A 72,089-nucleotide genomic window follows, 5' to 3' on the forward strand; every position below is an offset into this window, starting at 1 on the left:
TCATCTGTTCCTTAAGACTGTTTCCAGATAGTTTTAGGACAGAGCTTTCCTTGAATCCAGGAGCTGAGATTTTCTCCATCTCTTCTAACAGCTTTTCCAAGCCCTTATTCAGGTCTGACAGCATTTTCAACAAGGTGTCATAGTTTTTTTTTTTCCTTATAGTTTTTCGTTTTCTAGAATGTCATGTAAATGAAATCATACAGCATATGGCCTTTTGCATCTGACTTTCTTCAGTTAGCATGTTTTTGAGATTCATCCATGTTGTTGAGTATATCAATAGTTTACTGCTATTTTATAGCTGAGAGGAATTCTATTGCATAGATGTTCTACAATTTGTGTATCCATTCTCCAGATTTTTGTTTTTGGTTATTATGCATAAAGGTGTTTTAAACAGTTCAGAACAGGTCTTTTGTGTACATGAATTTTCATTGTCTTGGGAAAATACCTAGGAGTGGGTTTCTGTATTGTATGGTTGTATGGTAAGTGTATTTTTAACTTTATAAGAAACTGCCAAAAACTGTTTTCTAAGGTGTCTGTGGTATTTTTCATTTGCACCCACAATGTATGAGAGTTACAGTTGTTCTGCATTATTGCTAGCATTTGACGCTATCACTTTTTTTCTTTTTAATATTAGCCATTTTTATAAAGGTCTTCATGGCATCTTGTGGTTTTATTTGCATATCCCTAATCACTAATAGTGTTGAATATCTTTTCATATGTTCATTTGCCATTCATATATCGTCTTTGGTGAAGTGTCTATTTTAATTTTCCATTTTTATTAGATTGTTAATCTTATTATTGAATTGTAAGAATTCTTTATCTATTCTGGATAAAAGTCTTTTATCATATATGTGTTTTACAAATATTTGCTCCCACAGTGTGGGCTTTCTTTTTATTTTATTTTCTGAAGGGAGGAAGTTTGTAAGTCCAATTTATAAATTTTTATGGTCCATGCTTTTTGTGTCCTAATGAATCTTTGCCTAAGCTGAGATCTCAAAGATTTTCTACTGTGCTTTCTTCTAGAAGTTTTAGGTTTTACATTTAGATCAGTAATCCATTTTGAGTTAATTTTTGTATATGGTCTTAGCTAAGGGGTCATGATTAATGTTTTTGAATATAGATGTCCAATTTTTCAGCACCATTTGTTGAAAAGACTATTCTTTCTCCATTTAACTACTTGGGCACCTTTGTCAAAATCAGTTGACAGTATTTTCTGGTCTATTTGTGTTCCATTGATATATATGTCTACTCTTATGCCAGTACTGCAGTGTCTTGATTACTGTAAACTTGAAATCAAGTAGTGTGAGTCTTCCAACTTTGTATTTTCTTCTAAAAAATTGGTGTAGCTATTCTAGTTCCCTTTGATTTTCCATATACATTTTAGAGCCATCTTGTTAATTTCTACAAAAAGCCTGCTTTCGATAGAGTGCAATGATTCCATAGATATGTTTGGGGAGAATTTATATCCTAAAAATAGTGAGTCTTAGAGTCAGTGAAAATGGTGTACATCTCCCTTTATTTATATTTCCTTTAATTCTTTTCATCAATGTTTTAAAATTTTCAGCATACAAGTGTAGTGTATATTTGTTAGATTTATTTTCCCTAAGCATTTCCTGTTTTTTGATGGTGTTATAAATGGTGCTTTTTTAAAACTTCAACTTCCAATTTTTATTGTATAGAAATAAAATTTATTATTTTACATTGACCTTGTAACATCCAGTGATATTATTAAACTCTTTAAACTGATTAGATATAATAGCTTTTTTTTGGTAGATTCATTGGGATTATTTACATAGATGATCATGTTGTCTATGAATAAAGACAGTTTTACTTCTTCATTTCCAATCCTATGCCTTTAATTTATTTTTCAGTCCTTATTGTATTGGCTAGGCTCTTCAATACAATGTTGAATAGAATTGGTGAGAGTAGACATCTTTGCCTTGTTTCTGATCTTAGGGGAAAATATTCAGTGCTTTACCATTAACTATAATGTAGGTTTTTTTTTTTCCAGAGCCCTTTATCAGCTGGAGGAAGATCCATTTAATTCTTAGTTTGCTGAGCACTTTTATCATGAATGTTTGTGCAATTTTGTCAAATGCTTTTTCTGCATTGATTGAGATGAGCTTTTTTTTCTTTCCCTTTTTAGCCTGCCGATATGATGAATTACATTGACATGCAGATGTTGAACAATCCTTATATTCCCAGGATGAACTCCATTTAGTCTTGAGGTATTATCCTTTTTCTCTATCATTGGATTTGGTTACTATTGTTTTATTAAGGATTTCTGTGTCTAGGTTGATAAGTGGTATCTGTCTGTAGTTTTCTTGTTATATATTTTTTTCTGGTTTTGGTATTAGTTTAATGCTGGTATTATAAAATGTATTGGGAATTGTTCTCTCCTTTACTGACTTCATTGCTATCTGGCTCACATAACTTAGATTATTGTGCTTATAGTGGGGCCTAGAGTGCCAGAGGACTTTTTTCAGTGATTCTCTCCAGTCCCAATTTTCAGCAGTCTTTTCACACCTGTGCCACAGAGCCGTCTCCATGCTTTTGGCCATTCAGCAGCTGTAGGCTGCTGTTATTACTAGGTGTTAGGCTCATGGTGGAGCAGGAAACTTCTCTGCTATCCTGTCTGGTCTCAACCTTAGGGAAGCCCTAATGCACATGGAACTTTCTCAGTGTTCTTACTTCTCTTCACATGGCTGCTATCCTTGGCTTTGTATCTTTTGTTGGTCTTTGGTTGGAGATATTTTCTTGCCCCTTCCCTAAAAGTAGTTGACCACTGCTCATTATTTGTGTAGGATACTCTGCCTGAGATGGTTTCCTGCCCCTCCTCAGGGACTGCAGGCTTTTGCTTCTGTTTCTCCCCCAGCAGTAATGGGGGCCTTTGTTTTGCAGATGGGACAGTTTCTTATCTGCCTCTCCTGACCAGATGAGTTTTGCCTTGGTCCCGGAGGAAGTCTGCTGCTTCTCCTCTAGTGACTTAAGGCTTTTGGTTCTCATAATAGAAGGATTTTGAGAAGTATGTTGTGCTGCGTGCCTGTCCCCCAGCCGCAGCTATTGTCTCCTGCCTGCCTGAACTACCTTGCTTTGTCTCCAGTCATTTTTTGTGAGCTACTGGATAAGAACCCTGGAAAAGAACTTGGCAATGAGTGTATAAGCGTCTGAGGCTCCCAGATTTTCCAAAATGCTATACTAGCCCATGATTTCCCTTTAAGAATTCATTAAAATTTTAGCTGATTTCTTTTTACTTACTTTTATGACAGCTACTTCTGTCTCCGTTCTCTGCTAAAGGTAAAACGGTGCATATGCCCTATTTCTCCTTAAGGGAAGAGGTTCTTCACCCTTTGGAATTCAACTTACCTCATTTCTCTTTTGGGCTCAAGGAAAGTTATGATTTTGTAGATTGTCTTGATTTTTCTCTTTGTTAAACGGTGAGTGTCCTTCTCGTATGGCTTTTTACACCCTAAGTGGAAGCAGAACTGGGGCTTTTTAATTATGTGTGTTATGGTTGTTATTTTTGTTTTCCTTGTTATTAAATATGCTTTAGGAAGAAGCATATTTCTAAAGCATACTCATAAAAAGTTGCTTTTTATATGTTATACATTTATTATTTAAGTTTCTATTTTTAAAAAATTATTATACATTAAAATTATACTTCAAAGTATCATAAACTATTCTTGATTTTCTTGGAGTGCAGTTCTATGGATTTTAACACATGGATAAATTCATATAAATACCACCACAGTCAGAATACAGAAAAGTCTCATTACCCCTAAAACTTCTTGTGCTATCCTTTTATAATGTTTCCCCCACCTCTAACTCCCACCAATCACTATTCTGTTCACCATCACTATATTTTGTTTTTTTGAAAATATCATATAAATGAACTCATACAGTACTGTGACAGACACACTCTAAGATGACCCCTTCCCAGTGCATCCTGCCCTTGTATGATCCTCTCTCCTTAATCATGTGCAGCACCTGTGACTTGTTTCTAACCAATAGAATATGGCAAAGGTGATTGAACATCACTCCCGTGATTGTTACATTATATAAGTCTTCATCTTAGTAGACTGGAGAGACAGAAAAAGAGGGAAGGAGAGAGGAAGAAAGAGAGAGACAGAGAGAGAGAGAGAGAAATTCTCCTGTTGGCCTTGAAGAAGCAAGCAGCTATGTTGTTAGCTGCCTTTGGGAGAGGGTGACATGGTAGGGATTTGTGGGTGGCCTCTAAGACCTAAGGGTGGCATGCAATCAATGGCCAGTAAGAAATGGTGGCCTTCAGTCATGTATCTGCAGGAAATAAATTCTTTCAACAACCTGAATGAACTTGGTTACAGACTCTTCTCTAGATAAATCCAGATTGCAGCCTTTCGAGACCCAGAGCAGAAGCTCTAACCATGTCTGGCCAGAGAAACTGTGAGATAAATGTTTGCCATTTTGAGCTGCTTGGTCTGTAATTTGTTGTAGCAATAGAAAACTAATATAAGTATGTAACCTATTGAGATTGCTTCTTTCACTCAGCATAGTTTGAGGTTCATTCAAGTTATTGCATATAAAAATAGTTTGTTCCTACTTATTCCTGAATAGTATTCCATTGTAAGGTGAACCACAATTTACCCATTCACCCAATGAGTGACATTTGGGTTATTTCCAGTTTTTTGGTGGTTATGAATGAAGTTTCTATAAATATTTGTATCTAAATTTTTGCATGAACGTGTCTTCATTTCTGTAGGGTACATACTTAGAAGTATTAGCCCTCATATTTATGTCTGTGATCCATCTTCAATTAATTTTAATATGGATTTACGAAGGGATCATGGTTCTGTTTCTTTTCATAAGCATATCTACTTGTTCCAACTATTGATTGAAACATTATCTGTGGAATTAATCTTTTCTTTATTATATGATAAAGTGATTTGCTCACCAGATGGTGAGGTGGTGTAGTGTTTCCTGATTTACATACATAAATACAAGAAAGTATAATTATTAATGTAATGACTCTACTTTATGTGCACTGTTTTCAAACGTGAAATAGAAGACAGAATTTACATTATAAAATATATAATTAAATAGTTCCCTTAGTTTAAATAAAACCATAGGTGCATTGGCCTGATAATTCTCTATAGATTATATAGTAATACTTTGGAAGCTTTGAAAGGACTGCTTAATAAGAATGGTGTTATCTTTGTTGGTGACTGTAAGATCAGTTCTTTCGTTTTACTGATAGAAAGATTGGAAAACAGGGTGACTTAGATAAAACAGAAGTTCATTTATCTTCTAAGTTAAAGAGATTGGAATGAGGTAGTCCCATTATTCAGGGGCCCAGGATCTTCCATCCCTAATGTGTTGCATCCTTTTTCTACATCACTTCTTGGTTCAGAATGACTGTCTAAACCCTATCTGTCACAGTAAGATTCTAGAGGGAAAAGCAAGAAGAAGGGGCAAAGTGAGAAAGAGCCCAAGATGGTTATTTATCCCCCTTTGAGGTTTCTTTCCTAGAGTCTTCACAACAATTTCCCGTCACATTCTTTGGCAAGAAATTCCTTCACATGGTCATGGCTTGCAACAAGGGGGTGTGGGAAACATAATAATTTGGTGTTCACATTGCCACAACACAACTGTGTTTCTGCTAATGAGGAAGAATGCAAAGAGTGGATTAAGGGTAGATGATTAAAAGTTTCTGTTCCAGTTATTATAAATCTGGTTTATGGTTATAAAATATCATTCAACTAATAATAGAAGTTCATAAAAGATTGAAATGGGAAATTTCCAATGGCAGAGAGAATGCTGAATGTTCACCAAACTCTGTTTCATTTTCTTCCTGGGGTCATAGGAAGGCTACTTGTCCCAGACTTTGTGATAATTGGGGCTCCATGCCTGACTTCTGACTAGTGACTGTGACCAGAAGTGATATTCACTAGACTGGACCCCTAAAATCTTCCACAGGATTCTTCATGCTTCCTCTTCTTTAGACTGCCAGCCAGATGCAATGAATACAGGTGAAGACTCCAAGGCTCAGGAAGATAGTAGAGCCATAAGAAGGAAGAAGGCTGGGTCCTTTAATGTCTACATGGAGCAGAGCACCTTCTCCATTCTGGCCACTTGATTACTTAACATAGAACTTGGACATCAATAAAACAAACTTTCATTGGACTGAGCCTCTGAAATTTAGGGATTGTTTATAACACGAAGAATTACATACTCTAATTATTAGAGCCCCAAATAATATACCAGCCTAGAAATGTCCTTCATTAATTCATGAATGTATTGGTATTTATTGTTCCACTATTAATGATTATATAAAGGTAGATTTCAAATTTTAATTTTTATACATATGCATACATAATATTGGGTAATATTACATATTGTACGATACAAAGGTCAAACAAAACACTTCACTCCCAAACACTTTCATTTCCAAAATTATCACTAAAGTTACTAAAAATTAGCTTTTGAAGTTAAATCTGAATTCTAAATTTAAGTTGAACACAGAATTTTGATGAACAAAATGTTCAAAATATATTTCAGACACACAAATAAAGAAATGTAAATAAAAAATAAAATTTCCTTTCAAAATTCAATTGCTAAGTTAAAGAAAAGCAACAAAATATAAGGAGAAGGAATTGCCAATTATTGACAAAGGTATGTGAAATAGGTACTTTCCTGCCAAACCAATGATTTGCAGCTTCCGGTTAGAAATATCCAAGTTCGTGAAGAAATCTCTGAAATTTTCCTGAATTGTTTAAGAGAAGAACTGAATAAAAGGAGAGACATAACATATTCTGGAAACAGAAAAATTAACATTATAAGGAAGTCATTCTCCCTAAAATATATACAACTCAGTACAATCCCAATCTAGATCCATAGCGAGCTTTTTTAGTGGAGATTGACTAGCTGTGTCTCAAATTCACCTCAAATTGACTAGCTGTGTCTCAAATTCACCTGTACCAGAAAAAGCAAGAAAAAGCATGTAAGAAATATTTTTAATTTGGTCTTTATTAAATGATAAAGTGAATTTCTACCTCTTTTTTTTTTTCAAGAAATCAACCACCTGAAGGGTTTGAGCTGAAATCAAACTGACACTTGTTGCCATTTCACTTTATGGGTTTTAAAAAAGGAACGTCTATCCTTTAACACTTCAACAGTGTATAAGCTGCCAATTCTCCCTCCTCTAATTCAGGGAAGGGCCTTCTGCCTCCTTCACAGGGAGGGGGTGGAGCATCCTCTGAGAAGGTTGGCAGTGAGCTGTGCCTGGCCAGTCTTGGGGGAGGGGCTGCATTTCACGAGGCTGCAGCTGACAAGAAGCTTCAAGGTAATGGCTGTCTTAAAGCTAGTTATTTTCCAGGGAGTTCTCAGGGCCCTAGAGTAAATAAGAGAAAAATAGGGCTGCGTCTTGGAGTGGTGGGAAGGGTGTGCAGTTCTGAGAGAATTGCTGGCATTTTGAAGGTATTCATCCTCTGGAATTTTTGTATCTCCCAAAGCTTTAAAAGTCCACAGTGGGAGAAGAGGTGATCAGATTACAGTGTCTAAATTAAGATTTCAGTATAGCATGGCTGTTCATTCTAATTCACGAGTTGGCATTCCGTGTTTCTATCTTTGCTAGACATTCTGTTATTGTTTGCATTTTTAAACATTTATTAATTTATGCAGAAAAATAACGGATAGAAATATTTGACAGCATAGGGGAAAATACTCCTAAAAATTGATTGAAACAATATGCATGTGTCACATGTAAATGTACATGAGCATGGAAAGGGGATCAAATAACAGGTTGAGTGAAAATGCTTTCATATGATGTGTGCATGTTGTGTGTGATTAGAAAAAATCTGGAGGAAAATAAACTCCCTTGATAACAGTCAACATTTCTGTGTGGGTCAGGTTACTATTTTAATATTATTTTAGACCTATTTCAGTACATTCAGAATTGTTTTCCCATCATTATTTTTATATTCATAAAAGAAAAATGAAATTGAAAATTGCTTAACAATTTTGTTTCACACACATAGACACACACAGACACACAGGCATACCCACCCTGTCTTTTGCCGATGTTGGAATTTTTCACCTCCCTGATCAAGCCAGTAGCCTGGTTGCTGTGTTGACAACAGCCCTACAGATGTCTTCCTTTCACCTCATCCTTCCAGACCACAGGTATGGCTGTGGTCAGCAAGAAACATTTTTCTATATCTTCTAAGTTTGAGAGTGAGACAGAAAGAGGGTTTGGTTTATTTTTAAAAGCAGTTTAAAAAATATTGTATGGCAAGGTAACATCCATACAATGGAATGTTATATAGCTTGGCAAATAGAAATAGGAACCTGTAGTGATATGAAAAGATGTCTGAGAAGTTGTATTGGATGTAAAAAAGCAATTTGCAGAATGGCAAGTACCATATTATGTCTCTTAAAGATAAAGGACTATGTGTGTCACTACAACATATATATGTTAGTACAATAGATGGAGCCAAATATGGAAAAAAAATACCTGCCAAAATTTAATGAGATTATTTATATAGTTGGACAGATAAGGGCAGGCTTTACCATTCTATATTAAAAATATTATTAATATGTACTTAAAAATTGTTTATTTTTTGCTTAATCAGGGAAAATATTGAGATAAAATGTTACAAACTTGGGGGAAATGTCATTTAAAGCAATTCATGAAAAAGCCTGTGGACAATTCTTATAGATATATAATAATGTTCTAAACATGCTCCTGAGTGGGGCCAGAAGCTGGTTTGAAATGGTATGCATTCATCTATATATGTAAAAAAAATCTGGGAAGATATAGAGAAAATATTGATAATATTGATAATGCCTATATGTACAGAGTTATACTTCTTTGTGTATATCTATCTGTATCTTTTTAATTTTCAATAAGATTCTGGATGTTTTAAAACGGAAACATTGTGTGTGAAGATATTATGATACAGTTATGATTCCACATAACTGTAGAAAATTATACAAACCTAAGAAGTCTGCTGGCTGGATGGCTGTAGTTCCCACCCTTCTTCACTAAGGACCTCAGTGTCTGCAGTTCTGGTTCTGGTCACAAGATGGCGATTGCTAAGTTTCCTAAATTTTCTCCAGGCAGCCATTTTTATGAAGTGGGCAAACAAAGCAATGAAACGTGTTTTGTATCAGCATACTATGAGACAGCATGTAGAGTGTGACTGAAACTCTGTTGAAAAACTTGTACTTATGTAGAGGAGAAAACCCCACATAAGGACTGATGTGAGAATTCAAATAGAAAACAAAACAAAAACTGCTACTACACAGTCTGGCCCCGAGAAGACAACAGCAATTGTTATTTCTCTTCTCTCCTGTCCCCACCTCATACTTTTCGTGAGAGAGATGATTTCAATATGAACCAAATATCATACTTTGTCCCAGAGGGCATTTCAAATTATAAGAAGGAAAATATGTCAGCCACATCGTGAATGAGATTTCATCTTACTCCTTTGTTTAAGAATGACATGCTTGCTAGAGTTTTGATAGGGAAATTTCTTTAAGCCTTTTCCATTCAGTTGGTTTTATTTCCTCTCTTCTTTCTTGTACAGCCTAGGTTAATATCAGACTCATGTGACCTGGGTAATCTTCATGAGATGTCAGTTGAGCCCGGAAAGGCAGTGCGAATACAGAAGCACAGAGCCAGGTAAAGTCTCTGCTAAATAAGCAGTTAAAGTGGTAACCAAGACAACCAGCTTACAGGACCAGACCCACCACAATTCACGTGACATTGGGTAAGACTATTCCCATTTTACAAAACATTGCATATTAAAAACATTTTGAAAGCTCCTTTCTCTGTGGCAATAGCATTTTTTTAATTCAATTTTGTTGAGATTGTTCACATACCATACAATCATCCAAAGATCTGAAGTGTACAATCATTTGCCCCTGGTACCATCATACAGCTGTGCATCCATCACCACACTTAATTTTTGTTCAATTTTTAGAACCTTTTCATTACTCCAGGCAAGAAATAAAGTGAAAGATGGGGAAAAAAAAAAAAGGAAAAGAAAAGGAAACTCGAATCCTCCCATATCCCTAACCACCCCCTCGCCATTACTGACTCATAGTATTGGTATAGTACATTTATTACTGTTGATGATAGAATGTTAAAATACTACCAACTGTAGTACATCTCTTGCAATAGGTATATTTTTTCCTATATGCTTCTCTATTATTAACCTCTAGTTATAGTGACATACATTTGTTCTAGTTTGTGAGAGACATTTCTAATATTTGTATAGTTAATCACAGACATTGTCCACCACAAGATTCACTGTTTTATACATTCCCATATTTTAACCTCCAACTTTCCTTCTGGTGACATACGTGACTCTAAACTTCCCCTTTCCACAGTACCATTACATAGTTTTGCATTCATCACCAAAATCAATCCCTGACACCTTCATTACCATACACACAAAAATAACAAGAATAATAATTAAAGTGAAAAAGAGCAATTAAAGTAAAAAAGAACACTGGGTGCCTTTGTTTGTTTGTTTCCTTCCCCTATTTTTCTACTCATCCATCAATACACTGGACAAAGGGGAATGTGGTCCATATGGCTTTCCCAATCCCATTGTCACCCCTCATAAGCTACATTTTTATACAATTGTCTTCAAGATTCATGGGTTCTGGGTTGTGGTTTGATAGCTTAAGGTATTTACTGCTAGCTATTCCAATTCATTAGACCCTAAAAAGGGCTGTCTATATTGTGCCTAAGAGTGCCCACCAGAGTGACCTCTTGGCTCTTTTGGGATCTCTCTGCCACTGAAGCTTATTTCATTTCCTTTCACATCCTCCTTTTGGTCAAGAAGATGTTCTCCATCCCACAATGCCAGGTCTAGATTCCTCCCCAGGAGTCATATTCCACGTTGCCAGGAAGATTTACTTCCCTGGGTGTCAGATCCCATGTAGGGGGGAGGGCAGTGATTTCACCTTTCAAGTTGGCTTAGCTAGAGAGAGAGGGCCACATCTGAGCAACAAAGAGGTATTCGGGAGGAGGCTCTTAGGCACAATTATAGGGAGGCCTAGCCTCTCCTTTGCAGCAACAGTCTTCCCAAGGGCAAGTCCTGTGGTAGAGGGCTCAGCCCATCAAACTCCCAGTCCCCTATGTCTGTGAGCACATCAGCAACCATCCAGGTGGGGAAGCCCAACACCCCTGCATTCTCCACCAGCTCCTCAAGGGGGCTCTGCATATTTTTTTCCTTTTTTTTTTTATTAACTTTTTTTTTTAAATCAACTCTATAAAAAATAAAAAAATTAAAAATATTTAAAAAAACATACAATAAAAGAACATTTCAAACAGACACAACAAGGGAGTAAGAAAAAGATAACTAACCTAAGATAACTACTTCACTTCCAACATGTTCCTACTCTACCCCAAGAAAGTAACCTAATATAGTGTGGCAATAGCATTTTAAACTAAAAGCCACATTTCATATTAAAATCATGTTAGGTTGATAATTTGAAGTAGAATCATTTTGCTCCCTGTTCTGCAGCTATAAAATTTGATAATTTAAATTCATAGTTTCTAGTTTGGGGAAATAATCTGATATATCAAACCACTATGAAGAAATCATGCAAGAGGGTATCCAGGTGTCTCCCTGAGTTCCACCAACCACCTGACTGTCAAGAGCTCCTTTATAACTACCCTATCCAGTAAGTGACTGTAACAGCTATTCCAAATCTCTGACACCTAAACTCATGCTTTTAAGGAGGTCATGTGCTGTTGTCTGGGTCCAGGAGATTCACACCCTGTTATCTGTGTCTAAATGCTTTGTGTGGACAGGGAAGCACTTGGAGTTTAAAATTATAAAACTGTGATTCAGCTACAACAGTATTTTCAAAGAGTTCCCCATGGACAAGTAGCATTAGAATCATTTGAGAACTTATTAGAAATACAAAATTTGGGGCCTAATCTAACCTGAATAAAACTGTCAGGATGAGACCCAGAAAACTAATTTTAACAAGTCCTCCAGATGATTTTGATACATGCTGAGTTTGAAGACCAATTGCCCTAAGGTAGAACATTAGGGGCACAAAAGTACCAACACATCCAATAACATAGAGTCCCTGACACATCACCACCTCCTGCCCCCACCTCCCTTGCCATGTACACATTCACTGTCCTGCAAAGCATGGTCAATAATAAGGGCAACTTCTTGGATCTGAGGTATTATAAACCACTTCTCAGGTTCTTATCCCCTACCCTACATTATGCTTCATTTTTTAACTCTGATGTGCCACTGAACATTGTTCTTTCATTTCTTCTCTGTTCACAATTGCTTACATTATATTTTGGCAAAATAATTTTATTCTGATACTTTTCTTCTTTTACTTTTCCCCATTCCAGTGTCTTCCAGAATTGTCCCATTCAAACCACATCTTCAAGCATCCTTGGGAGATTGGGTGGAGGAGAACAAACCACAGCAACAGTAAATCCTTTGTAGTCCTAAGAGAAAAGCAGCTTCATTAAGAATATTGCTTTTGGTAGGACCTGCCTTTGCAGTGGTAACAAAAGCCAACCACCTTGACCCCTGATAATAACCTCTTGGGACACAAATCTAAATCAGAATGGATGCCAAGTATGTCCTATGCAATTGGAAAGACCAGCTATGGCCAGCAAAAGTTTTGTCCAGATCTGAGACTTCAATAAACAATAAGAGAAAAAAGGCATTTTCCATAGAAGTTCAAATACTCTCACTAGATGAAAGAATTCAAGTGGAAAGCACAGAAATAAAGATTCTAAATAAGTCTCAAATTGAAGACATTGCTTCCTCACTGGAGACACAGTCAGAGGACAGTGCTACACCTAGAGAGTTAGCAGCCTATGAAAGATCACTTAAAGTGGCACTGGATATTCTGAATGAGAGAACAAATTTGAGTCAAGAAAACACTTCAGAGGAAGAAGAGACCACTACACTGTCTCAAGATATATCACAAAAGCAATCTGATTCACCCCCCCATAAAAAGTATCGGACTCACAAAGGAGACTTACGAAAGAATCTTGAGGAACGTGAAAACCCAGCATCCCTGTTGGTCTCTTTAGAGAGTGATGATTCTATACATGATGATAAATCACAGGTGCACACAACCATCAGTAATATTACTCCAAGTGAAATGGAAACAATGTCATCAGAAAACTCAAGCTGGTGCCCAAGTTTCCCTTCACTTTCAGAAGATGATGAAAAAGAGAGCAAGAAAAAGGTTGACATCTCAATTATGTCCTTAAATTCCACAGTCAAGGAGGAAGGTGCATGTGTTAAAGATGAAAAATTCATTCCAATTATGCCATCAGATATGCTCACTGCACCGAAATCTTTGAAAGAGGAGACACAGGACACCTGCCCAAAGACTCTGGTTATTTCCTCTGAATGCTCTTCCTTTTCAGAGAATATTGAGGATCCTGGAGAAGGTCCTTCAAATCCATGCTTAGAAGCCAGCCAGAATGAATCTTCTGTGGAATCAGAGATGGATGCTGCAACATCCTCTGGTCAATGTTCACTGGAATGCCAGTTTTCACTTAGTGCCTCTAACCGTGTCCTGGATTATTCACTCCTTCTTTTGAATAATGAAAGAAATCTTCAGAGACTGGATTTTGAAGAGTTTGAGGAAGAACTTCAAACTTCTGCCAAGACAGTGCATTTAAATTCCATTGGTGCTTCTATATTTGATGAAAATGAGGAAGATGAAGAACTTCCACGCATTGTTTTTCATTATGAGCCACGTTCATTTGAAACAGGAATGATAGTCTGGTTTAAATATAAAAAATACCCGTTTTGGCCATCAGTGGTAAAAAGCATCAGGCGAAAAGAGAAGAAAGCAAGTGTGCTTTTTGTTGAGGTAAACATGAATCCTGAAAAGAAAGGCATTAGAGTGCCTTTTAGAAGATTAAAGAAATTTGATTGTAAAGAGAAACAAGCACTAGTGGATAAAGCCAGGGAGGATTACAGTGAAAGTATCGACTGGTGCATTTCACTGATTTGTGACTACAGAGTTAGAATAGGTTGTGGTTCTTTTGCAGGCTCTTTCCTTGAGTATTATGCTGCTGACATTAGTTATCCAATTAGGAAAGCAATGAAACAGGATACCTTGAGGGACATTTTTCCAAAGGTGCGTAATGAAGATACTGTGGAACCAATGGTCATGACTTCCCAGACCAAGAAAATGTCCTTCCAGAAAATTCTCCCTGACCGGATGAAGGCTGCTCGGGATCGAGCCAACAAGAACCTAGTGGACTTCATTGTGAATGCAAAAGGAACAGAGAACCATCTTCTGGACATTTTAAAAGGCAGGAAAGCTTCCAGGTGGCTGAAATCATTTTTGAATGCAAATAGGTTCATGCCCTGTATTGAAACATACTTTGAAGATGAAGATCAGTTGGATAAGGTCGTAAAATATTTACAAGAAATCTATACACAAATAGATGAAGGAATGCTGACACTGATAAAAGATGATAAAATTAAATTTATCCTGGAAGTTCTTCTGCCAGAAGCAATCATTTGTTCAATTTCTGCTGTGGATGGATTAGATTACAAGGCAGCTGAAGCAAAGTATCTAAAAGGACCATCTCTAGGCTACAGGGAAAGAGAATTATTTGATGCAAAAATCATATTTGAAAAGAGACGGAAACCATCAACAAATGAAACTCATTAAATCTCCAGAGAATCCAAACCATGACAGGGAGCTTTCATAAATCTGAATTTAAAAAAATCTCCAAACAGTTCACTCTAACATGTAAATATTTGTGGAAATGGGAGACTTTGGAGAATGTGTTCAGTTTTTTTTTTTTCAGAACTTTAGGATCTGTGGTTATCACTACATCTTCATTTCCTTTTTCCTGCTTCTTCAAAGTCAATTTTATTAACATTTCAGCATAATTCCAAAATGATTTTTAAGGGAAAAGTACTATTTTCTTTTATGACATTTTTGTGTCTATACCGCATAGTTAAATACAGAATGAATGACCATTTTCATATTAAAATTGCACCGGTATCAGATATTAAGCAAGGTAATTAGAAAAAAGTTTAAAAGAAACATCAATTTTATATGTATATATTTTTGCTTAATTTTTATGAAATTTTGGGTTTTCTCTTAAGATAGTTGAATTATTTTTCCTGCTATGCCTATTTATTTTTGGAAAAAAAAATCTCTGAACATAAAACCAAGGATAGAGATGCTTTGCTATGTATTATAACTAACTGCAGTCACTTTTGCAAGAAAACAATCTGAAAATTAAATGTAAATTAATGGATTGTCTGCATGTAGTTGATATGTGTGTTAATGACAGCTCAGCATGCAGAAAATCATTTTAGCAACCTTGAGAAGATTGTTCACTCTTCAGTCCCCTGGAATTCCATTTATGGGAGTGTCTGTTCTTCAATGGTAGAATGATTTCTGAAAATAGACAGGCTTTTGGTTATCTTCATAACTGACAATGACTGAATCTTCTTAATATAGCTGTCTATCCCCAGGTGGAAGACAGTTAGAGTCATTGTATTCACGGTTTGGCCACTCTCTAGACCTATGAGTCCCAGCTGACTGCTTAGGAGCCCATCTAGTTTGTTACAAGCTGTAGAAAAAGCAAGTGCTTTGTTCTGAGTCTTGTATCACTAAAGATGTAGTCATTTTGTCTCAAACCAAGTAAACTCTATCCTCCAGCTTATTCATAGTGTAGCTCCAATTAATTCCAGAAGTGTAAATGCTAACTCATAAGTCATTCCAGGCTGTTAGAAGGAGTACATAGACCAGGATCTGTGCATTGGAAATGTGTTATGGAAAAGCCTCCATTTAGCTAAGTACGGCAATCTCTGAATATGGTTGAACATATACAATTAAAAGTTAAAATCTGAAGCCAATGAATTGTTTATCCTAATTTGAAATAAGAACTTTTGTGAGAACAAATGTGAGAAAAGCTATTTTATTTTAAAAACTTGATGTGAAACATAAATGCTAAAGGCTTGACTAAACCTGGCTGCTTTTTACCACTTAGAGTTAGTCAACTGTCACTCATGGGCTATTGTAATGTGTTCACATGGCCATACGTTTTTGTAAACTTTGCAAAAATTAGGTGTTGTAATTTGCAATAAAACCATTGTATCTTTCACCTTGGACTTGCACTCCATTATATATTAGATTGCATAGCTACATAAGTGGCATGTTTGGAATTTTTGCTTGTTGTAGTTGTCATCTTTTAAAACTCATTATAAATTATCTTCTCATTCTAAATAAATACTCATTTTCATGCTTGATTTTCTATTATTTTAGAAGAGGGTCTTCCAAATTGTATAATCTTCAGGTCCCACAGAACCTGCTTTGGATACTGCCTGAAAGAAACCAAGAATCCTCAGGCATACTGCCTGTACCAATCCATATTGCTTCCTCATGGCCCTGAGAAATATTTGACAGTAGACGATCACCGTGCTATGTGTGGCCCTTATATTCTGGGAAATACACTGTAGTTCATCTATAATACCATGTTCCTCTGACTCCAGTATATGAACCCAGCTTTGGCTTTCTCAGTGGACTCAGCTCTATCTTTTGGTTCTAATATTTTCTCTACTCCATTCATTCATTCATTTGTTCATTTATTCATAGCATTGTGATCCAGGAGAGAAAATGAGGTATGGATAAATTTCAATTGCCTTAGAAAGGAGATGTAATCTTGTGACTCAGGTGACTATCTAATATCTAAGATAATGGATACATTACTTCACCTTCATAGTGAGAAATACTTATCAGCATCATGGAGTGACTGCCTGTATTTGAAAACCAATTATAATGTTGGCAGGACTGAAGTAGACAGCATGCACAGCATTTATAGGTATCTACATCAATATGGATCATGATATGGAAAGGGTAGAACCTTGAGACCTGGAATAATGACAAGCCTGAGGAACTTGAATACCTAGAATCCCTGAACTGTCAGCCTGGTATAAGCAGTCCTCCAACCCTTGATATTGGAGAGGAGCCTCCCTGCTCCTGTAACAAGGCAATTACCTTATATAAGGCAGCTACCTCAAAAGATGTTGCCTGTCTTACTCAACATCCACCACAGATGTTTTTCATTGCTTCCAACTCATGACAAGTGTAAGGTATCACAGTGCAAGGAGCAAAATGTGGTCTCTGTTTAGCTGGAAATACCTTATATTTAGAAAGAACTACAGGACTTGGCTAATATGTACTAGCATGAACTGGGATAATACATGTTGGAATGGATTTTGATGTCAAATTGGTAAGGGAGGGGGTTAGAATATAAGTCAAGATAGGGAAGAACTTATTGACATGAGAGCACACATCTATGATGGGATTCAGTGTCATGGAGCTGGCCTAATATGCTGCTGGGGTGGCATCTTTAAGCTTAGACAACAGCCTCTGTAAATGAGATGGAGATACTGGAACTGCTTTGCTAGGATTCTGAGGAATTGATGAGAAGGTCAAAGGGAGTGGGGTATTAGAAATGATTTTTGTGTGAGACCAGAGGGCCTATATCTGAACACTTTTTTTTCTGGAGGTGCTGGAACACTGGCAATTTTGAGGTCATTGTAGCTCTCCACTGTAAGCCATGGTTGAAAGCAAGCAACACTACCAAGGAACTGGCAATCAATGGGGATGATAGGATTCTAGAATAGCAGGATGCAGGTGGTGGCAAAAAATTTAAGAGGCAAGGTGGGCCATAATTGGAAGCAAGTTCAGAGTGGAGTCATGCTAATTTGACCAACAGGGATCTGTGGCAATGCCTTATAGATAATAGTATTCCATGGCTAGATATATGGGTAGCTTACTGGGTTGTTACTTCTTTTGCATAAAAAGAAAAGAATGAGATCTGGCAAGCCAAAGTCTGATGTTAGCAGTACCGTGGTAAATTGTGGTTCCCCACCAAAAGTTTCCATATCTGTAGTGCAATTTGCCCTACTACTCATGCTATATGATTCAGTGCTTAAGGTGTCTATAGTAGATAAGGATGAAGTATCTGGTCACTTTTAAACCATAATACATGAGTGGCAACACAGAATTCTGGGGTTCTGAAGAAAAGCCATACCTCCTATGCCAGCAAACTACTTTCCATTTAAAAAGCAGCTCCTTCTATGCTATCAAACTTTAGTATATATGTAGTATCTAACCATGGGACAACAAGTGACAATATGAAAGGAATTGCACATCATAAGCTGGATATTAGAAGGTTCGCAGAGTGAAAAGGTCTGGCATGCTCATCAGCAATAACATGTTATGATAGAGATGCTGTGTTCAGCAACCAGCCTGAGAAAGCACAAATAAATCAGCAGGTGGCAGAAACTTCCATGACATCAAGCATCAATAAAATGATGCCTCTCCCTTAAATCATTCTTATGGCCTCATGGGGGAAGGGATGATCTATAACCAAGTAATGGAGTAAGAAAATAACAGGCCTGATACACAGATGTGTCAGCATGAAATGTTGATGATGGTTGTAAATGGATTGTTTCCATACTACAGCCTCAGTTGGAATACTCCTAAACAAAAGTGCTAAAAGGAAAAACTCCCAGTGAGCAGGGCTATGAGAAGCACACATGGTCTTTTACTCTGTATGGAGGGTGTTCCAGTTTGCTAAAGCTGCCATAATGCAACATACTAGAAATGGATTGGCTTTTACAATGGGGGTTTATTACTTCACAGATTTACAGTTCTGAGGCCATGACAATGTCCCAATTAAGGCATCAATAGGATGACACCTTCTCTGAAGAAAGGCCGATGGCATCTGGGGTTCCTCTATCACATGGGAAGGCACATGGCCGGAGTCTGCTGGGCCTCTCCCAGGGTTAGTGTCTATTTAGCTTCTCTCTCTCAGTTCCTGTGTGTCCTTGCTTGTTTCTCCCATGGAGTTTCTCGCTAAGCATCTGGGGATCCTCTCTTAGCTTCTCTGGGGGAAAACTCTGGGCTTCAACTCCTAGCTTCTCTCCTGGTTCTGGTTTCAATGTCTGTCTTCAAAATGTCTCTGGGCATTTTCTCTCTAAGCATCTCTGAGCTCTTTTCAAAATATCTTTACCTTTTATCCTCTCATAGAGGACTCCAATAAGCTAACTAAACCCATCTCGAATGAGTGGAGCCACCTCTCCATGGAAATAATCTAATCAAAAGGTTCTAACCAAAATTCAGTGGGACACATCTCCATGGAAACAACCTAATCAAAAGATCCCACCCACAATAAATCTGCACCCACAGATTAGATTAAAAGAACATGGCGGAGGCGGGGCAAGATGGCAGACTGGTGAGCTGTAAGTTTTAGTTACTCCTCCAGGAAAGTAGGTAAAAAGCCAGGAACTGCGTGGACTGGACACCACAGAGCAATCTGTCTTTGGGCATACTTCATACAACACTCATGAAAATGTCGAACTGCTGAGATCAGCGAAATCTTTAAGTTTTTGTGGCCAGGGGACCCGCGCCCCTCCCTGCCAGGCTCAGTCCCATGGGAGGAGGGGCTGCCAGCTCCGGGAAGGAGAAGGGAGAACTGCAGTGGTAGCCCTTCTTGGAAACTCATTCTACTGATCCAAACTCCAACCATAGATAGACTGAGACCAGACACCAGAGAATCTGAGAGCTGCCAGCCCAGCAGAGAGGAGACAGGCATAGAAAAAAAAAAATAACACGAAAAACTCCAAAATAAAAGCAGAGGATTTTTGGAGTTCTGGTGAACACAGAAAGGGGAAGGGCGGAGCTCAGGCCTTGAGGCGCATATGCAAATCCCGAAGAAAAGCTGATCTCTCTGCCCTGTGGACCTTTCCTTAATGGCCCTGGTTGCTTTGTCTATTAGCATTTCAATAACCCATTAGATCTCTGAGGAGGGCCCATTTTTTTTTTTTTTAATCCTTTTTTATTTTTCTAAAACAATTACTCTAAGAAGCCCAATACAGAAAGCTTCAAAGAATTGCAATTTGGGCACGTCAAGTCAAGAGCAGAACTAAGAGAGCTCTGAGACAAAAGGCAATAATCCAGTGGCTGAGAAAATTCACTAAACACCACAACTTCCCAAGAAAAGGGGGGTGTCCGCTCACAGCCACCATCCTGGTGGACAGGAAACACTCCTGCCCATCGCCAGCCCCATAGCCCAGAGCTGCCCCAGACAACCCAGTGTGACGGAAGTGCTTCAAATAACAGGCACACACCACAAAACTGGGCGTGGACATTAGCCTTCCCTGCAACCTCAGCTGATTGTCCCAGAGCTGGGAAGGTGGAGCAGTGTGAATTAACAAAGCCCCATTCAGCCATCATTTGAGCAGACTGGGAGCCTCCCTACACAGCCCAGCAGCCCAGAACTGCCCTGGGGGGACGGCACTCACCTGTGACATAGCACAGTCATCCCTCAACAGAGGATCCGGGGTGCACGGCCTGGAAGAGGGGCCCACTTGCAAGTCTCAGGAGCCATACGCCAATACCAAAGACTTGTGGGTCAGTGGCAGAGACAAACTGTGGCAGGACTGAACTGAAGGATTAGACTATTGCAGCAGCTTTAAAACTCTAGGATCATCAGGGAGATTTGATTCTTAGGGCCACCCCCCCTCCCCGACTGCCCAGAAACATGCCCCACATACAGGGCAGGCAACACCAACTACACACGCAAGCTTGGTACACCAATTGGGCCCCACAAGACTCACTCCCCCACTCACCAAAAAGGCTAAGCAGGGGAGAACTGGCTTGTGGAGAACAAGTGGCTCGTGGACGCCACCTGCTGGTTAGTTAGAGAAAGTGTAGTCCACGAAGCTATAGATCTGATAAATTAGAGATAAGGACTTCAATAGGTCTACAAACCCTAAAAGAAACCTATCAAGTTCAGCAAATGCCACGAGGCCAAAAACAACAGAAAATTATAAAGCATATGAAAAAACCAGACGATATGGATAACCCAAGCCCAAGCACCCAAATCAAAAGACCAGAAGAGACACAGCACCTAGAGCAGCTACTCAAAGAACTAAAGATGAACAATGAGACCATATTACGGGATATGAAGGAAATCAAGAAGACTCTAGAAGAGCATAAAGAAGACATTGCAAGACTAAATAAAAAAATGGATGATCTTATGGAAATTAAAGAAACTGTTGACCAAATTAAAAAGATTCTGGACACTCATAGTACAAGACTAGAGGAAGTTGAACAATGAATCAGTGACCTGGAAGATGACAGAATGGAAAATGAAAGCATAAAAGAAAGAATGGGGAAAAAAATTGAAAAAATCGAAATGGACCTCAGGGATATGATAGATAATATAAAACATCCAAATATAAGACTCATTGGTGTCCCAGAAGGGGAAGAAAAGGGTAAAGGTCTAGGAAGAGTATTCAAAGAAATTGTTGGGGAAAACTTCCCAAATCTTCAAAACAACATAAATACACAAATCATAAATGCTCAGCGAACTCCAAATAGAATAAATCCAAATAAACCCACTCCGAGACATATACTGATCACACTGTCAAACACAGAAGAGAAGGAGCAAGTTCTGAAAGCAGCAAGAGAAAAGCAATTCACCACATACAAAGGAAACAGCATAAGACTAAGTAGTGACTACTCAGCAGCCACCATGGAGGCAAGAAGGCAGTGGCACGATATATTTAAAATTCTGAGTGAGAAAAATTTCCAGCCAAGAATACTTTATCCAGCAAAGCTCTCCTTCAAATTTGAGGGAGAGCTTAAATTTTTCACAGACAAACAAATGCTGAGACAATTTGCTAACAAGAGACCTGCCCTACTGGAGATACTCAAGGGAGCCCTACAGACAGAGAAACAAAGACAGGACAGAGAGACTTGGAGAAAGGTTCAGTACTAAAGAGATTCGGTATGGGTACAATAAAAGATATTAATAGAGAGAGGGAAAAATATGGCAAACATAAACCAAAGGATAAGATGGCCGAATCAAGTAATGCCTTCACGGTTTTAACGTTGAATGTAAATAGATTAAACTCCACAATTAAAAGATATAGATTCGCAGAATGGATCAAAAAAAATGAACCATCAATATGTTGCATACAAGAGACTCATCTTAGACACAGGGACACAAAGAAACTGAAAGTGAAAGGATGGAAAAAAATATTTCATGCAAGCTACAGCCAAAAGAAAGCAGGTGTAGCAATATTAATCTCAGATAAAATAGACTTCAAATGCAGGGATGTTTTGAGAGACAAAGAAGGCCACTACATACTAATAAAAGGGGCAATTCAACAAGAAGAAATAACAATCGTAAATGTCTATGCACCCAATCAAGGTGCCACAAAATACATGAGAGAAACACTGGAAAAACTAAAGGAAGCAATTGATGTTTCCACAATAATTGTGGGAGACTTCAACACATCACTCTCTCCTATAGATAGATCAACCAGACAGAAGACCAATAAGGAAATTGAAAACCTAAACAATCTGATAAATGAATTAGATTTAACAGACATCTACAGGACATTACATCCCAAATCACCAGGATACACATACTTTTCTAGTGCTCATGGAACTTTCTCCAGAATAGATCATATGCTGGGACATAAAACAAGCCTCAATAAATTTAAAAAGATTGAAATTATTCAAAGCACATTTTCTGACCACAGTGGAATACAATTAGAAGTCAATAACCATCAGAGACTTAGAAAATTCACAAATACCTGGAGGTTAAACAACACACTCCTAAACAATCAGTGGGTTAAAGAAGAAATAGCAAGAGAAATTGCTAAATATATAGAGACGAATGAAAATGAGAACACAACATACCAAAACCTATGGGATGCAGCAAAAGCAGTGCTAAGGGGGAAATTTATAGCACTAAACGCATATATTAAAAAGGAAGAAAGAGCCAAAATCAAAGAACTAATGGATCAACTGAAGAAGCTAGAAAATGAACAGCAAACCAATCCTAAACCAAGTAGAAGAAAAGAAATAACAAGGATTAAAGCAGAAATAAATGACATAGAGAACAAAAAAACAATAGAGAGGATAAATATCACCAAAAGTTGGTTCTTTGAGAAGATCAACAAGATTGACAAGCCCCTAGCTAGACTGACAAAATCAAAAAGAGAGAAGACCCATATAAACAAAATAAGGAATGAAAAAGGTGACATAACTGCAGATCCTGAAGGAATTAAAAAAATTATAAGAAGATATTATGAACAACTGTATGGCAACAAACTGGATAATGTAGAAGAAATGGACAATTTCCTGGAAACATATGAACAGCCTAGACTGACCAGAGAAGAAATAGAAGACCTCAACCAACCCATCACAAGCAAAGAGCTCCAATCAGTCATCAAAAATCTTCCCACAAATAAATGCCCAGGGCCAGATGGCTTCACAGGGGAATTCTACCAAACTTTCCAGAAAGAACTGACACCAATCTTACTCAAACTCTTTCAAAACATTGAAGAAAATGGAACACTACCTAACTCATTTTATGAAGCTAACATCAATCTAATACCAAAACCAGGCAAAGATGCTACAAAAAAGGAAAACTACCGGCCAATCTCCCTAATGAATATAGATGCAAAAATCCTCAACAAAATACTTGCAAATCGAATCCAAAGACACATTAAAAAAATCATACACCATGACCAAGTGGGGTTCATTCCAGGCATGCAAGGATGGTTCAACATAAGAAAAACAATCAATGTATTACAACACATTAAAAACTCGAAAGGGAAAAATCAATTGATCATCTCAATAGATGCTGAAAAAGCATTTGACAAAATCCAACATCCCTTTTTGATAAAAACACTTCAAAAGGTAGGAATTGAAGGAAACTTCCTCAACATGATAAAGAGCATATATGAAAAACCCACAGCCAGCATAGTACTCAATGGTGAGAGACTGAAAGCCTTCCCTCTAAGATCAGGAACAAGACAAGGATGCCCGCTGTCACCACTGTTATTCAACATTGTGCTGGAAGTGCTAGCCAGGGCAATCTGGAAAGACAAAGAAATAAAAGGCATCCAAATTGGAAAAGAAGAAGTAAAACTGTCAATGTTTGCAGATGATATGATCTTATATCTAGAAAACCCTGAGAAATCAACGATACACCTACTAGAGCTAATAAACAAATTTAGCAAAGTAGCGGGATACAAGATTAATGCACATAAGTCAGTAATGTTTCTATATGCTAGAAATGAACAAACTGAAGAGACACTCAAGAAAAAGATACCATTTTCAATAGCAACTAAAAAAATCAAGTACCTAGGAATAAACTTAACCAAAGATGTAAAAGACCTATACAAAGAAAACTACATAACTCTACTAAAAGAAATAGAAGGGGACCTTAAAAATGGAAAAATATTCCATGTTCATGGATAGGAAGGCTAAATGTCATTAAGATGTCAATTCTACCCAAACTCATCTACAGATTCAATGCAATCCCAATCAAAATTCCAACAACCTACTTTGCAGACTTGGAAAAGCTAGTTATCAAATTTATTTGGAAAGGGAAGATGCCTCGAATTGCTAAAGACACTCTAAAAAAGAAAAACGAAGTGGGAGGACTTACACTCCCTGACTTTGAAGCTTATTATAAAGCCACAGTTGCCAAAACAGCATGGTACTGGCACAAAGATAGACATATAGATCAATGGAATCGAATTGAGAATTCAGAGATAGACCCTCAGATCTATGGCCGACTGATCTTTGATAAGGCCCCCAAAGTCACTGAACTGAGCCATAATGGTCTTTTCAACAAATGGGGCTGGGAGAGTTGGATATCCATATCCAAAAGAATGAAAGAAGACCCCTATCTCACCCCCTACACAAAAATTAACTCAAAATGGACCAAAGATCTCAATATAAAAGAAAGTACCATAAAACTCCTAGAAGATAATGTAGGAAAACATCTTCAAGACCTTGTATTAGGCGGCCACTTCCTAGACTTTACACGCAAAGCACAAGCAACAAAAGAGAAAATAGATAAATGGGAACTCCTCAAGCTTAGAAGTTTCTGCACCTCAAAGGAATTTCTCAAAAAGGTAAAGAGGCAGCCAACTCAATGGGAAAAAATTTTTGGAAACCATGTATCTGACAAAAGACTGATATCTTGCATATACAAAGAAATCCTACAACTCAATGACAATAGTACAGACAGCCCAATTATAAAATGGGCAAAAGATATGAAAAGAAAGTTCTCTGAAGAGGAAATACAAATGGCCAAGAAACACATGAAGAAATGTTCAGCTTCACTAGCTATTAGAGAGATGCAAATTAAGACCACAATGAGATACCATCTAACACCGGTTAGAATGGCTGCCATTAAACAAACAGGAAACTACAAATGCTGGAGGGGATGTGGAGAAATTGGAACTCTTATTCACTGTTGGTGGGACTGTATAATGGTTCAGCCACTCTGGAAGTCAGTCTGGCAGTTCCTTAGAAAACTAGATATAGAGCTACCATTCGATCCAGCGATTGCACTTCTCGGTATATACCCGGAAGATCGGAAAGCTGTGACATGAACAGATATCTGCACGCCAATGTTCATAGCAGCATTATTCACAATTGCCAAGAGATGGAAACAACCCAAATGTCCTTCAACAGATGAGTGGATAAATAAAATGTGGTATATACACACGATGGAATACTACGCGGCAGTAAGAAGGAACGATCTGGTGAAACATATGACAACATGGATGAACCTTGAAGACATAATGCTGAGCGAAATAAGCCAGGCACAAAAAGAGAAATATTATATGCTACCACTAATGTGAACTTTGAAAAATGTAAAACAAATGGTTTATAATGTAGAATGTAGGGGAACTAGCAGTAGAGAGCAATTAAGGAAGGGGGAACAATAATCCAAGAAGAACAGATAAGCTATTTAACGTTCTGGGGATGCCCAGAAATGACTATGGTCTGTTAATTTCTGATGGATATAGTAGGAACAAGTTCACAGAAATGTTGCTATATTATGTAACTTTCTTGGGGTAAAGTAGGAACATGTTGGAAGTTAAGCAGTTATCTTAGGTTAGTTGTCTTTTTCTTACTCCCTTGTTATGGTCTCTTTGAAATGTTCTTTTATTGTATGTTTGTTTTCTTTTTAACTTTTTTTTCATACAGTTGATTTAAAAAAGAAGGGAAAGTTAAAAAAAAAAAAAAAAGAAAAACAAGGAAAAAAAAAAAAGATGTAGTGCCCCCTTGAGGAGCCTGTGGAGAATGCAAGGGTATTCGCCTACCCCACCTCCATGGTTGCTAACATGACCACAGACATAGGGGACTGGTGGTTTGATGGGTTGAGCCCTCTACCATAAGTTTTACCCTTGGGAAGACGGTTGCTGCAAAGGAGAGGCTAGGCCTCCCTATATTTGTGCCTAAGAGTCTCCTCCTGAATGCCTCTTTGTTGCTCAGATGTGGCCCTCTCTCTCTGGCTAAGCCAACTTGAAAGGTGAAATCACTGCCCTCCCCCCTACGTGGGATCAGACACCCAGGGGAGTGAATCTCCCTGGCAATGTGGAATATGACTCCCAGGGAGGAATGTAGACCCGGCATCGTGGGACGGAGAACATCTTCTTGACCAAAAGGGGGATGTGAAAGGAAATGAAATAAGCTTCAGTGGCAGAGAGATTCCAAAACGAGCTGAGAGATCACTCTGGTGGGCACTCTTACGCACACTTTAGACAACCCTTTTTAGGTTCTAAAGAATTGGGGTAGCTGGTGGTGGATACCTGAAACTATCAAACTACAACCCAGAACCCATGAATCTCGAAGACAGTTGTATAAAAATGTAGCTTATGAGGGGTGACAATGGGATTGGGAAAGCCATAAGGACCAAACTCCACTTTGTCTAGTTTATGGATGGATGTGTAGAAAAGTAGGGGAAGGAAACAGACAAAGGTACCCAGTGTTCTTTTTTACTTCAATTGCTCTTTTTCACTCTAATTATTGTTCTTGTTATTTTTGTGTGTGTGCTAATGAAGGTGTCAGGGATTGATTTAGGTTATGAATGTACAACTATGTAATGGTACTGTAAACAATCGAAAGTACAATTTGTTTTGTATGACTGCGTGGTATGTGAATATATCTCAATAAAATGATGATTAAAAAAAAAAAACTATCACCAAGAAAAAAAAAAAAAAAAAAAAAAAGAACATGGCTTTTGTGGGGTACATAATAGATTCAAACCAGCACAGACAAAGTAGTAGCCTTAGTCTCCAGGACTGTGAAAAACGACTTGGCTGGTATTCCAGGGTCTTGGAAGGAGGAGGATTGGAAAACTGAATAAAAGAAAGTGTGGATAAGAGGCATTTGGATGGACTTATGGGAATGGAAATAAAGCACATGGATCTCCGAGTTTCATATTTATTGCCATCCAAGAGAGTCGACCACAGAAAGGCACTCAATGACCAGTTGGATATAATACCTTATGCTGTAGATGTCAAATGGCTTCTCTCCTCAATAACCTTATTTCCAGCACAGTGGATCTGTAAGTTTTCATGGTGGCAGAGATGGATCCTTAGCATGGGCTCAACATCACTAATTCTCTCTCACCAAAGCTGATCAAGCTACTTCCATTGCTGAATGTATTACTTTCCAAGAACAAAATCTGAATCTGGGCTCTCAACTATACACCCTGTTTCAAGGACACCATCCTGCTACTGGGTACCATGTTGAATGCACTACACCCATTCCATCTTGGAAGTGGCAGTTATTCATCCTAACAAAAATAGACACCAATATTGGTCCCATAGGATTGAGCACCACTTGCCTGTAGTAGTGTCCAATTTAAAACACACCCTTGTTTGGCTTTTTCTCCTTCCTTGTTTCACTACTCATTTCCCTCCCTCTGACTCACTACAACCACTTCCAGAGAAACTACTCACATGCATACCCTTGTACCAGGCTCTCTTGGGTGGACACTCAGGCTAAGGCAACCACAAATAATTATGTACATATTTTATAAAATATAAGTAGTTACCACTGTACTAGTAATGTATTAAACATTTTACACTTATTCATTAAAAAAAACTATTAAAATTTAATCCATCCAGTTCTGGATAAAATGGAGTACACAATCTTCTCCATATTCCTCCTGCTAAAATCAATAACCTAAGTTTTCGACTTAGAAAACTAGAGAAAGGAGAGCATATGCAATGTAAGACAAACAGAAAAAAAGAATGCAAAAAAAATAGAGCAGAAATCAATGAAGTCAAAAACAGGAAAACAAAAGATAGAATCAACAAAAACTGTTCTTTCAAAAGATCAATAAATTTGATAAAACTATAGCCAACCTAATCAATAAAAGAGAAGACACAAATTACCAATATCAGAAATGAAATAGGGGACACCCCTGCTGACCTCATGGACATTAAAAGGATAATAAAACAATATTATAAGCAACACTGTTAATGCAAATTTGATAACTTAGATAAAATGGACCAATTCCTCAAATATGTTCAAAGGAAAACACCATTTCATTTTATAACATTTCTTTTGGCTGTATTTTATGTTTTCATATAGGATGCACATTCTTTTTTACACAAAAATTCATTTTTATCAGATATTAAGCAACAATAATTTTTAAAAATCTAATATATATTTTTTCCAGAAATACCAATTGGATGTTTTTACTCTTTTTTCTTCATTGATATAAACTATTGGATTTCTTGTTAAGATAATGCCTGTGTTTTCCCTGCTATGCCTATTTACTTTTGGGGAAATAGCTTTGAGACCTCAGACCAATGACAGAAATGCTTTCTTATACATCACCACTAACTTAGTGATACATAGGATGGTTAGTGGTGATATATAAGATATGTATTTATACATAAGATATACAAGCAAGAAAACTCAGATTCAAATATAAAGTTAATGGATTATGCACATGCAGTCAAATGTTTGTAGATGACATCTCAGCATGCAGAAAATCATTTTAGCAGCCTTGAGCAAGATTGTTCACTCTACACTTCACTGAAATTCCATTAAGGAGAATGTGTATTCTTCAATGGTGGAATGTTTTCTGAAAATAGACAGGCATTTGGCTGTCTTCATAACTGACAATAAGTAGATCTTCTTAATATGACCCCATGAGGAAGGTAGTTAGAGTAATTGTATTCATGCTCTGACTACTCTAAACTCATTAGTCCAGACTAACTGCTTACAAGCCCATCTAGTTTGGTATAAATTGTTGGAAAAGCAAACACTTTGCTCTGAGTTTTGTATCACTAAATATGTATCATTTTGTCTGAAACTAAGCAAGCTTTATCCTCCAACTTATTCATAGTGTAGCTCCATTTTGTGTCAGTAGTATATAAATGCCAACTTGTGAGTCTTTCTAGGCTGTTACAAGGAATAGATAGACCAGGATCTGTGCACTTCAGAATGTATTATGGAAAAAGCCTCCATTCAGTCATATGGCATTCTCTGAATGTAGGTAAACATAAACAACTAAAATTTGAAGCCAAATTGTTTATCCTAACTTGAAACTAGGCACTTTTTTGTGAGAATAAATGGCAGAAAGCTATATTCCTTTAAATTTTTGATGTAAAAACAAATTTTAAATGCCTAACTTGAACCTGGCTATATTTCTACCTCCTTAGATCAAGTGCACCTCATTTATAATGACATTTACTTGTATTTTTTTACAGTAATGACCTATGATAGTGAAGGTATATTCTCCTGGATTTATAGGGAGAATGAGGTCCCTTTCCTAATTCTCCCCTCACTTTAAAGCAGCTTCCTTAATAAAAACTTATATTGCATGTCCTATTGATTAGGCAATTACCCATTTTAGGAGGGAAATAGACATTTAGCCAAGATGCCAAAATTATAATATGATATATACATTTTCAAGGTCAATTTCAACATGTGATATACAAGTTAAAAATATTAATTCAGAGTGATGTCACGAAAAATGGTGGAGTAGGGAACCCCAAGGATACATCCCTTCACTGCAAAGAATAAGTTGGCAAAATCTGCCAGCATCAACTTTTCAGAAGTCTAGAATCTAATCAAAATACCCCAAAACAGGGTTGTTCTTAATGAAGAAAGCTGCAAAATTTTAGTAAGTGTTCTGGTTTGAATCTTGTTTTGTATCCCATAAAAGACTATGTTCTTTCATTCCACTCTTATGGGGGCAGACCTATTGTGGGTGGGGTCTTTTGATTAGGTTGCTCTATGGAGACGTGACCCCATACATTCAAGGTGGGTCTTAGTTTACTGGCATACTCTATGAGAGGATAAAAGGCAGAGACATTTTCAAAAGAGCCCAGAGATGCTTAGACAGAAGCCCAGAGACATTTTGGAGAAAGTCATTTTGAAACAGGAGCTTGGGAAAGAAGGACAGGCAGGTGTCACTATGTACCTTGCCATGTGACAGAGGAACCCCAGATGCCATCAGCCTTTCTTCATGAAGGTATCCTCTTGTTGATGTCTTAGTTTGGACACTTTTATGGCCTTAGAACTGTACATTTGTATCCTAATACACCTCCTTTATAAAAGCCAATCCATTTCTGGTATTTTGCATTTTGGCAGCTTTAGCAAACTGGAACAGTAAGAGAATATTTTGGTTTTCTTTTTACCCACCCAACATTCCCCACTCCGCAGCTCATTAGAAGCAGTGGGGCTGGTGGCCCATGTTGCTGCCGTGGCTTCCTAGTACCAGAGAGGGAAATATGGAACTTGTTTAAAAAGAATTGAGGTTGCCTTCATTTTGTCACCCTTGGAAATTTCTCAAGGCAAGAACAGTGTTTGTTGAAAGTAAAGTCATATATATGTTGCTGGCTGGAGGAAGGATAAACATTTGGAGGAAGCAGCAGACAGACTGAATAAAACTGGGAATGAAGATGCTGCAGAAGGAAATGCATGAAGAAATAATGATTTACAAATGTTCCTTCTTATATCACAGAGTCTAGGGCACACACATGCCCAGGGCTAGATGTATGCCAGAATAAAAACCAGAGAAGACCCTAAGCTTTCACTTTGGTTGATATTTAGGTAACATGTAAGCAGGAAGTAAAGGCTGATGTTGAGTTTTTAACAGCCTGGCTAAGTGCTGAAAGAGTACCCTGACTCAGAGTTAATCCACAAAGACTGGAAGAATATTTTGTTTCTTTTCTTTCTTTTTTTTCCTTTTTTTCTTTTCTTGACTCCGGAAACTTAAGGAAATCTCTAGAAAATCACTGGTTGACCACTAGGCTAACGGAACACAGACTTCAGTGACCACACATACAAATAACATACCCTTCAAAAAATAGAAAAGTTACTAAACAAACAGATAAGTACAACCCACAACAAGTAGCAAAAACAAATCCTGGGGGATGGGGGATAATCTGATTTAGAGAGTAACCACATTATAGTCATCAAAGTGTCCACATTTCAACAAAAAATTGCTAGGCATATGAAGAAACAAGATGGTATGGCACAATCACAGGAGAAAAGTAACAGAAACAGTCCCTGAGGAAGCCCATATATTGGATTTACTAGGAAAAAGAATTTAAACCAATGGTCTTAAATGCACAGAGCTAAAGAAAACCATGGACAAAGAATTAAAGGACCAGGAGAATTATGTCTCACCGAATAGAGAATACCAAGAAAGACATAGGAGTTATAAGATGAACAAAAAAGAAATTTTGGAGGTGAAAAGTGCAAGAACTGGAATGAAAAATTCACTAGAGGAGTTCAAAATTAGATTTGAGCAGGCAGAAGAAAAAATCCACAAAATTGGAGATAGATTAATTAAAATTATCCAGTCTAAGGGGCAAAATGAAAAAAAAATGAAGGGAAATGAACAAAGTCTAAGGGACCTGTGGGACATCATCAAGCATATTGACACATAATTATGAAAGTCCCAGAAAGAAAGGAGAGAAAGGGACAGAAAGAATGTTGGAATAAATGATGGCTGATAACTTCTGAAATCTGATGAAAGACATGAATACACACACCAAGTAAACGCAACTTCAAGTAGAATAAACTCAAAGAGATCCACACAGAGACACCTATAGTCAAACTGTCAAAAGCCAAAGAAAAAGAGTGAATCTTGAAAGCAGTAAGAGAAGTGGAATCATGTAAAAGGGATCCTCAACTAGATTAACCAAAATTTCTCACCAGTGAATATAGAAGCCAGAAGGTAGCAGTGGGGTGACATATTTAAAAGGCTGAAAGAAAAAATCAACCAAGAATTCCATATCTGAGTAAACCATCATTCAAAATTGAAGGAGAAATTAAGACATTCTGAGATAAAATCTGAGTGAAATCATCACTAGTAGACCTGCCCTAAAGAAATGTTAAAGGGAGTCCTTAAGTCTTAATTGAAAGGGTCTACACATTAGGTTGAAGCCATACAAAGAAATAAAAAGTATTGGTGGGAAGCAGGGCAAGATGGTGACACAGGGAGGTGTGGAAATTTGTTTCTCCTCTAGGGCAGCTAGTAAATAGGAATTGTCTTGAACTGGGGGATGTCCATGATAAAATACACATCATACACCAGTCAGGAATGGGTGGAAGGGCCAAGATGACAGTGCAGAACTGTAAGTAAGACTGCCAATCTGTGGAGGCTGCTGCCCTTCCCCCACTAGCACAGCAGGCTAGTTTGGAGTCATTACCCTGTGGGAAAAAGAAACAGAATCTACTAGGAGCAAGGGAAGGTAGCTCAACCAAGCTCTTATTGCAGATTTAATCAACCAATTTGGATTGCTGATTATCAGATCTGACTGCAGAGAAACCCAGAAAAAGCATGAAATGAATCCAGAGGTCTCTCCCCAGCAGAGAGGAAGTGGGTGTGCCAGTTTGAATGTATTATGTCCCCCAAAATGCCATTATCTTTGATGCAATTTTGTGTGGGCAGGCATATTAGTGTTGATTAGATTGTAATTCTTTGATTGAGTGTTTCCATGGAGTTGTGACTCACACAATCCAACTGTATGTGATAACTCTGATTAGATAATTTCCATGGAGGCATGGGTCCACCCATTCAGTGTGGGCCTTGATTAGTTACCAGAGCCCTATAAATGCTCAGACAGAAGGAGCGAGCTTGCTACAGCCAAGAGGGACACTTTTGAAGAACACAGAGGAGCTGAGAGAGGAGCTGCAATTTAGAAAGACTTTTGAAGATGGCCATTGAGAACTGCAGAGACATTTAGGAGAATGCAACCTAGGAGCAAGCAGCAGTCTAGAGAGGAATGTCCTGGGAGAAAGCCATTTTGAAACCAGAACTCCAGAGCAGACACTAGCCACATGCCTTCCCAGCTAACAGAAGTTTTCCAGATGCCATTGGCCATCCTCCAGTGAAGGTACCCAATTGTTGATGCCTTATCTTGCACACTTTATGGCATTAAGACTGTAACTTTGTAACCAAATAAACCCCCTTTATAAAAGCCAATCCATTTCTGGTGTTTTGCAAAAAAGCAGCATTAGCAAACCAGAATGGTGGGGCTGATAGAAAATAGAAACAGAGGTGCTTGGAGTTGACTGAGTGCAGAATACTAAAAAGGGCTCTCCCCCAGTAAAGGGGCACACAGAGCTGGTGTGCCAGTTTGAATGTATTATGTCCCCCAAAATGCCATTATCTTTGATGCAATCTTGTGTGGGCAGACAGATTAGGGTTGATTAGATTGTAATTTGAGTGTTTCCATGTAGATGAGACCCACCCAACTGTAGGTGATAACTCTGAGTAGATAATTTCCATGGAGGGGTGGCACTGCCCATGCAGCATGGGCCTTGATTAGTTTACTAGAGCACTATATAAGCTCAGACAGAAGGAGCGAGCTTTCTACAGCCATGAGGGACACTTTGAAGAATGCACAGACAGCTGAGAGCAACTGAGAGTGACATTTTGGAAGAGATGCAGCTAAGAGAGGACAAAATGCCCCAAGAGCAACATTTGAAGAATGCCATTTTGAAACACAACCTGGAAGCAAGCAGATACCAGCCATGTGCCTTCCCAGCTAACAGAGGTTTTCCAGATGCCAATGGCCATCCTTCAGTGAAGGTACCCTCTTACCTTGGACACTTTATGGCCTTAAGACTGTAACTTTGTAACCAAATAAACCTCCTTTATAAAAGCCAATCCATTTCTGACATTTTGCATAATGGCAGCATTAGGAAACTGGAACAGCTGGGTACCAACTTTGGCCCTTGATTGGCAAACAGGGGGACTGGGGACTAGTTCTGAAAAGGATTTTTATTTTTTGCTTTTCAGCATAAAGAAAGCAACAGACTTTTTCAGTTGTCAGCACTGCCCCAGTCAAGTGCAGGGTTAAGGAATATTGGAGAGACAAAGTAAGTAGTCAGGTGAAGTAGATAATTCCCTGAAGGGCATACCTTCCCCAAGAAAGGGAGAGGCAGGGACTAACACAAGTGGGGCTCTCATTAGAGAACTCAGGCCCCAGGGGCTGGAAAACTAAAACAGATTAACCCACCCTCTGCCTCAGCCTCTGTCTCAACCATGCCCCCTGCCATGGGTCAGCTGAGCATTACAGGCACCATACCACTTTATGCCAGTGGAGAGCTGCAGGCTGACAAGCACCAACTGCTGGGCAGGATATAAGAAGCACAGAATCAAGAGGCCTCAGAGTAAATACTGATATCTTTCTGGGTCTAATATCAAGAGAACATTGATACCAATTACACCCTCTTCCTGAGTCTTGGGACTGTCTTATCTGGGAAAATCTGATTGGGTTTGATTCTATCTGGGGAGACCATCCTGAAAAAAGAAACAACTTACATATAAGCTGGACAAGAACCAGAAAACAAGAGGTGAAAAATTCTGATTAAACAGGAGCTTTGCTAGAGGTCTAGAATAAGTTCAACTGAATGTCAAAAACAGAGAGAGAACAAAGCCAGCCAACAAGAAAACCCTAGGTAAAAGAGAAAAAACAACCTCCAGAATAAATAAATCAAGGAAATCAGATGCCTGGACATCAGCCAAACTTCTTGAGACATACTAGGAAGCAGGAAGATATGGCCCAGTCAAAGGAAAAAAAATAACACTCCAAATGAGATACAGGAGTTGAAATAACTAATTAAAGATGTTCAAACAAATCTTCCAAATCAAATCAATGAGTTGAAGGAAAATGTGGCAAAAGAGATGAAGGATATAAAGAAGAGACTGAGAGACCATAAGGAAGAGTTCATAAGTTTGGAAAAACAAAATGGCAGAACATATAGGAATGAAAGACACAATAGAAGGGATGAAAACACAATGGAGACATACAACAGCAGATTTGAAGAGGCAGAAGAAAGGATTAGTAAAGTAGAGGATAGGACATCTGAAATCCTACACACAAAAGAACAGATAAAGAAAAGAATGGGAAAATGTGAGAAAAGTCTCACGGAATTGAATGACAACAGAACACACATACATATACATATTATGGGTGTCACAGAAGGAGAAGAGAAGGGAAAAGTGGCAGAAAGAATAATGGATGAAATAATCACTGAAAATTTCCCAACTTTTATGAAAGACATAAAATTACAGATCCAAGAGCACAGCATACCCCAAAGAGAATTGTTCCAAAAGTACCTATGCCAAGACACTTACTAATCAGATTGTCAAATGTCAAAGACAAAGAGAATTCTGAAAGCAGTAAGAAACAAGTGATCTATCACACAGAAGGGAAGCTTGACAAGACTATGTGGGGATTTCTCAGCACAATTCCTGGGGCCAAGAAGGCAGTGTTATGACATGTTTAAAATACTGAAAGAGGAAAACCTGCCAACCAAGAATTCTATATCCAGCAAAATTGTCCTTCAAAATAGAGGGAGTGTTTAAAATATTTTTCAGACAGAAACTGAGAGGGTTGGAAAACAAGAGACTGGCTCTATGATAAGGATAAGTTCTAAATGGTGCATTACAGGAAATGGGAAAAGACAGAAAGAGAAGTTTGGAGAAGAGTATACAAATAAAGATTATCAGTAAGGGTAAAAGAGGGAAAAAAATAAGATATGTTATACAGAATCCAAAACACACAATTGTAGAAGAAAGTACAGCCTTTATAGTAATAACATTTAAGGTTAATGGATTAAACTCCAAAAAATAAAACACATAGAATGGCAGAATGGATTAAAAAACAGGACCCATCTGTAGGCTGCCTACAAGAGATACACTTTAGACTCAAGGAAAAAATAGGTAGAAAGAGAAAAGCTAGAAAAAAAACCAACCAGAAGGCAGGGCAACATGGCAGAGTGGTGAGGTGTTGGTTTTAGTTAATCCTCTGGGGCAGCTGGTAGATAGCCAGGAACTGTGTGGAACAGACATCTCAGGGAAACCTGAGTTTGGACACACATCATACAACATTCTCCATCATGTGGAGCAGCTGAGATCAGTGAAATCTGTAAGTTCTCATGGACAGGGGGCCCATGCCACTCCCAGGCACAATGGACAGTTTTGCAGCTGGTTTCCCAAGGGAGGAGGGGCTGTCAGTGCTGGGAACCAGGAGGGAGAACTGCAGTAACAGAAATGATTAACAAACTCAAAGTGCTGAACAAAAACTCCAACCATAGATAAACTGAGACAAGACAGTGGAGAATCTGGGAGCAATCAGCCTGGCAGAGGCCTACCAAAAAGAGCAAAAAAAACAAAAAACAAAAAAAACAAAAAACAAAAAACAAACAAACCAAAAAAAAGAGACTTTGGAGTTGGGGGTGAACATAATATGGAGAAGAGCTGGGCTCAAACAGAATCAGACACATACACAAACCCAGGGGGCCAGGGCCCTTCTCTGAAAAGCTATTTTTTTCTGGTTTATGTTCACTCCTCAATTGCTCTCCAACTCCTTGTTTTTTTACATTTCAATAGCCTATCAGAACTGCAGTGATGGCATTCAAGTGCTTTTCTTTAAATAGTCTATACTGGGCCTTTCTTTTCCTTTTTTCTTTTTTTTCATCTTTTTGTCTTTTTTAAAAAAATAACTATTCTAAGTAACCCATTACAGAAAGTTTCAAAGACCTGCAATTTGGGCCCAAGTAAGAGCAGAGCTAAGATAGCTCTGAGAGACAAAGCAATAAGTCTAGTGGGGGTCACAATTTGCTAAACACCATAGCTTCCCAAAGAAAATGGGGATTTGGTCCAACTCTAGTGGCAGCCCTCCTTAAGGGAACTCAGACCCCAGGGGCTAGAAATCAGAAACCAACTTCACTCAGCCACATCCCCGACAGGGTCAGGGTCACTGGGAGAACTAAAGTCTCCATATCTCCTTACACTGGTGGGGGAGCTGTGGGCTGGCAAGCACCACCTGCTGGACAGGACAGGAAAGGTACAGAATCTAAAGGCCTCACAAGAGGGTCTCCTTCTCAAGAAAACTGCATACCCTCCTCCTGAGAACTGGGCTTCTCTGGACTGAGAAAACCTGACTGGGATCGACCATATCTGAGGACATCCTCACACAAAAAGCTTGCATAGAGGCAGGGCAAGAAACAGAAAAAGAAGAGGTGAAAAACTCTGATCAGCTAAATAGAACCTAAGTTATAGGCATAGAATAAGCTGAACTGAACACCAAATGTTAGAGAACAAAGCCAACCAACAAGAATACCCTAGGTAAAAGAGTGAAAACAAGTTCCAGAATAAACTAATCAAGAAAGTCAAAGGCCTAGACTGCTTAAGATAATGAACCATACTGGAAAACATGAAAATATTGGCAAGCCAAAGGAACAAACTAATAGTTCAACTGAGATACAGGAGTTGAGGCAACTAATGCTAAATCAATTCAATGAACTGAAGGAAGAACTAATTAAAGATCTTCAAACAAATCTCCTAAATCAATTCAAAAATCAAGTCAATGAACTGAGGGACGATACAGCAAAAGAGATGAAGGATATAAGGAAGACACTGGATGACCATAAAGAAGAAGACATAAACTTGAAAAAACAAATGGCAGAACTTATGGGAATGAAGGACATAATGGAGGAGATGAAAAAGACAATCAAGGGATACAACAGTAGATATGAACAGGCAGAAAAATGGATCAGTGAATTGGATGGCCAGACATCTGAATTCATACACACAAAAGAACAGATGATGGTGAAGAGAATGGAAAAATAAGAGCAGGGTCTTAGGGAGCTGAGTGACCATATGAAGCACTGAACATATGTGTTATGGGTGTCCCAGAGGGAGAAGAGAGGGGGAAAGGGGAAGAAAGAATAATAGAACAAATATTAACTGAAAATTTCTCAACTCTTATGAAAGACAGAAAATTAGAGATTCAAGAAGTACTGCATACCCCAAACAGAATAGATCCCAATAGACCTACTCCAAGACACTTACTGATCAGATTGTCCAATGTCAAAGACAACAAGAGAATTCTGAAAGCAGGAAGAGAAAAGCAATCCATCATATACAAGGTAAGCTCAATAAGACTACATACAGATTTCTCAGCAGAAACCATGGAGGCAAGAAGAGAGTTGTATGATATATCTAAGATAGTGAAAGAGAAGAAATGCCAACCAAGAATTCTATAACTGGAAAAACTGTCCTTCAAAAATGAGGGAGAGACTAAAATATTTTCAGACAAACAGACACTGAGAGAGTTTGTGAATAAGAGACTGGCACTACAAGAAATATTAAGGGGAGTGCTACAAGCTGCTAGGAAAAGACAGGAGAGAGAGGTTTGGAGAAGAGTGCAGAAATTAAGATTATCAGGAAGGGTAAAAGGAGAGAGGGGGGAAAAAGACATGATATATAAATTCCAAAAGACAAAATTGTAGAAGAAAATATGCCCTTAGAGTAATGGCACTAAATGTTAATGGATTAAACTCCTAATAAAAAGACACAGACTGGCAGAATGGATTAGAAAACAGGACCCATCTATATGCTGTCTACAAGAAACTCACTTCAGACACAAGGACAAAAATAGGCTGAAAGTGAAAGGTTGGAAAAAGATAATTCATGCAAACAGCAAGCAGAAAAAAGTGGGGGTAGCTATATTAATATCAGACAAATTAGACTTCAAAAGTAAAACAATTAAAAGAGATAAAGAAGGACAGTATATATTAACAAAAGGGTCAATTCATCAAAAAAACATAACAATCATGAATATTTATGCACCAAGCCAGAGTGCCCCAAAATTCATGAGGCAAACACTGAGAACACTTAAAGGAGAAGTGGATACCTCTACAGTGATGGTTGGTGACTTCAATACACCATTCTTATCAATGGATAGAACATCTAGACAGAGGATCAATAAGGAAATGGAGATGTTGAATTGTATAAATGAATTAGACTTGACAGACATTTATAGAACACTACACTCCACAACAGCAGGATATACATTTTTCTCAAGTGCTCATGGAACATTCTCTAGGATAGACCACATGTTGAGTCATAAAGCAAGTCTCAACAAATTTAAAAATATTGATATTATTGAAACACTTTCTCAGATCATAATGGAATGAAGTTGGAAATAAATAACTAGCAGAAGATAGCAAAATTGATAAATATATGGAGGCTAAACAACACACTGTAAGAAAACCAGTGGGTAAAGGAAGAAATTACAAGAGAAATTAGTAAATACCTTGAGGAAAATGACAAAGAAACACAATGTATCAAAACTTATGGGATGCAGCAAAGGTGGTGCTGAGAGGGAAATTTATTGCCCTAAACACCTATATTAAAAGAGCAGGGAGAGCAAAAATTGAGGAATTATATGTTTACATGGAGGACCTAGAGAAAAAACAGCAAACTAAACCAAAACAAACAGAAGGAAAGAAATAACAAAGATTAGAGCAGAAATAAATGAAATTGAGAAGAGGAAAACAATAGAGAGAATTAACAAAACCAGGAGTTGATTCTTTGAGAATATCAACAAAATTGATGGACCCCTAGCTAGGTAACAAAAAAGAGATAGATAGATAGATAGATGAGATACAAATAAATGCAATCAGAAATGGGAAAGGAAACATAACTACTGACTCTGCAGAAATAAAAGAGATAATGAGAAGATGCTAGGAGTGACTATGTGCTAATAAACTAGACAACTTAGATGCAATAGACAACTTAGAAAAGCATAAAGAATGAACACTGACTCAAGAAGAAATAGATGACCTCAACAAAACAAGCACAAGTAAAGAGATTGAGTCAGTCATTAAAAGCTCCCCAAAAAAGTATAGTGCAGGACCAGATGACTTCACAAGTGAATTCTACCAAGCATTCAAGAAAGAATTAGTACCAATCCTACTCAAACTCTTCAAAAGTTGAAGAGGAGGGAAAGCTACCTGATTCATTCTATGAAGCCAACATCACCCTAATACCAAAATCAGACAAAGATATTACAAAAAAGAAAATGATAGGCCAATCTCTTTAATGAATATAGATGCAAAAATCCTCAACAAAATACTTGCAAATCAAATCCAGTAGCACATTAAAAGATACACTGTGAGCAGGTGGGGTTTATTCCAGGTATGCAAGGCTGGTTCAACACAAGAAAATCAATTAATGTAATACACCACATCACTAAATCAAAGCAGAAGAACCACATGATCATCTTGATCAATGCATAAAAGGCATTTGACAAAATTCAATATCCTTTCTTGATGAAAACACTTCAAAGGATAGGAATAGAATGGAGTTTTCTCAATATGATAAAGGCTATATATGAAAAATCCATTGCTAACATGGTAGTCACTGGGGAGAGACTGAAAGCTTTCCTCTAAGATCAGGATCAAGACAAGGATGCCCACTGTCACAATTATTATTCAACATTGTGCTGGAAGTTCTACTGGCATAAGGATAGATATACTGACCAATGTAATCAAATTGAGTGTTCAGAAATAGACTCTTGCATCTATGAACAATTGATCTTTGATAAGGCAGTCAAGCCAAAGCAACTGGGACAGAGCAGCTTCTTCACTAAATGGTGTTTGGAGAACTGGTTATCCATTTCCAAAAGAATGAGGACCCCTATCTCATGCCTTATACAAAAATTAACTCAAAATGGATCAAAGACCTATTTAAACATTAGTACTAAGACCATAAGACTCTTAGAAGAAAATGTGGGGCAATTTCTTAAATATCTTGTGATAGGAGGTGGTTTCCTAGACCTTACACTCAAAGTGTGAGCAACCAAGGAACAAATAGACAAATGGGATCTCCTCAAAATTAAACACTTTTCTACATCAAAGGGCTTTGACAGAAAGGTAAAAAGGCAGCCTACACAACGAGAGACAACATTTGGAAACCACATATCAGATAAGGGTTTAATATCCTGAATATATAAAGCCATCCCACAACTCAACAACACAAAGACAAAAAACTCAATTTAAAAATGGGCAAAAGACATGGACAGACACTTTTCTGAAGAGGAAATACAAATGGCTCAAAAACATATGAAGAAATGCTCAACTTCACTGGCTATTAGGGAAATGCAAATCAAAACCACAATGAGATATCATCTCACACCCGACAGAATGGCCATTAACCAAAAAAATGAAAAATTAAAAGTGCTGGAGAGGATGTAGAGAAAGACATACACTTATTTACTGTTGGTGGGAATGCAGAATGGTGCAACCACTCTGGAAGACAGTGTGGCAGTTCCTCAGGAAGCTAAGTAGAGATTTGCCATACGACTCAGCTATTCCATTACTAGATATGTACTCAGAGGAACTGAAAGTTAAGATATGAATGGACGATTGTAAACTGACATTTATTGCAGCATTATTCACAATAGCCAAGAGAAGGAAACAGCCCAAATGTCCATCGACAGAAGAGTGGATAAACAAACTGTGGTACATACACATGATGGAATATTACACAGCTGTAAGACAGAACAAAGACACAGAACATATAATAACATGGATGAACCTTGAGGATATCATGTTGAGCAAAGTTAGCCAGAAACAAAAGGACAAATACTGTGTGGTCTCACTAATATGAACTAACATTGAGCAACCTTTCAGAGTTAAAAGCTGATAACACAGGCTACTAGGAGATAGAAAGAGGGTAGAGATTGGGCATTTGATGCTGAAGGACTACAGAATGTTCAGCAGGATTGATTGTATAGATCCAGAAATAGATAGCATACTACTGTTTGATGATGGCACAATATTGTAACTACACTGAACAAAGATGTCCATGAGTAAAACTGAAAGGGGTGGGCTAGGGGCATGAATGACACTTGAGGTAAAGATAGGAGATAAATATTGGGACTATTTAACTTAGCAAAATTGGAGTGGTCAGTGGTTGAGACTAAATGTACAAATATAAAACTGTCCTTGCATTTGGGAGAACAAATGAATGTCTACCATGCAGAGTGTTGGAAAGGGGATGGTATTGGGGAAAAATATAATCAAAGAAAACTGGAGTCTATGGTCAACAGTAACATTGTAATAGCTTCCATTACATGTAACAAAGGCAATATACCAAAGCTAAATGTGCATAAGAGGGGGATATAAGGGAGGGATACAGGATTCTTGGTAGTGGTGTTATTGTCTGACCCTACTATTATATTGTATTGGATGATATTTTATTTTTATATTTTCTATTATCCATTTAAAAAAGCTTTTTTTATAGCAATCAATATGTTCAAGTGCAAACTGTGGTGATAGATGCACAACTGTATGATGAAACCATGAACAACTGATAGTATACTGTGGATAATTATATGGTATGTGAATATAACTCTATAAAATTGTATGGAAAAATATAAACCAGGATAAAAGTCCTGGAGAAAACATGGAGAGAGGGATGTATGTATTTATTGTTGGTTAGGAGGCAGAATTGTATAATCTTTCTGGAGGACAGTGGGGTTGTTCCACACAAAGCTAAGTATGTGGGTGCCTTAATGTCCTGCAACCTCATTAGGGGCATTTACTTGGAAGATCTGAGAGCAGGGACATGAATGGACATTTGCACACTGCTGTTTACGGAGACAGTATGCATGATTGGAAATGGGTGGAGGTGGCCTAAGGGTACATCAATTGGGAACAGAATGGTGAACTGTTGTGTTTCAAACAATGAAATATTGACCTACTGCAAGAAGGAATGAAGCTGTGAGACACACAACGAGGTGTATGGATCCTGTAGACAGCATTTTGAATGAACTATGCCAGAAACAAAGGCAAACACTATAATGCTTCACCAGTATGGAATAATTACAATGTGTAAACTCAGAATTGAACCTTAGAGCACAGATTATCAGGGGAATGCTTATTGTAATGGACCCTAGATTGTAAGCTCTTACAGCAGCCACATCTATTCCTGAATTGTAATGGCTATCTCCAGATTCTGAGATGCTGATCCCTTTGTGTGTAACCTGATCAATCCCTGGAATTTTGGGTATCTGTGTGAAACCTGAAACACAGAGATACAATTCGGCAGATATGAATGTCAGTATTACCACACAGAGCATCTGTTAAAAAAAAGCTGAAAAAGACTGCAGACTTCAACTAGACATATGAATGAAGCAGATGTGTTTAGGACTAAGGCAAATTGGGCCAAAGGGTAAAGGACAATACTGACTGTGTTTTAAAACTCCAAATCCCATGTGAGACCAAGGGAAGAGATGTTTAGTTGGTGCAAGATCTATATTTACTAAACAATTTAACTCATGCAGTTTGTTCAAATACCATAATTACATGGAACTTTAGGTAGGAGTTGATACCCCATAGATTTGCATAGGTTGGTATGAAATAGTGACACATCCCAAAGTAATTTGGACAGAGAATAAAAATACATATGCAGGGTCCTTGTGAGGAGCTGGGGAAAAATGCAGAAGTGTTGGGCTTCTTCACTTGCATTGTTGCTGATGTTCTGGCAGTTTGATGTGCCAAGTCCTCTATCATGGGACTTGCCCTTATGAAGCTCATTACTGCAAAGAAGAGGCTAATCCTGCTTATAATTGTGCCTAAGAGTCTCCCCCTGAGTACCTCTTTGTTGCTCAGATGTGGCCCTCTCTCTCTAGCTAAGCCAACTCAGCAGGTGAACTCACTGCCCACCCCCCTATGTGGAACCTGACTCCCAGAGGTTTAAATCTCCCTGGCTACATGGGCTATGACTCCTGGAGATGAATCTGGACCTGACATCATGGGACTGAGAACATCTTCGTGACCAAAATGGGGATGTGAAATGAAATGAAATAAAGTTTCAGTGGCTGAGAGATTCCAAATGGAGTTGAGAGGTGTGCCGGTTTGAATGTATTGTGTCCCCCAAATGCCATTGTCTTTGTAGTCTTGTGGGGCAGATGTTTTGGTGCTGGTTAGATTTGCTTGGAGTGTGCCCCACCCAGCTGTGGGTGATGATTCTGATGAGATGTTCCCATGGAGGCATGGCCCCGCCCATTCAGGGTGGGCCTTGATCAGTGGAGCCATATAAATGAGCTGACTCAAAGAGAGGGAACTGAGTGCAGCTGTGAGTGATGTTTTGAAGAGGAGCAAGCTTGCTAGAGAGGAACATCCTGGGAGAAAGCCATTTTGAGGCCAGAGCTTTGGAGCAGATGCCAGCTGCCTTCCTAGCTAGCAGAGGTTTTCCGGACGCCATTGGCCATCCTCTGGTGAAGGTACCCGATTGCTGAGGTGTTACCTTGGACGCTTTGTGGCCTTAAGACTGTAACTGTGTAGTGAAATAAACCCCCGTTTTATAAAAGCCTATCCATCTCTGGTGTTTTGCATTCTGCAGCATTAGCAAACTAGAACAAGAGGTCACTCTGGTGGGTATTTTGATGCACTATATAGACAACCTTTTTAGGTTTTAATGCATGGGAATAGCTAGAAGTAAATACCTGAAATGATCAAACTGCAACTGAGTAGCCTTGATTCCTGAAGATGATTGTATAGCAATGTAGCTTACAAGGGGTGACAGTGTGATTGTGAAAGCCTTTGTGGACCACACTCCCTTTATCCAGGGTATGGATGAATGTGTAGAAAAATTTGGCCAAAAACTAAATGAAAAATAGGGTGGGAGGGGAGGGATGATTTGGGTGTTCTTTTTTACCTTTATTTTTTATTCTTATTTTCACTTTTCTTCTACAAAGAAAATGTTCAAAAAATATATTGGCATGATGAATGCACAACTATATGATGGCATTGTGAACAACTGATTGTACACTTTGGATATTGTATGGTATTTGAGTATATCTTAATAAAATTGATTTAAAAAATAACCCACAGGAGTGGGGTAGCAGAACTAATATCAGACAAATTGGACTTCATCTGTAAAGCAATTGAAAGGATAAAGGACACAATATATTAATAAAAGTGACAACTCACCAAGGAGACATAAATATATTTGTGCACCAGTCCAGAGTGTCACAAAATGCCTGTGGCAAACACTGAAATCACTGAACGGATAAGGAGACACCTCTACAATAATACTTAGTGACTTCAATACACCACTCTCTTCAATGGAGAGAACATCTACACAGAAGATCAATAAGGAAACAGAGATGTTGAATTGGACAATAAATGACCTAGACTTAACAGACTTTTACAGAACATTGCACCCCAAAACAGCAGAACACACATTTTTTTTTTCAAGCACTCATGGATCATTCTCCAGGATAGACAACATGTTGGGTCACAAACCTAGTCTCAGTAAGTTTCAAAAAATCAAAATTATACAAAACACTTTCTTGGATCATAATGGAATGGCATTGGAAATCAACAACAGGTGGAAGACTAGAAAATTCACAAATATATGGAGGCTAAACAACACACACTTAAGCATCCATGGGTCAAAGAAAAAATTACAAGAGAAAGAAGTAAATATCCCAAGGCAAATTAAAATGAGAACACAATATATGAACACTTATGGGGTGCACAAAGGAAGTGGTGAGAGGGAAATTTATTGCCATGAGTGTATTAACAAAGAAGAAAGAAAAATAGAGGACTTAACTGTTCACCTGTAGGAACTGGTGAAAGAACTGCACAGTAACTGCAAAGCAAACAGAAGGAAAGAAATAACAAAGATTAGAGCAGAAGTAAATGAAATTGAGCATATGAAAACAATAGAGGGAATAAAAAACCAGAAGTTGATTCCTGGAAAATAATCAATAAAATCAAAGTACCAATAGCTAGTCTGATGAAGAAAAAAGAGAGAAGATGCAAATAAATAAAATCAGAAATGGGAAAGGGGATATAAATACTGACCCTGAAAAGATGAAGAGATAATGAGAGGATACTGTGAGCAACTATATGCTAACATCTAGACAACTTAGATGAAATGGAAAACTTCCTAGAAAAGCATAAACAACCAACATTGACCTGAGAAGAAATAGATGACCTCAACAAACCAATCACAAGTAAAGGTAATGAGTCAGTCATCAAAAAGCTCCCCAAAAAGTCCAGGACCAGATGGCTTAACATGTGAATTCTACCAAGCATTCAAGAAAGAATTACTACCAATCCTGCTCAAAGTCTTTAAAAAACTGAAGAGGAGGGAAAGCTAATTAACTCATTCCAGAAGCCAACATCACCCTAATACCAAAGCTGGGCAAATATACTTCAAGAAAAGAAAAGTACACAACAATCTCTTTAATGAATGTAGATGGAAAATCCACAAGAAAATACTTGCAAATAAGATATCCAAGAATTATACACCATGACCAAGTGGGTTTTATTCCAGGTATGCAAGGAATTTTCCAACACAAGAAATTCAATTAATGTAATACCCCATATCAATAAATCAAAGGGTATGAACCACATGATCATCTCAATTGATGCACAAAAGACAATTGACAAAATTCAACATCTTCCTTGATGAAAACACTTCAAAGGATAGGAATATAAAGAAACTTCCTCAACATGATAAAAGGAATATATTAAACACCCATAGCTAACATCATACCTAATGGGGAAAGACTGAAAGCTTTCCCTCTAAGATCATTAACAAGACAAGGATGCCCTCTGTCACCAATGTTATTCAACATTGTGCTGGAAAGGAAGAAGTAAATTTTTCACTATTTAAAGATGACATGATCTTGTATGTAGAAGACCCCAAAAAATCTACAGCAAAACTACTACAGTTAATAAATGAGCACAGCAATGTGACAGGATACAAGATCAATGTGCAAAAATCCATAGTGTTTCTATACACTAGGAAGGAGCAATCTGAGGTGAGAATCAAGAAAAAAAATCCATTTACAATAAAAACCAAAATAATTAAATATTTAGGAATAAATTTAACCAAGGACATAAAAGATCTATACAGAGAAAACTATGAAAAATTGCTAAATGATATCAAGGAAGACCTAAATAATGGTAGGACATACTGTGTTCATGGATTGGAAGATGAAATATAATAAAGATGTCCATTCTGCCCAAATTGATTCATAGATTCAATGCAATACCAATTAAAATCACAACTTACTTTGTAGAATTAGAAAAATCAATAATCAAATTTATTTAGAAGGTCATGGTGCCCTGAATACCTAAAAATGTCTTGAGAAAGAAAAGTGAGGTGGGAGGTCTGACACTGCCTGACTTTAAAGCATATGACAAAGCTATAGTGGTCAAAACAGCATGGTACTGGCATAAAGATAGGTATACTGACAAATGGAATCAAATTGAGTGGTCAGAAATAGACCCTTTCATTTATGGACAACTGATCTTTGATAAGCAGTCAAGTTGACTCAACTGGGACAGAGCAGCCTCTTCAATTAATGGTGCTTGGAGAACTGGATATTCATATCCAGAAGAATGAAAGAGGACTCCATCATATACCTTATACAAAACTTAATTCAAAATGGATCAAAGACCTAAACATCAGAGCTAAGACCATAAAACTTTTAAAAGAAACTGTAGGGAAATATCTTCAAGATCTGGTGATAGGAGGTGGTTTCCTAGACCTTACATCCAATGCATGAGCAATGAAAGAAGAAATGGATAAATGGGATTTCCTCAAAATTGAAAACTTTTGTGCATCAAAGGACTTTGTTGGGAAGTAAAAAAGCTGCCTACAGAATGGGAGACAATATTTGGAACCACATATCAGATAAGGGTTTAATATCCAGAATATATAAAGAGATCCTACAACTCAACAACAAAAAGACAACCCAATTAAAAAATGGGGAAAAGACATGGACAGACACTTTTCCATAGAGGAAATACGAGTGGCTCAAAAACATATGAAAATATGCTCAACATGACTAGCTCTTAGGGAAATGCAAAACAAAACCACAATGAGATATCATTTCACACCTACTAGAATGGCCATGATAAAAAAAAGAAAACTACCAATCCTGGAGAGGATGTGGAGAAAGAGGTACACTTATTCACTCTTTTTGGGAATGTAGAATTGTGCAACTGCTCTGGAAGGTTATTTGGTGGCTCCTGAGGAAGCTAAGTATAGAATTGCCATATGATCCAGAAATCCCATTACTATGTATATACTCAGAGGAAATGAATGCTAGGACACAAATGGACATTTGTACACTAATGTTTATTGCAGCTTTATTCACAATTGCCAAGGGATGGGAACAGCTCAAATATCCATCAACAGATGACATGGATAAACACACTGTGGTATATATATGTGATGGAATATTATGCAGCTGTAAGGCAGAATAAAGTCATGTTGCATGCAACAATGTGGATGGACCTTGAGGACATTATGTTGAGCAAAATAAGTTTCACTATTATGAACTAACTATAAAGAGAAAACTCAGAGAGTTGAAGTTAAGAACACTGGTTATCAGGATGTAGAAAGAGGTTAGAGATTGGGCATTTGATGCTGATGGAGTTACAGAATGTTCAATAAGATTGCTTGTAAAGATCCAGAAATGGATAGCATAATAATATCTTATGGTAACATAATATTCTGTGTAGAATGAACAAAGCTGAGTGTGAGCATGGTTGAAAGAGGAATGCTAGGGGCATGTACGACACCAGAAGCCAAGATAGAGGAAAAAACCGGGACCATTTAACTTAGCAAGACCTAAAGTGGACAATGATGGTGATTAAATGCAGAAATATAAGAAAGTTTTTACATGAGGGAGAACAAGTGAATATCAACACTGCAAGGTGTTGAAAATGGGATGGTATATGGGAGAAATACAATCAATGCAAACTCAGGGATATAGTTAGCAGTAACATTGTAATACTCTTCCATTAATTGTAACAAAGGCAATATACCAAAGCTCCATGTCACTAGAGGTGGATGTGGGGGAGGGGTATGGTGTTCTTCTTGTTGTTGTTTCTACATTTTTATTTCTTTTTTTTCCCCTTCTTCTTTCTTTGCAGATGAAATGGAAATGTTCTCATAGAGACCGTGGTGGTGAATGCATAACTATGTGATTATACCATGAGCTATTGTTAACTTAGGATGAATTGTATAGTGTGTGAATTAAACTGTTTAACAAATAATTAGAAAGATACAAGTGCCAGAGAAGATGTTGAGAGAGAGATATACCTATTCACTGTTGGTCAGGAAGTAGAATGGTGCAGCCCCTCTGGAAGGTAGTGTGGTGGTTCCAAGGAAGCTAAGTATAGGGTTGCCATATGATCCTGCAACCCCATTATTTGTTATATACTTGGAATAACTGAAAGCAGGGACATGAATAGGAATTTGCACTGGTGTATATGGTGGCAGTATTCACAATTTGCAATGGATGGAAGTGGCCTAAGGTTACATTGACAGGTGAATGGAAGGGCAAACTGTGGGGTATATTGAGTGGCTGCAAGAAAGAAAGAAGTTGTGAGGCATGCAACTAGGTGAATGAATATAGGGGACATTATGTTGAGTAAAATAAGCCAGAAACAAAAGAACAAATATTGTAAGGCCTCACTACACATAAACTAACTATAATAAAATGCTGAGAATTGAATTCAAGGGCATAGGTTATCAGGGGATACAATGTGGGCAGAGATTGGGCAATCAATGATGCAGGAGTACAGAATGTTTAATATGGCTTATTTTAAATCTTCATAGATTGTAAGCTCTTAAAGCACTCAGATCTATTTCTCAGTTTTAACTGTTATCTAAAAGATTTATTTGGAACAAAACTTATATTCTCTGTATATAGCACACTATCTAATTTAACCTATAAGTTCAGTTTATTTAAACAATATAATTACATGGAACCTGGAATAGGGAATGAGGTCTTGTAACTCTGTACAGGTTAATGTAATTCCCCCTATACATCCCAGAGTATTTTGTTCAGAAAATTAAAAAAAAAAAAGCAAAGTTCACTTGAGGGCCTGGGGAAAATGTGAAATATTAAACTTCCCTGCCTGGGGAATTCCTGATATTCTTGCAAGCATTAGGGACTTCCAATTCAGTAAGTCAAGCCCTCAATCTTGGGGCTTGCCCTCATGAAATGTATTCCTGCAAAGGAGAAGCTAAGCTTACTTATAATTATGCCTGTCACCCCCAGAGAACCTCTTTTGTTGCTCAGATGTGGCCTCTCTCTGTAAGCCAAACTTTGCAAATAAACTCACACTACCCCCCCCCACACCATGTGGGATATGACTTCCAGGGGTGTAAGTCTCCCCAGCAATGTGGGACATGACTCCAAGGGATGAGCCTGGCCATGGCATTTTGAGACTGAATGCCTTCTTGACTAAAATCAGGATAAGAAATGAAACAAAATCAAGTTTCAGTGGCAAAGAGATTTCAAATAGACTGGAGAGGTCATTCTGGAGGTTATTCTTTTGCATTATATAGATATTCCTTTTTAGTTTCTAGTATATTAGAATAGCTAGAAGGAAACAGCTGAATCTGTTGAACTGTAATCCAGTAGACTTGATTCTTGATGATTGTATAACTATATAGCTTTTATTGTGTGACTGTGTGATTGTGAAAACCTTGTGACTTACATCCCTTTATCCAGTGTATAGACAATTGAGTAATAAAATAAAACAATATATATATGGGGGAAAATGGATGTGTGATATTTTAGTGTTTTTTTTTTCTTCTTTCATTATTTTGGGGCAATGAAAATGTTCTAAAATTGATTGTGGCAATGAATGCAAAACTTTATGATGATTCTGTGAGCCATTGATTGTATACTTTGGATGGTGTGATGGTTAGGTTTACTTGTAATCTTGGCTTGTTGATGGTGCCCAGTTGTCTGGTCAAGCAAGCACTGGCTTAACCATTACTGCAAGGACATTTGTGGCTGGTAAACAAACCAGAAGTCTGGTTTATTAAGTCATCGGTCAATTGATTGCATCTGTGGCTGATTACATCAGTGAAGGGCTTGCCTTATGCATGCATCCAATCAGCTGGATTTAATCCAATCAGTTGAAGACTTTTAAGGGAGAAGAGAGAGAATTTTCACTTCTTCTTCAGCCAGCCAGTCTCTTCTGGGGAATTCATTGAAGACCTACATCAGAGTTGCCAGCTCACTGATTGCACTATGGAATTTGGCCTCGTGCATCCTGCCCTACAGAATTTGGACTTGTGCATCTCCTCAGTTGTGTGAGACATTTCCACAATCTCATATTTATAGATATCTCCTGTTGGTTCTGTTTCCCTAAAGAACTTTGATTAATACAGATGGATTATATGGTGTGTGAATATATCTCAATAAAATTGCATTAAAAAAGAATACTGGTAAATGTAACTACATATATGTATATGAAAACCAATATCATTTTAATTTTTGTTGTAACTGTATTAGTTTGCTAGGGCCACTCTGCTAAATAACACCAGCTGGGTTAAAAACACTAGTTGGCTTAATCATCAACAATTTATTGTCTCACAGTTTTGGAGGTTAGGAGTCCAAAAACCAAGGTCTTGACAGGCCATATTTTCTCCAAGAGTCTGTAGCATTCTAGTGCAGGCTTACTTGAAGTTCCTTCTCTTGCTTCTCCACCTCCATCACATGGAGAACTGCCTCATTTTCTGGCTTATTACTTCTCACTTCTGGGACCAATTTTTTGCTCATTAGGACTTCAGTTTTACTGGATTAAAGTCTGCCCTCATTCAGTTTGTGCACCTCTTGAATAATAACTTCCTCAAAAGTCCTATTTACAAATGGATTCACACCTACAGGACATGTCTTTTGTGGGGTAAATGATTCAACTCCCAACAGTAACCCTTCATTTTTTCCTATATGATTTAAAAGACAAATGCATAAAAAATAATTGCAATTTGAGTTTAATGAGCAAACTATGTATAAAGATGTGATTTGTGATAACAACATAAAAGGACAGAGATGCATAGAGGTAGAGTTTTGCATAATTCAAAATGATTTCATGATAGACGCACTCAACACACTATGAATAAAAAGAAACTTCCTCAAACTGATAATAAACATCTACAAAAAAATCTACAAATAGCATCAAACTGATAGCATTCTCCCTAAGGGAAAAAATAATGAAGTACTGTTGCATGCTGCAACATGGGTGAAATTTGAAAACATTATGCTAAATGAATGAAGTCAGACACAAAAGGTCACATATTGTGTGATTCTATTTATACGAAATTTCCAGAATAGGCAAATCCATAGAGACAGGAAACCAATTAGTGTTTGCCAGGGGTTGGGGAGTGGGCACATTGGGTGTGACTGTTTAATGGGTTTACTTTTGAGGTGATAAAAGTGATCTGTCAATAGATAGTTATGACGGTTTCACAACATATGAATGTACAAAATGCCATTGAAAGGTACACCTTAAAATGATTACAATGGTAGGTTTTATGTTGTGTATATTTAAAAAATAAAAACAAATACTTTTTTCATATGTCATGCTAACTTTGTCCAAATCAGAACATTCAAATTTATAACAGAAGTCTTAATTTTAAGTCATCTAAAATTAGAAATCAAACATTTATCAGTAAAGGCCTTCTCTTTGGTTATTTTGTCTTCATTTTCCACATAGTCCAGACTAGATTGGTTTTAGGTGTTTAGTAGATTTAGCCCTGCTAAGTAGTACCCATTTTACAAAATTAAGCACTCACAGACAGACACACACACACATGCACACTTGACTTTAACAAAGCACATTTTTCTATGGATCCTAAAAGGGTGCTCTTTTGGTTATTATAGCTACCTGACAGATTAGGGTTGCCTGCTACCAGGTATTTAGGCTACAGCTCTGTTTCTGGACATCTCCATATTCTTATCTGTATTTTCTTTGTTTTTTAAAGAGTTAGGGACAAAGGAAAAGAAAGTAAGACTTATTATTTTAAAACCAAGTTATTAATCAGTATGTCACTTTTTAAAATAAAGGAATACTATGCACCTGTTAAAAGGAATGAGGTTATATATCTGAATGGGATGATATGAAAGCATGTTTGTGACATATTATGTGAAAAAGCGTATTTCTGAATAGCATGTATGATATGATATCACTTTTTCAAAACATCACATGTATGTTAATATATTAATTGCAACACAATCTGGAAGCAATATATCTCAATCTCATCACAGAATACAGATAAGTTAGAAAGGGCATTTTCATCTTCTATGTCTTCAAACATGTATATATCATGGAATTATGCCTTTCTAGACAGTGGATCCTTCTCAGTCAATTATATCACCCCAGCAGAAGATATGTGCTTTGATGTTTAGAGTGACTACAGTAATAGTTATGATTCAGTCTCACCCTTACCCTGTGGATCTGGCAAGAATGTTTAGAGTCCTCAGAAATGACCACAAATAGGTCTTATATACTTTTTAATAGGAATATCTGTATCATGCTGTGGAACTCTCTCTCTGACCTGAGTAACCTGGGTGTGAAAGAAAATGTTGTTGTGTAGTGTGATGATAAAACTTTATGCAATGTTCAACAGTACAATTTTATTTATTTTTTAAATCTTAGCCTAACATCTTTGAAAGATATTTATCTCTGAGAATCATTATCAATAAGCAAATTCCCAAATGTGACTGGCACAAATATATCTCCCTTTGCCCCATAGGACACAGACATTTTTGTAATTTTCTTCCTAGGAGTCATTTCCTTCTGGTGACCATCTTCAAATAAGTATGTCCAAATTAAAATACATTTGTCCAAATACATTTACATCCTTTGGCTAGGTAGTCCCCTAGAGTCTGGTTTGCCTTCCAATCTATCTGGAGGGCTCATCCTAAGTTCTCTCCTCCTCATCTTCTTCCAAAGAGTCTTTGGGCATTCAACCTGCACAATACTACTTGGCCACATGACATCCTGGGGACTATTGTGACAATATACCCATTCTCTGCATGGATTCTATATAAAGGAACAATATCTCTCATTCTATAATTCCTTGTCCCTATGTTAGATTTTCTGTAACAATGTCTTTCATGTAGAGTCATATTACTAACCAGATCTCTATCTCCAGTGTATTAGTCAGGGTTCTCCAGGGAAACAGAACCAACAGGTGATATCTGTAAATATGAGATTTTATAAAATGCATCTCATGCAACTGTTGGGATGTATGCCCATAGGGCAGGCTGGAAGCTGGCAACTCCAATGGAGGTTTTCAATGAATTCCCCAGGAGAGGCTGGCTGGCCGATGTAGAGATGGAAATTCTCTCTTCTGACTGCTAAATTCATCACTTCTCCTTCTAAAGACTTCAGTTGATTGGATTAAATGTCTCTCATTGTGGAGAACACTCCCCTTAGTTGATTATAGATTTAATCAGCCATAGATGTAATCTTAAGACCATGAAATGTCCTTTCAGTAAGTTAGGCCAGTTCTTGCTTGACCAGACAACTGGGCACCATCACTTGGACAAGTTGACACATGAACCCAACTATCACATCCAAGTTCTAGCACCTTCTCTATAATTCATTCACTGGACCTCATGGCCTATTGTATTGATGTGTTTTTTAAATCTATGACTCTGAGAATAAATACATGGAGCTACCAAAGGCTGGCATCCATTGGTTCACCACTGATTTTTTTCTTTTTGTTGGAAATGGCACATGTGTTAGAAATCAGGATTCTTAGATACCTTCTTTGTGCATTTGTAGATAAATAATTGAGGGTGGAGAGAGTGGACTCAACTCCACCTGGCATTTGATTCAGACAACAGTTCTTGCTGAAGAGGAAGAAATGTCTCAGATATGCCCTCCTTCTCCCTCCCTTTGAGTCTTGGGGTCATCAACTGGCACCTGAGTAGTGGGTGTGGATTGTGGGTTGTGTGGAATTTGAGATCACTTCCAGCCTGGGTATGTGTTTGGATGGATCTTAGGCTCTCCTGCACTGGGAATATAACACACTCAATTGATATGTATGAAGGGAAAGCCAAAGCTGTTAACTATCTTATGCCACCATTTTTTACATGAATAGAGGCCAAAGGAAAATAATAATTTGACTCCATTCCCCAAATTATCACTAAAGATATTCATAATTGATTTTCCAAGTTAACTAAATAAAAATCTAAAAAGCTTGTGTGTATCAATGAATGAAATGGCTGCACAATACATTTCAGATGTAGAAATATTCAGCTGGTATCTGAGAGATTGGAGTAGGATATGGGTGTAGACATTTGAGATCTCATCAACCTGAGCACATGTATGGCAGGTTCTAACATTGTCTTGACTAAGATTCAAACTCAGGTTCATTCATCTTGTTGGGAAAATTCAACCTTTTAATCACCCTACCTCATTGGATGAAAAGGGATTTTCTGTAACTCACATTCCTTGATGTGTTTCTGCTTGTGATCTAGACTAATCTGGAAAGTAAGTAGAACTCACTTTCCAGATTCTAATATTGGTTCTAGTATTTCATAAATTCATTAACGAGATTGACAGTGGTATGTGAACAAGTGTGTAAAAGATCATAGCTCTGCATTTAATGAAATACATCCCAGTTTCCATTAAAATGTGATTAACAGTCATCTAATCATTATGACCTACTGGTTTCTGTGACAACTGGAATATCCTGCTTCCCAAGGGTTTTAGTTTCCCAGCTGCTAAAACAAATACCATACAATTGGCTGGCTTAACATCAGGGATATATCAGAGGCTAGAAAGCTTTCTTCTTCCCAGTGCCAGTACCATCTGGTTGGCCAGAAGTCTTTGGGGTTCCTTGACTTTTCTATCACATGGCAATGTACTTAGCATCATCTTCTTTCTCTTCTGGGTTCTGTTGACCTCTAGCTTCTGGTTGCTCCATGTGGCTTCTCTCTTGGCTTATAAATGACTCCAAAAATCAGATTAAAGCCCAACCTGATTCATTTGAGCCATAATTTAATTGAAGTAACATCTTGAAGAGATATCTTTACAATGGGTTCACACTCTTCAGTTGGAATACAGACTAAGACAAAGAACATGTCCAAACTGGGGTGCACAATTCAATCCATGTCACCAGGATAAACTTGGGTGCTTCTCAGTTGCCTTCCATCACTGGGACAGGGAGAGGAGTTTGTTTGGAGATAAGAGCCTTTGATCCCTCCAGTGTAGGGGTCAGGCTAGGCTCTCTGCTAAAGAGAGTTTGTGATAACTGAGTCATGAATCACATCTTTTCTTCCTTTGTCCCTGGGTTCACAGGTATATACACTTGATGTGGGAAGGCCCTGTTTTTTAGTTTTGCAAAGCACAGATTTTTATTTTTGGATCATCCACTCCTATCAAATCCTTTTTGTGCATGAGAACCTGATAGATGAATACTTATGTATAAAATACATGCATTAACTACTATAATCATAAATTTTGTGAATATTGAGAAAAGAACAAAACTAGAAGCTAATATAAGCTGAGTTTTTAAGTGAAGTTATATGAACTGATAATATTTTCTTTACACATCCCAGTGGCTGATCTCACACTAGCCCTGGGGTGCCTGAAACTTATTTTGTAAGCCATTTCTCTAATGTGTAAATTTGGTCATGTTAGTCCCCTAATTAAAACTGGTAAATGGCTTCAAATTTCCCTCAGCATGGAGTATGAAATCCTTAAGCTAGTTTCTACTCTGAGTAGTCCCTTTCTGATGGTGTTTTTGGTTGATGGTATTGTTGGTTGCTTTATAGTAAATACATTTAGAAAGTAACTCGTGATTTCTAAGGTAGTAACATTGCAAAAAGTATTTTATACATGTTTGTTCTGGTTTGCTAAAGCTGCTGGAATGCAAAACACCAGAAATGGATTGACTTTTATAAAGGGGGTTATTAGGTTACAAATTTACAGTTCTACAGCCATAAATTGTCCAAACTAAGGCAGCAAGAAGAGGATATCATCACAGAAGAAAGGCCCATGACATCTGGGGTTCCTCTGTCAAACGGGAAGGCACAAGGTGATGTCTGTTTGTCCTCTCCCAGGTTCTGGTTTCAAAATTCCTTTCTCCAAAATGTCTCTGGGTGTTTTTCTCTCTAAGCACTTGAGTGTCCTTTCTGGAGCAAACCCTGGAATTCATCTCTCAGCTTTGCATTTCCAATCATCTCTCTGTCTGCATCTCCAGGTGCCTCAGTCTGTGTCAGCTCTGAGCTCTCTTAAGGAATCCAGTAAACTAATCAAGACCCACCCTGAGACTGATGGCTTGATGTGCTGAGCCCTCTGTCTTGGGTCTGGCCCCTATGAAGCTTGCTGCTGCAAGGAGAGGCTAAACTTGCTTATAATTGTGCCTAAGAGGCTCCCCCTGAGTGCCTTTTTGTTGCTCGGATGTGGCCCTCCCTCTCTAACTAAGCCACCTTGGCAGGTGATCTCACTGCCCTCCCCTCTATGTGGGACCTGACTCCCAGGGGTGTAAATCTCCCTGGCAATGCAGGATATGACTCCAGGGGATGAATCTGGACCTGGCATCATGGGATTGAGAACATCTTGATCAAAAGGGGGATGTGAAATGAAACAAAATAAAGCTTCAGTGGCTGAGAGATTCCAAATGGAGTCAAGAGGTCACTCTGGTGGACATTATGCACTACATAGATAACAATTTTTAGGTTTTAATATATTGGAATAGCTAGAAGTAAATACCTGAAACTACCAAACTCCATCCCAGTAGCCTTGACTCTTGAAGATGATTGTATAACCATGTAGCTTACAAGGGGTGACAGTGTGATTGTGAAAACCCTGTGGATCACACTCCCTTTATCCAGTGTATGGAAGGATGAGTAGAAAAAATGGAGACAAAACCCAAATGAAAAATAGGGCGGCATGGGGGGGTGATTTTTTAATTTTTATTTTTTACTCTGATTCTGATTCTTTCTGGTTTAAGGAAAATGTTCAAAAATAGATTGGGGTGATGAATGCACAACTATAGGATGGTACTGTGAACAGTTGATTGTACACCATGGATGATTGTATGGTATATGAATATATCTCAATAAAACTGAATTTAAAATAAAAAAAGATCCACCTTGAATATTCAGGGTCACATCTCCATGAAATAGTGAAATCAAAAGATCCCACCCAAAATAAGTCTGTACCTACAAGATTGGATTAAAAGAATGTGGCTTTTGTGGGGTACATAGTAGATTCAAACCAGTACAATTCTCTTGCCTTACTATTTCTTTAGATTTTATTGCCAGAATAGTAATTAAATAACCCAAACTATGGAATGTTTAAAGTGTCTTTGGCACTTGTGCAAAACTTTCCCTTCAGAAAATTGTGCTGTTTAAACTCCTACCAACAGGGACAGGGGGCAAGATGGCAGATTGGTGAGCTGTATGTTTTAGTTACTCCTCCAGGAAAGTAGGTAGAAAGCCAGCAGCTGCATGGACTGGACACCACAGAGCAATTTGACTTTGGGCATATTTCATACAACACTCATGAACACATCGAACTGCTGAGATCAGTGAAATCTGTAAGTTTTTGTGGCCAGGGGACCCGCGCCCCTCCCTGCCAGGCTCAGTCCCATGGGAGGAGGGGCCGTCAGCGCTGGGAAGGAGAAGGGAGAACTGCAGTGGCAGCTCTTATCAGAAACTCATTCTACTGATCCAAACTCCAACCATAGATAGACTGAGACCAGAAACCAAATAATCTGAGAGCAGCCAGCCCAGCAGAGAGGAGACAGGCATAGCAAAAAAAACAGCAAGAAAAACTCCAAAATAAAAGCAGAGGATTTTTTGGAGTTCTGGTGAACATAGAAAGTGGAAGGGCAGCGCTCAGGCCCTGAGGCTCATATGCAAATCCCAAAGAAAAACTGATCTCACTGCCCTGTGGACCTTTCCTTAATGGCCCTAATTGCTTTGTCTCTTAGCATTCCAATAACCCATTAGATCTGTGAGGAGGGCTCTTTTTTTTAAATCTTTTTTTCTTTTTCTAAAACAATTACTCTAAGAAGCCCAATACAGAAAGCTTCAAAGACTTGCAATTTGGGCAGGTCAAGACAAGAGCAGAACTAAGAGAGCTCTGAGACAAAAGGCAATAATCCAGTGGCTGAGAAAATTCACTAAACACCACAACTTCCCAAGAAAAGGGGGGCGTCCTCTCACAGCCATCATCCTGGTGGACAGGAAACACTCCTGCCCATCGCCAGCCCCATAGCCCAGAGCTGCCCCAGACAACCCAGTGTGATGGAAGTGCTTCAAATAATAGGCACACACCACAAAACTGGGTGTGCACATTAGCCTTCCCTGCACCCTCAGCTGGTTGTCCCAGAGTTGGGAAGGCGGAGCAGCGTGAATTAACAAAGCCCCATTCGGCCATCATTTCAGCAGACTGAGAGACTCCCTACACAGCCCAGCAGCCCAGAACCACCCTGGGGGGATGGCACTCACCTGTGACATAGCATAGTCATCCCTCAACAGAGGACCAGGGGGTGCACGGCCTGGAAGAGGGACCCACTCACAAGTCTCAGGAGCCATACGCCAATATCAAGGACTTGTGGGTCAGTGGCAGAGACAAACTGTGGCAGGACTGAACTGAAGGATTAGACTATTGCAGCAGCTTTAAAACTCCAGGAACACCAGGGAGATTTGATTGTTAGAGCCAGTCCCCTCCCTGACCACCCAGACACACACCCCATATACAGGCCGGGCAACACCAACTAAACACACAAGCTTTGTACACCAATTGGACCCCACAAGACTCACTCCCCCACTCACCAAAAAGGCTAAGCAGGGGAGAACTGGCTTGTGGAGAACAGGTGGCTCGTGAACGCCACCTGCTGGTTAGTTAAAGTGTACTCCTTGAAGCTGTAGATCTGATAAATTAGAGATAAGGAATTCAATTGGTCTACAAATCCTAAAAGAACCCTATCAAGTTAAGCAAATGCCAAGAGGCCAAAAACAACAGAAAATTATAAAGCATATGAAAAAACCAGACGATATGGATAACCCAAGCCCAAGCACCCAAATCAAAAGATCAGAAGAGACACAGGACCTAGAGCAACTACTCAAAGAACTAAAGATGAACAATGAGACCATAGTATGGGATGCAAAAGATATCAAGAAGACCCTAGAAGAGCATAAGGAAGACATTGCAAGACTAAATAAAAAAATAGAAGACCTTATGGAAATAAAAGAAACTGTTGACCAAACTAAAAAGATTCTGGATACTCATAGTACAAGACTAGAGGATGTTGAACAATGAATCAGTGACCTGGAAGATGACAGAATGGAAAATGAAAGCACAAAAGAAAGAATGGGGAAAAAAATCAAAAAAATTGAAACGGACCTCAGGGATATGATAGATAATATAAAACATCCAAATATAAGACTCATTGGTGTTCCAGAAGGGGAAGAAAAGGGTAAAGGTCTAGGAAGAGTATTCAAAGAAATTGTTGGGGAAAACTTCCCAAATCTTCTAAACAACATAAATACACAAATCATAAATGCGCAGCGAACTCCAAATAGAATAAATCCAAATAAACCCACTCTGAGACAAATTCTGATCACACTGTCAAACACGGAAGAGAAGGAGCAAGTTCTGAAAGCAGCAAGAGAAAAGCAATTCACCACATACAAAGGAAAAAACATAAGACTAAGACTCAGCAGCCACCATGGAGGCGAGAAGGCAGTGGCACGATATATTTAAAATTCTGAGTGAGAAAAATTTCCAACCAAGAATACTTTATCCAGCAAAGCTCTCCTTTAAATTTGAGGGAGAGCTTAAATTTTTCACAGACAAACAAATGCTGAGACAATTTGCTAACAAGAGACCTGCCCTACTGGAGATACTAAAGGAAGCCCTACAGACAGAGAAACAAAGAAAGGAGAGAGGGACTTGGAGAAAGGTTCAGTACTAAAGAGATTTGGTATGGGTACATTAAAGGATATTAATAGAGAGAGGGGAAAAATATATATGACAAACATAAACCAAAGGATAAGATGGATGATTCAAGAAGCGCCTTCACGGTTATAATGTTGAATGTAAATGGATTAAACTTCCCAATTAAAAGATATAGATTCGCAGAATGGATTTTAAAAAATGAACCATCAATATGTTGCATACAAGAGACTCATCTTAGACACGGGGACACAAAGAAATTGAAAGTGAAAGGATGGAAAAAAATATTTCATGCAAGCTACAGCCAAAAGAAAGCAGGTGTACCAATATTAATCTCAGAAAAAATAGACTTCAAATGCAGGGATGTTTTGAGAGACAAAGAAGGCCACTACATACTAATAAAAGGGGCAATTCAACAAGAAGAAATAACAATCATAAATGTTTATGCACCTAATCAAGGTGCCACAAAATACATGAGAGAAACACTGGCAAAACTAAAGGAAGCAATTGATGTTTCCACAATAATTGTGGGAGACTTCAACACATCACTCGCTCCTATAGATAGATCAACCAGACAGAAGACCAACAAGGAAATTGAAAACCTAAACAATCTGATAAATGAATTGGATTTAGCAGACATATATAGAACATTACATCCCAAATCACCAGGACACACATACTTCTCTAGTGCTCATGGAACTTTCTCCAGAATAGATCATATGCTGGGACATAAAACAAGCCTCAATAAATTTAAAAAGGTTGAAATTATTCAAAGCACATTCTCTGACCACAATGGAATACAATTAGAAGTCAATAACCATCAGAGACTTAGAAAATTCACAAATACCTTGAGGTTAAACAACACACTTCTAAACAATCAGTGGGTTAAAGAAGAAATAGCAAGAGAAATTGCTAAATATATAGAGACGAATGAAAATGAGAACACAACATACCAAAACCTATGGGATGCAGCAAAAGCAGTACTGAGGGGGAAATTTATAGCACTAAATGCATATATTAAAAAGGAAGAAAGAGCCAAAATCAAAGAACTAATGGATCAACTGAAGAAGCTAGAAAATCAACAGCAAACCAATCCTAAACCAAGTAGAAGAAAAGAAATAACAAGGATTAAAGCAGAAATAAATGACATAAAGAACAAAAAAACAATAGAGAGGATCAATATCACCAAAAGTTGGTTCTTTGAGAAGATCAACAAGATTGACAAGCCCCTAGCTAGACTGACAAAATCAAAAAGACAGAAGATCCAGATAAACAAAATAATGACTGAGAAAGGTGACATAACTGTAGATCCCGAAGAAATTTAAAAAATTATAAGAGGATAGTATGAACAACTGTATGGCAACAAACTGGATAATGTAGAGGAAATGGACAATTTCCTGGAAACATATGAACAACCTAGACTGACTAGATAAGAAATAGAAGACCTCACCCAACCCATCACAAGCAAAGAGATCCAATCAGTCATCAAAAATCTTCCCACAAATAAATGCCTAGCTGGGCAGATGGCTTCACAGGGGAATTCTACCAAACTTTCCAGAAAGAACTGACAACAATCTTACTTAAACTCTTCAAAACATTGAAGAAAATGGAACACTACCTAACTCATTTTATGAAGCTAACATCAATCTAATACCAAAACCAGGCAGAAATGCTACAAAAAAGGAAAACTACTGGCCAATCTCCCTAATGAATATAGATGCAAAAATCCTCAACAAAATACTTGCAAATCGAATCCAAAGACACATTAAAAAAATCATACACCATGACCAAGTGGGGTTCATTCCAGGCATGCAAGGATGCTTCAACATAAGAAAATCAATCAATGTAGTACAACACATTAACAATTCAAAAGGGAAAAATCAAATGATCATCTCAATAGATGCTGAAAAAGCATTTGACAAAATCCAACATCTGTTTTTGATAAAAACACTTCAAAAGGTAGGAATTGAAGGAAACTTCCTCAATATGATAAAGAGCATATATGAAAAACCCACAGCCAGCATAGTACTCAATGGTGAGAGACTGAAAGCCTTCCCTCTAAGATCAGGAACAAGACAAGGATGCCCGCTGTCACCACTGTTATTCAACATTGTGCTGGAAGTGCTAGACAGGGCAATCCAGCAAGACAAAGAAATAAAAGGCACCCAAATTGGAAAAGAAGAAATAAAACTGCCATTGTTTGCAGATGATATGATCTTATATCTGGAGAACCCTGAGAAATCGACGATACAGCTACTAGAGCTAATAAACAAATTTAGCAAAGTAGCGGGATACAAGATTAATGCACATAAGTCAGTAATGTTTCTATATGCTAGAAATGAACAAACTGAAGAGACACTCAAGAAAAAGATACCATTTTCAATAGCAACTAAAAAAATCAAGTACCTAGGAATAAACTTAACCAAAGATGTAAAAGACCTATACAAAGAAAACTACACAACTCTACTAAAAGAAATAGAAGGGGACCTTAAAAGATGGAAAAATATTCCATGTTCATGGATAGGAAGGTTAAATGTCATTAAGATGTCAATTCTACCTAAACTCATCTACAGATTCAATGCAATCCCAATCAAAATTCCAACAACCTAATTTGCAGACTTGGAAAAGCTAGTTTTCAAATTTATTTGGAAAGGGAAGATGCCTTGAATTGCTAAAGACACTCTAAAAAAGAAAAACGAAGTGGGAGGACTTACACTCCCTGACTTTGAAGCTTATTATAAAGCCACAGTTGTCAAAACAGCATGGTACTGGCACAAAGATAGACATATAGATCAATGGAATCGAATTGAGAATTCAGAGATAGACCCCCAGATCTATGGCTGAATGATCTTTGATAAGGCCCCCAAAGTCACTGAACTGGGTCATAATGGTCTTTTCAACAAATGGGGCTGGGAGAGTTGGATATCCATATCCAAAAGAATGAAAGAGGACCCCTACCTCACACCCTACACAAAAATTAACTCAAAATGGATCAAAGATCTCAATATAAAAGAAAGTACCATAAAACTCCTAGAAGATAATGTAGGGAATCATCTTCAAGACCTTGTATTAGGCAGACTCTTCCTAGACTTTACACCCAAAGTACAAGCAACAAAAGAAAAAATAGATAAATGGGAACTCCTCAAGCTTAGAAGTTTCTGTACCTGAAAGGAATTTGTCAAAAAGGTAAAGAGGCAGCCAACTCAATGGGAAAAAATTTTTGGAAACCATGTATCTGACAAAAGACTGATATCTTGCATATATAAAGAAATCCTACAACTCAATGACAATAGTACAGACAGCCCAATTATAAAATGGGCAAAAGATATGAAAAGACAGTTCTCTGAAGAGGAAATACAAATGGCCAAGAAACACATGAAAAAATGTTCAGCTTCACTAGCTATTAGAGAGATGCAAATTAAGACCACAATGAGATACCATCTAACACCGGTTAGAATGGCTGCCATTAAACAAACAGGAAACTACAAATGTTGGAGGGGATGTGGAGAAAATGGAACTCTTATTCATTGTTGGTGGGACTGTGTAATGGTTCAGCCACTCTGGAAGTCAGTCTGGCAGTTCCTTAGAAAACTAGATATAGAGTTACCATTCGATCCAGCAATTGCACTTCTCAGTATATACCCGGAAGATCGGAAAGCAGTGACACGAAGAGATATCTGCATGCCAATGTTCATAGCAGCATTATTCACAATTGCCAATAGATGGAAACAACCCAAATGTCCTTCAACAGATGAGTGGATAAACAAAATGTGGTATATAAACACGATGGAATACTACACGGCAGTAAGAAGGAATGATGTCATGAAACATATGACAACATGGATGAACCTTGAAGACATAATGCTGAGTGAAATAAGCCAGGCACAAAAAGAGAAATATTATATGTTACCACTAATATTAACTTTGAAAAATGTAAAACAAATGGTTTATAATGTAGAATGTAAGGGAACTAGCAATAGAGAGCAATTAAGGAAGGGGGAACAATAATCCAAGAAGAACAGATAAGCTATTTAATATTCTGGGGATGCCCAGGAATGACTATGGTCTGTTAATTTCTGATGGGTATAGTAGGAACAAGTTCACAGAAATGTTGCTATATTAGGTAACTTTCTTGGGGTAGAGTAGGAACATGTTGGAAGTAAAGTAGTTATCTTAGGTTAGTTGTCTTTTTCTTACTCCCTTGTTATGGTCTCTTTGAAATGTTCTTTTATTGTATGTTTTTTTTAAATTATTTTTTATTTTTTTTTATTTTTCATACAGTTGATTTAAAAAAAAAAAGTTAAAAAAAAAACAAGGAAAAAAATATGTAGAGCCCCCTTGAGGAGCCTGTGGAGAATGCAGGGGTATTAGCCTACCCCACTTTGATGGTTGCTAACATGACCACAGACATAGGGGACTGGTGGTTTGATGGGTTGAGCCCTCTACCACAGGATTTACCCTTGGGAAGACTGTTGCTGCAAAGGAGTGGCTAGGCCTCCCTATAATTGTGCCTAAGAGCCTCCTCCTGAATGCCTCTTTGTTGCTCAGATGTGGCCCTCTCTCTCTAGCTAAGCCAACTTGAAAGGTGAAATCACTGCCCTCCCCACTACGTGGGATCAGACACCCAGGGAAGTGAATCTCCCTGGCAACGTGGAATATGACTCCTGGAGAGGAATGTAGACCTGTCATCGTGGGATGGAGAACATCTTCTTGACCAAAAGGGGGATGTGAAAGGAAATGAAATAAGCTTCAGTGGCAGAGAGATTCCAAAAGGAGCCAAGAGGTCACTCTGGTGGGCACTCTTATGCACAATTTAGACAACCCTTTTTAGGTTCTAAAGAATTGGGGTAGCTGGTGGTAGATACCTGAAACTATCAAACTACAGCCCAGAACCCATGAATCTCAAAGACAATGGTATAAAAATGTAGCTTATGAGGGGTGACAATGGGATTGGGAAAGCCATAAGGACCACACTCCCCTTTGTCTAGTTTATGGATGGATGAGTAGAAAAGTAGGGGAAGGAAACAAACAAACAAACAGACAAAGGTAACCAGTGTTCTTTTTTACTTCAATTGCTCTTTTTCACTTTAATTATTATTCTTGTTATTTTTGTGTGTGTGCTAATGAACGTGTCAGGGATTGATTTAGGTGATGAATCTACAACTATGTAATGGTACTGTGAACAATCGAATGTACAATTTGTTTTGTATGACTGAGTGGTATGTGAATATATCTCAATAAAATGAAGATTTAAAAAAAAAAACTCCTACCAACAGTACCTTAGATGTTTATTGCTTTTCTATAAGTTGACTAGCAGCTGGGATAATTTTGTTTTCAAACTTGGGAAAACTTATGGATGAAAATTGTATTTGATTGAATTAATAGTGATTTGAACAGTTTTTTTCTGATATTATTTAGACATTTTCACTTTATGTTTTATTAATTACATTTTTAATTATGCCATTCTGAGAAATTGGTTAGGTTTCTCTTTTTTCTCCTATATATCTAAGAGCTCATTAGAGAAAAGAATAAAAGGATATTTGATGTCAAATATGTAGCACATACTGCACCAGGGTTTATACTTGGCTTTGAATTTTAGTTATAGGTTTTGTTTTTAGGCTTGCAGACCTGTTTTTAAAATTTTTGTATTGTTTGATTTCAAAAGTAATCTCTGCACCTAGAATAGCAATTCCAGGGTACAACTGGCTGGACAGGGAACTCTACAATGGATAGAGGTGACTTGGGTGGAGAGGTGGAGAGACTGTGCCTGAAAGGATGGGGTGAATGTGTTTTACTGGGACCACCACTGGAGCCTGATACTAAGCACAGAATGGAGAAGCTTTCCATGTACCATGCATCCATTTCAACAGTTGGCTGAAGAGATAACCCTCCCAGGCCCACAGCCAGGAGCTCCTGTGAGGGAACTTGGGATTCAGCAGATTTGTGGTGACTGCATTTGCCCTTTCTCCACAGAAGTCCACAGTGTACACAGGTGAGACATGGGGAGAGGTGACAGTGACATACAGAGGCACCAGAAGCCCTTCCCCAACACAAGAGGTTTGCAAGTGCATGGTGGACAGGGTCTGGGGCACATTTGAGCTAGGTGGAAAGATGCACAGTTCTGCAGCTTGAGAGTGGTTCACTTGGAGGCCCAAGAATTACCAGACTCACTGCACCCTTAAGCAGACTACTTGCCAAACTGCACAAGGTCACCCACTAACCCCAGGGCTGGCAGTCCCCAGTGCACATGAAGAATTGGTGCACTGATAGGATTTCCACCTGGTTTGAATCCTGCACAGTGCATAGGCAAAGCTGGGAGAAAGCTGGTTTGAGAGTAAGAGGTGGCTCAAGAGTGCCATCTTCTTGAAGGACAGGGAAATGCACTCCAGCAAGCTGTAGCTCTGCCAAATTATACATAAATGCTCAAATAATCCTGTGTATCTCAAACAAACCTTTTCAAGATAAGCAAATGCCCCAAAACCAACAGAAAATCACAAAGCATATGTAGACCCAGGTAGATACTGACAAGACAAATGATCAAATTAAAAAGCTGGAGGAGACATAGAATAGGGAGCAGTTAATCAAAGAAGTGCATACAAATCTCCAAAACAATTTTAATGGGTTGGATAAACATATAAAGGACATCAAGAAGACTCTAGAATTGCATAAAGAAGAATTTGAAAGAGTAAATTAAAAATCAGCAGAAATTATGGAAATAAAAGACACTGTTGATCAAATTTAAAACATATTGGAGACACACAACAGAAGATTTGAAGAGGAGGAAGAAGAATAAGTGAATTAAAGGACAGAGCAATTGAATGCAAATGCACAGAAGAAATAATGGTGAAAAAATTAAAAATTTGAAATGGATGCCTGGGAAATGAAGGACACCATGAAGCATGCAAATATAAGAATCACTGGTGTTCCAGAAGAGGAAGAGAAGAGTAAAGGGCTAGGAAGAATATTTGAAGACATAATTGGGGAAAACTTTCCAAATCTTCTAAATGACATAAATAAGCAAATCAAGGAAGCCCAATAACACTAAATAAAATAAATCCAAAAAGACCTACATCTGAGACATATACATATCAGATTGCCAAATGTTGAAGAGGAGAAAGTCCTGAAAGCAGCAAGAGAAGTGATTCACACATAAAGGGAAGCCACATAAGACTAAGTACTGACTACTCAGTGGACACCATGGAGGTGAGAAGGCAGTGATATGACATATTTAAGATTCTAAAAGAGAAAAATTTCCAGTCAACAATTATTGATCCAGCAAAGCTGTTCATCACAATTAAGGGAGAGGTTAAAATTTTCACAAACAAATACTGAGAGAATTTGATAAAAAGAGACCTGCCTTGCAAGAAATACAAAAGGTAGCTCTACTGGCTGAGATAAAAAATAAAGGAGAGCAAGATCTGGAGAAGGGCACAGAACTGAAGAGTATTAGTAAGGGAAATTTAAAGGGAAAAAAGGATAGAGGGGGAAAAACAGATCTGACAAAAAAAAAAAGGATAAGATGGCTGGTTCAAGAACTGCCTTCACAGTAATAACTTTGAATGTGAATGGATTGAACTCCCAAATAAAAAGGTACAGACTGTTAGAATGGAGAATGGATTAAAAAGTGTGACCCATTGTTATGCTTTTTATGAGAGACTCATCTTACACCCTGCAACACAAAAAGAATTAAAGTGAAAGGATGGAAAAAAATATGCCATGCAAGCTGCAACAAAAAGAAAGCAGAGGTAGCTATACTAATATCAGACAAAATAGACTTTAAATACAAAGATGTCATAAGAAATAAAGAAGGATACTATATATTAATAAAAGGTAAAATTCATCAAGAAGAAATAGTAATCATAAATATTTATGCACCCAATCAAGGAACTCCAGAGTACATGAGACAAACATTGGCTAAACTGAAGGGAGCAGTTGACATTTCTATAATAATTGTTGGAGACTTCAACATACCACTCTCTTCTATAGATTGAACAACTAGACAGGGGAACAAAGAGGAAATTGAGAACATAAGCAATGTGATAAATGAATTAGACTTAATAGACATATCTAAAGTGTTACATCCCAAATTACCAGGATACACATTCTTCTCTATGATCAAATGCTGGGGCACAAAACAAGCCTCAATAGATTTTCAAAGACTGAGATTATTCAAAGCTCATCCTCTGACCATAATGCAATGCAACTAGAAGTCAACAACTACCAAAGAACCAGAACATTCACAAATAGATGGAGGTTAAACAACACAATCCTAAACAATCAGTGGGCAAAAGGAGAAATTAAAGGAGAAATTGGTAAATATCTAAAGATGTATGAAAATGAGAACACATTTGAAAACCTATGGGATGCCGCAAAGGTGGTGCTGAGAGGGAAATTTACAGCTCTAAATGCATACAGTAAAGAGGAAGAAAGAGCTAAAATCAAAGACCTAATTGAACAACTGAAGATAATTGAGTGAAACATCATCAAGACCTAGCATTAGGAGGTAGCTTCTTAGACCTTATACCCAAAGAACAAACAATGAAAGAAAACATAGATAAATGGGAACTCCTCAAAATCAAAAGCTTTTGTGCCTCAAAAGACTTTGGCAAAAAGTTGAAGAGGCAGCCAACACAATGGGAGAAAATATTTGGAAACCATATATCTGATAAAAGACTGATATCCTGCATACATAAAGAAATCTTACAACTCAATGACAATAAGACAAACAGCCCAGTTATAAAATGGTCAAAAGATATGAAGAGACATTTTTTCTGAAGAGGAAATGCAAATGACTAAAAAACACATGAAAAATTGTTCATCTTCACTAGCTATTAGGGAAATGCAAATCAAAACCACAATGAGATATCATCTCACACCATTAAACAAACTGCCATTAAACAAACAGGAAACAATAAGTGCTGGAGAGGATGTGGAGAAATGGGAACTCTTATTCATTGTTGGTGGGAATGTATAATGGTACAGCTGCTGTGGAAGATAGTTTGGCAGTTTCTCAGAAAACTAGATATTGAGTTACCCTATGATCCAGCAATTCCACTTCTCAGTATATACCCAGAAGATCTGAAAGCAGTGACATGAACAGACATTTGCACACTGATATTCATAGTGATATTGTTCACAATTGCCAAGAGATGGAAACAATCCAAGTGTCTTTCAACAGACAAGTGGATAAACAAAATGTGTTATCTACATATGATGGAATACTTTGCAGCAGTGGGAAGGAATGAGGTCCTGAAACATATGGCAACACAGATAAACCTTGAGATATAATGCTAAGTGAAATAAGTCAGACACAAAAGGAGAGATATTGCATGTTACCACTACTATGAACTCCCTGAACAATGTAAAATCAGTGTCTTGTAATGTAGACTATAGGGGGCCTAGAGATAGACAAAAGCTAGTGAAGGGGGACTGATATGTGCAGATATGATAATGAGGGTGAATTTAAAGGTATGAGAATAGATATGTGTGATAGTTCATTAATGGGATTGTAAGTATCAGAGCAGCATTGAAGGTGAACATTATTGCAGGGGTTGTTTAAAGGCATTTATCCCACAGATTAGCACTACAAATATAAATAAGTGCTTGCATAATCTACTTCTAAGGTACGACACTGGTACAAAGAGTTAAAAACAGGATGGTATATGAGAAAAACTACCTATTGCATTTTAGGGATTGTTAGGAATTAATAGGAATACCTTACTCCTACCACACAAACACTAGGGATAAATAATTAAGGGGTGATAAGAGCTTTGGGGTTTTTTGGGTCATTAGAATTGTTTAAATTGGAGAGTGATAATGATTGTACAACTAAATGAAGATAATGTGTGACATTGTTGGTTTATCTTGGAGAGAACACATGCTATGTGATATTAGGAACTCCCTGCTTAATAAGTCAAGCCCTTGCTCTTGAGGCTCGCTTTTGTGAAACTTATGGCTGTAAAGGGGAGGCTAAGCCTACCTGTAATTATGCCTAGGAGTCACCTCCAGAGAACCTCTTTTGTTACTCAGATGTGGCCTTTCTCTCTCTAAGTCCAACATGGGACAGGACTCCAAGGTGAGTGAGTTTCCCTGGTGATGTGGAGCATGGATCCCAGGAATGAGCCTGACCCTGGCATTGAGGGATTGAGAACACCTTTTTGACCAAAAGGGGGGAAAGAAAGGCAACAAAATAAGGTTTCAGTGGCTAAGAGATTTCAAATAGTCAAGAGTCTGTTGTGGAAATTACTCCTATGCAAGCTTCAGCTAGATATGCCAAATGGCCACAGTATGACAAGCCCAAATCAACAGTAGTCCCCCTAACTCTAAAAATGCTCTGTTCCCTATCTGAGATTCTATAAAAGTTTCATACCTTAAGTTTAGTTTTCAGAAACTTAAATCTTCCAGAGTGTTCCTATGCCAGATAAGTCCCAAAACCCAGAGTCAACAGCCTTTTCAAGAACATCAACCAGATGCATCCCCCCTTCCCATAATGTTGACACCCCTTTATGACATGACCAAGTTAGGGTGATCACTGCCTAGAATATCAGGAAAGTGATTAAACTAGAGGAAGGGGTAGCAACAGACAAGATAGAATTTAACAAAGGATTATGAACACTGAATCTTTATATAATATTTTTCTTAGTTGCTAGGTTATTAGAATAGCTAGAAGGAAAAAGTGAAATGGTGGAATTGTAACCCATAACATTCTTTGAAATTTGTTCTATGGCTACTTGTTAAATTGTACTTTGAAAATTATCAGTTTTCTGAATATATGTTATATTTCACAATAAGGAAATAACTGAAATTATGGTACTGTAACTCATATCATTCTTTGAAATTTCCTATATAACTACTTGTTAAATCATATTTTGAAAGATACCACCTTTCTTCATATATGTTATATTTCACAATAAGGAAGTAACTGCAATTGTGGAACTGTAACCCATAACATTCTTTGAAATTTGCTCTATAGCTACTCATTGAATTGTATGTTGAAAGTTATTACTTTTCTGTATATGTTATACTTCACAATAAGGAAATAACTGAAACTGTGGAACTGTTTCAAAAAAGTAATCTCTTTCCTTTTTTGTTAAAAATTCAAACATACTATAAACCCCCATACACAAACACACACATACACACACACACACATACACAAACATAGAATGTGAAAAGCCACATTCTCTGGAAATAACCACTCTTAACAA

The 72,089-nt window shown here is 37.8% G+C and overlaps 1 protein-coding gene and 1 long non-coding RNA gene across 2 annotated transcripts; both read left to right on the forward strand.

Moving 5' to 3' along the window:
• The first annotated feature begins 2,142 nt into the window (after positions 1-2,142).
• LOC119522707 lies at positions 2,143-12,478 on the forward strand. The gene is made up of 3 exons (XR_005214507.1): positions 2,143-2,228; positions 9,564-9,746; positions 12,368-12,478. It is a non-coding gene; the product is annotated as an uncharacterized LOC119522707 (long non-coding RNA).
• A 110-nt stretch (positions 12,479-12,588) lies between these two features.
• PWWP3B (PWWP domain containing 3B) lies at positions 12,589-14,767 on the forward strand. Its single transcript, XM_037822131.1, has one exon. It carries the CDS (start codon positions 12,589-12,591, stop codon positions 14,668-14,670), a length of 2,082 nt encoding a protein of 693 aa, XP_037678059.1. The 3' UTR covers positions 14,671-14,767.
• The last annotated feature ends 57,322 nt before the right edge of the window (positions 14,768-72,089 follow it).

The sequence above is a fragment of the Choloepus didactylus genome, chromosome X (genome assembly GCF_015220235.1).
Source record: "Choloepus didactylus isolate mChoDid1 chromosome X, mChoDid1.pri, whole genome shotgun sequence".
NCBI lineage: Eukaryota > Metazoa > Chordata > Mammalia > Pilosa > Megalonychidae > Choloepus > Choloepus didactylus.

Coding starts and splice junctions, on each gene's coding strand:
- PWWP3B (XM_037822131.1), top strand. CDS start 12,589: ATGGATGCCAAGTATGTCCTATGCAATTGGAAAGACCAGCTATGGCCA.